This window comes from Balaenoptera ricei, chromosome 11 (assembly GCF_028023285.1).
Source record: "Balaenoptera ricei isolate mBalRic1 chromosome 11, mBalRic1.hap2, whole genome shotgun sequence".
Taxonomy (NCBI): domain Eukaryota; kingdom Metazoa; phylum Chordata; class Mammalia; order Artiodactyla; family Balaenopteridae; genus Balaenoptera; species Balaenoptera ricei.
In genome coordinates, this window is record NC_082649.1 from 58,882,042 (window position 1) to 58,953,048 (window position 71,007).

At 43.6% G+C, this 71,007-nt stretch overlaps 2 protein-coding genes, 1 non-coding gene and 1 pseudogene across 5 annotated transcripts in view; 2 read left to right on the forward strand and 2 right to left on the reverse strand.

Annotated features, from left to right (window-relative positions):
- Positions 1-223: 223 nt before the first annotated feature.
- LOC132374091 (transmembrane protein 14C-like) lies at positions 224-597 on the reverse strand (annotated as a pseudogene).
- A 3,037-nt stretch (positions 598-3,634) lies between these two features.
- Positions 3,635-32,179, forward strand: ZNF445 (zinc finger protein 445). 3 transcript variants are annotated; one of them, XM_059939247.1, is made up of 7 exons: positions 3,635-3,722; positions 21,034-21,605; positions 23,961-24,129; positions 24,468-24,544; positions 24,840-24,966; positions 25,440-25,550; positions 26,438-32,179. In XM_059939247.1, the coding sequence occupies exons 2-7, from the start codon at positions 21,177-21,179 to the stop codon at positions 28,594-28,596; spliced, it is 3,072 nt and encodes a 1,023-aa protein (XP_059795230.1). In that variant the 5' UTR covers positions 3,635-3,722; positions 21,034-21,176; the 3' UTR covers positions 28,597-32,179. The 3 variants fall into 3 exon arrangements, with proteins under 3 accessions (XP_059795230.1, XP_059795232.1, XP_059795233.1); XM_059939249.1 differs by having other exon boundaries at positions 3,642-3,722; positions 21,187-21,605; XM_059939250.1 differs by lacking the exons at positions 3,635-3,722; positions 23,961-24,129 and having other exon boundaries at positions 21,523-21,605.
- Positions 32,180-35,578: 3,399 nt separating this feature from the next.
- On the reverse strand, positions 35,579-35,651 carry TRNAE-UUC (transfer RNA glutamic acid (anticodon UUC)). Its single transcript has one exon. It is a non-coding gene; the product is annotated as a tRNA-Glu (tRNA).
- Positions 35,652-65,569: 29,918 nt separating this feature from the next.
- LOC132375318 (T-cell activation inhibitor, mitochondrial-like) overlaps positions 65,570-71,007 on the forward strand; it is a 31,657-nt gene continuing 26,219 nt past the window's right edge. The window contains exons 1-2 of the mRNA XM_059940583.1: positions 65,570-65,742; positions 68,489-68,565. Coding sequence (XP_059796566.1) covers positions 65,570-65,742; positions 68,489-68,565 — 250 coding nt within the window. The remainder of the gene's footprint in view (positions 65,743-68,488; positions 68,566-71,007) is intronic.

Here is a 71,007-nt window from a genome sequence, read left to right on the forward strand (position 1 = left end):
AAACTGTATGAGGGTACTACAGGAAGAAGCTCTTGTGTTATACTTTACCCACCTCTTTAGGGTTGTAATGATAATGACTGACTTTTTTCTCTGCAAAGTTCAGTGTTGTTGTTGTTTGTTTTTGTTCAGTGTTGTTTTAAATAAAATGTCAGAATATGTGAAAATGCTGTACTCATTTATCTTAATACACTAAAAATAGTGGAAGTTTAAAAATTCTTCATGAGTCCCATCTGGGCCATGACTACCACTGATGGGGTTTACCCAACACACTAATTCCAAGTTTGGCGACCATCAGCAAACTGGCACCCGCAATTAAGCCTGCAGGCATAAATTTTCCAGAGTGGTAGAATCTCATTCCCATAATGCCAGCCAAGGTTCCAGATGTAACAAAGAAAACCTAAATGTTCCTTGGTCCTGAGACCCCTGATAGGCACCCAGGCCCGCTAAACCACCGAAGAGGAGCCCGGCAGCCAGAGACGGGACACTGCCTGCTTTTGCATAGCCAGTGATGCCACTTATCCCACGCGAAGCAACCAGTGCTGCGTAGCCAAAACCAATACAATATAAAGGCACTAGTGGGCTGGAGTCCTTCTGCATTGTTCTCTTTCACTCTGTCCAGACAGATTACACCAGGCCTGCACCTCCTTCCCGAAGGTCTGCACTGGCCGACAAGGGCGCACATGCCTTGGGGTGGAGAGTCGCCAAAGTAAACTTTTAACTTTTTTTTTTTTTAATTAATTAATTTATTTTTTGGCTGCGTTGGGTCTTCGTTGCTGCTCACGGGCTTCCTCTTGTTGCGCTGAGCGGGGGCTACTCTTCGTTGCGATGCGCGGGCTTCTTGTTGCGGTGGCTTCTCTTGTCGCGGAAGACAGGCTTTACGTGCACGGGCTTCAGTAGTTGTGGCACTCAGGCTCAGTAGTTGTGGCTCTCGGGGGTCTGGAGCTCAGGCTCAGTAGTTACGGTGCACAGGCTTAGTTGCTCCGCGGCATGTGGGATCTTCCCGGACCAGGGCTCGAACCCATGTCCCCTGCATTGGCAGGCGGATTCTTAACCCCTGCGCCACCAGGGAAGCCCTTAACTTTTAATGATCTCCTCTGGGTATCTTTCAGTCCTTTGTCACAGACTAAGGGCCACAGTTAAAGAATTTTTCCTAAACACAGGGAGCATCCCCAAAAGTATTTTGAAGAAGTTAGAGTCCTCATCTGGGCCGTCAGATCTTCATCAGCTTGTGCACATGTAGGAAAGTCCCAGAATGGATGCAGGAGGCAGAATGGTGTAACTCTGAGAATGATACTCAAGATCCTGGATCTCCAACATGGTCCCCTTATGGACCAGAAAAAGCTCACAAAATAGCAGTGGATCTTTCAAAAGCTCTTCTCAAGGTTTTCCCCACCTGCAGTGGTTGCTCTATTATTCACACCTGCAAACAAAAGAAAGATGAATTTAGGGCAGACTTTAAAGCCCATCTGAAAGCTCCCTTCCTAAGGCATTCTGATTTCCATACAATAGATGACGCTGCCCAACCTGCTCTAACTGCCTTATTGGTAAATGTATTTTCTCCTGAGATAAGTAGATTGATTAAAAGGCAGAAAATAGAATGGGAAGTCACAGGTCTGACCAAATTTTGAGTTGTTTGTATATTTTGGAAATTAAGCCCTATTGGTCACATCATTTGCAAATACTTTCTCCCAGTCCATAGGTTGTCTTTTCCTTTTGCTTATGTTTTCCTTTTCTGTGCAAAAGCCTATAAGTTTAATTAGGTCCCATTTGTTAGCTGAGCACTTTGAAAGGATATCTCTCTTTTTTTTTTTTTTTTTGGCCGCGCAGCTTGCGGGATCTTAGTTATCTGACCAGGGGTCGAACCCAGGCCCCCGGCAATGGAAACACGGAGTCCTAACCACTGGACCGCCAGGGAATTCCCTGAAAGGATATCTTTTTAGGTGCCCTACAATCTGTCCTTGGTATAGAAGAGGAAGAATTCCAGCCAAAAATCCCTAATTTAATCAAGTTACCCTGATATCTGCAGGCTACCTCTAATACTGACATTGGGAAAATACAAAGTGCAGAACCTATAAATATTCAGATAGACATAACTAAACCTCTTCCCAAATTATCTCAATATCCATTAAAATCCGAGGCCACACAAGGCCTCACGTTAGACCAAATCACCCAGGGGCTAACCGTTCCCTGTACCAGACCCGGTGTGTGGCTGTTAGCATAACTGATGCCATCTTGGGCCCTTACAATTTCTACTGTTTTTCACTGACCCTACCCAGGACTGTACTGTGCAGTGAATCATTTCTGTACTGTACCGTGTAGTGAATCACTTCTCTGTCATAAAGGGCTTTTTAGTTAATAAATATCGTTTAATAATCATTAGGTCCAGGTAGCCTCTATGCCCTGTTAGTCCCCAAACAATGATGAAAACCTTCCCTGACGTATTCCCAGCACCCATGAGACTAGTTACCCTTTCATAAATCTTAACTTACGAATGCACCTACCCCCATATCCTAGGTTAACTATAAAAAATTGTCCCAATGGTCCTTCATTTTTATTCCCTTCTGCCTATAAAAGCTCTTGCTTTGTATACTCCTCAGAGCTCCTCTCTACCTGCTAAATTGGATGCAGTCTGATTCAGGAATGTCATGGTCTGAACGCGGGTTGGAAAAGAATTTCCAGATACAAGGCAGAATGTAAAGAAGATAGAATTTATTAAAGGGAAGGGTTGCTGCCAGAAGAGCAGGCCGGCTTCCTGATAATCAGGGAGAGCCGACCCGGAGCAAGGGTTACTGGTCTGTTTTTATATCCAGGGAACAAAGGAAGTTACGAGTCACCTGCTGTTTGGGCAGGGTATGCATACTTCCAGTGTGCAGAGCAGGAGAAGAACGGGGCAAATACCTTTCCTTATATGGGTTGGGAAAGGGACAGGGCATGCTACTTGGGAGGGATCAGGGATATTGTAATGGTTGCTACGTGACCGAGTGATCCGGTAACTCCCTGTCCCTCGATGTTGGCCCTTTGAGTTTATCTTGTCCCTTGTCCTTGGAGCACCACAATGAATTGCTAATTAAAGCCAAGAGAGCTTTAAAATTTGCTCAGTTGAATTTTGTTAACGGGAGAAAACATTTGAAAGCTGTGGTCAGGGAAAATTTTGTGTGCCTGTGGACTGGGAATGAGCAAGTATCCCTGGTTGTGGTGGTGATGGGGGAAGGGACTGTCCTGAACGGAACCTTCCTTAGGATTTGGTTCCTCTCCTTGAACGGGGCCCCAGAGGGTAATGAGTGGCCCCCTTTACAGCTCCTCCTGGCCAGCCTGGTCATCTAGATCTTGCTGGTCCCTGATTTGACCCCTGGCTTTGATCCCGTTCTTCCCTGGAGGGAGGGAGCCCTGGAGCGATGCCCTGAACACACATGGGGAGGGGTGTAGGAAAACAGGATAAGACGGATGGAGCTCTGGGGTACCAAGAGAAGGCAGGCGCCCAGTGGGTTAGGTGGGGGGTGTGGGGACCACCTCCTGGGCTGGGCTCAGAGGTCGTCCAGCAGGGCACTTGGTCCCGGGAGAAGCCGAGACTTTAGCCCTCCCAGCTTCCTAGAGAGGCCGAGAGGCCCGGGGCGGTGACGCGCTTGCGCGATACGGGGTCAGCGGAGAGCCGGGCGCGGGGCTGCTGGCGCGGCCTGGGCTGTGTGGTCAGGGGACCTAGGGGCTCGCGGCCTTGGGAGTCGGTGAGCGGGGCGGGGGGCGGCGTGGGGGGGGGGGAGCGGGGCGGCGGGGGTTGTCGTGGGGGCGCGGGGTTCCCGGCGGGCGGCGGGTGAGGCTCGGCCTGGAGGCTGCGCCCGGGCTGGGGTCTGGCCTGGGAGCCCAAGCCGCCGCGGTGAGGGCGTATCTGCCTGCGCTTCGCTGCCCGGGGCGCGAATTTGGAGTAATGGTTTCTGTGTTTTATCACTTCTCCCAATTATGCAAACAAAGCGTATTCATTACATGTAATTAGATGACGCGGGTGAGCGTTAGAAAAGTGAAAGTACCCGCAATCCGTTGTTTTCGTTCGGAGGCTTCCTGACCTTTTAAAATTTGTGCACGATTATGCAAACTCTTATACATGTACAAATATATTTTTTTAAGAAGTGGGATTATTTTACTCGTTTTTAAAGATATATAATCTATATATTTTATCTTTAATTTAAAAAATTGAGGTGTAATCCACATAGAACAACATATTGGTTTTAGATGTACAACATAATGATTCCGTATTTGTATACTGTTGCTTTTAAAAAGCTCTTTTTAGTAGTATTGTGATAAAATGTACATAACATTTACCACACGATACATAAAAATTGATCATTTAAGCCACTTTAAAGTGTATAATTCAGTGGCATGTACATTCATATTATTGCTTTTTGAAAATTGTATCGTCTTCAACTTGTGGAATGCATTTGTTCATATATTGGTTAAAATTGGGGCCAGCAGTATGACACCACTGAGACATATTTTTGCAAGTATAATTAAAAAAAACATTTTGTTTGCAGTTTATTTTCCATAGTACACATTACATGAAGCTGTAAATGCTCAACAAGTGATGTGTATTAGGTTGATTGTTTGTTTTCAGAATGAAAGAGTACTATATAAAATACAGTTTTTAAACACAAGGTAAAGCTGTAACCTAAAACCACTCTGCTGTCTTCTCACTTACATTGGCCTAAGAAATCAGAGAATGTTCACCTTCTTAAGTTAAAAGTGTGGCCAGGAAACAACACCATTCTGTTTCAAACTGTTTGCATTTCAGAACTGAAAACTTATTAATATTAGGTGGGTTATTTTGCAAGGAAGTGTCAGAGAGCAGTTTTAGCTGTAATTTGATTTCAGGGAACTTTCCGTCTGTTATACGCATGTGTATTTTCAGGGGCTGAAAATGTGTGTGTTTTCAGGGGCTGATGAATGCGGCTGCTCTTACATGTTGCTCTTAATGTTGAGGAAGGGCCGACAATTTTTGGTCAAAAACCCCTATGTGTACTTATAAGGAAGGAAAACTGATAAAAGCATAAAAGATAGTAACTTTGCCACTGTTAAGTTTTCTGTGGCTCCCGGTATCCAGGAAGTATTAATGCATGAGCATTCTATGATGTCATGCTCAAGAGTAAAAATACAGAAAGTGTAGTAAAATATGACTCATATTACTTTGCAATCTTCAGTATTTTTAATATCAGAAACAGTCTGAAAGAGGTCCCTCAGGTGTCATCATGTGCTCCACAAGATTGAATTTTTGAGCTTATATTTTTCCTTCCCTTATCTTAGACCTCTTATCTTCCTTTCTTGCTTTATTTTACCACATAGCACCTGTCACTATCTCTGTCTCATTGCCTGTCTTCCCATAAGCTGTTCAAGGCAGTGCATTTTGTCTGCGTTATTCACTGCAGAGACCTTAGTGCCTAGAACATAATATAGATGCTTAGTAAATATTCGTTAAATTAATGGAAGAGTGAATTCAAGTTGTAGATAACAATTGACAGTATTCAGTATCCTTGATTGCCAAGTTAATCCTTAATATCCAAGATAGAGATAAATTAAGAAAAACAGTAAGAACTCAAACATCTTCAATTTAAAAACCTTTTTATTTTGAATAATTGCAAACACACAGAGGTTGTCAGAACTTTACAGAGTTCCCTTATATCTTTACCTGGTTTACCTAAAGGTAATATCTTGCATAACCACAGTACAGTCATCAAACTTAAGAAATTTGCAGGGGTCCAATACTATTAATTAAACTGCTGATTTATCCAGAGTTCATCACTGTCTCGCTAATGTTCTTTTTCTGTTCCAGGATCCAGTCTACAATCCCTCACTCCATTTAGTTGTCACGTCTTCTAGTTCTCCTTCAGTCTGTGACAGTTCCTCAGTTTTACTTGTTTTTCATGATTTTGACACTTTTGAAGTATTTTGTATTTGTAATTTTAGAGTGACCCTCTCGATTTGGTTTTGTCAGATGTTCTCCTGCTTAGATTGAGGATGATATCAATATGTCTTCTTACTGGTGATACTACTCTTTTTTTTTTTTTTTGGTTGTGTGGGGTCTTAGTTGCGGCTCGCAGGCTCCTTAGTTGTGGCAGGCGGGCTCCTTAGTTGCAACTCGCCAGCTCCTTAGTTGTGGCATGTGAACTCTTAGTTGTGGCATGCATGTGGGATCTAGTTCCCTGACCAGGGATCGAACCCCGGCCCCCTGCATTGGGAGCGCGGAGTCTTATCCACTGCGCCACCAGGGCAGTCACTAAATTATTGTAACTTTGGCCATTGGGAACTCTTTCAAGTTGGCTCCTGTTTCCCCTTACATGCTCCCTTCCTTTTTTGTGTCTTTCTCTGATTTTCAGGCACCCCAAGCTACTCATCTTGTATTTTCATCTCCCCCAGCCCTGGAATCAACCATTTCTGCAAGGATTCCTGGTTTCGTTTATTGTAGAATGGTATTGAGAAACCAAATTTTGGGCACTAGGTTGAGCTCATTTCTTAATTGGCAAATTTGTATAAATATTATTTTAACATTTTAAATGTGTACCAGAAGCAATCTTTCTTTAGTGGCAATTGTCTTAGAAACTTGTTTGTTTATTATTAGTGTATAAAATAAACCTTATGTACCCTCTCACTGGCAGGAAAAAGATGAGAACAAGAGATTACTTAATGGGGATTTTAAAAGGAAATCAAAATTACATTGCATATTGCTTTGCAATGTTGTGTTGCTTTCTGCTGTGTAACAGGGTGAATCAGCTATATGTATACATGTGTCCCCATATCCCCTTCTTCTTGCGTGAGCAAATACTTATTGATTAACTATTGTGTGTCAGGTAATGGGGACCTATTGTAATAAATATGGCAGCTCAGATTCCTAATCTTATGAAGTTTACACTGTAATTGGGGAAAAAGGGAACGATAGGCACATCATTGAAATTTCTGAATATATTACCTAAAAGGTATGTAACCTAAAAGGTATGTAAGAAAGAAAACAGAAATTCATAAATTCATAGAACACCAATGACTTAGATATAATTTTAAAATAATCCTTCTTTGACACATCTGTTGACATAGCATTTCTTAAAGATGTGTCATACTGAAAAAGGGGGAATACTATAGTCCCATTCTATTGGCAGATACTCTTTGAGATTCCCAATTAATATATTACCAGGCTCTGAAAAGTTCTGAAAGTAAGATATCTGTTTCATTTTCTTTAAGCTTTCCAAAGCTTGTATTTTTTTTTTTACAAATGCAGCTCTGTAGTTTTTACCAGATCATATAAAAATGTATTTGAAATACTATCATAAAGAACAGTATAAAGAAGCAAATATAAATCATCTGAAATCACACCATCCTGAGATAACCACATAAACATTTTGCTGCTGCCGTTCCTTTCTTTTCATCTCTCCACATCTGTATAATGACACAGTCAAATGTGTATTTAGAGATTGTTCTAAAATACTGTCCTTACTGTATATGCACTTTTCTCTTTTTTTCTTTTCTCTCACCTCTCTATCCTGAAAATCACTATTAAGGATCTGGCTGTTACTTTATTCCATATTCATATTATCATGTACAAATTTTTGTGTAAGAAGATGTTAAATAGGATTGGTCCTGTACTCAGAGTGGGCTGAAACCCTAAACAGAAATAATGAATGATAAGTGTCAAAACATTCTAACCATTTTTAGAGAGAGGCCCCAGACACATTTTCACATGACTTATTAAAAGGTGAACAAAATTGGGCCTGTGAATCTTAGTCACCCCCCAACTTGAGCCTATGTGTGAATATTTATTTATATGAAGAGTGTTGGTTGGCCTGAGAGTGAGCCAGCATTTCCTCTTCCTAATATAGGAGGGAATGCTGTCTTCCCACGTGCCAACCCAAGTGCAAGAGTAGGGAGTGAGGAAGGCAGTAATAAAGTCCTTTGAGAAGATTAAAGGAGGCTTGCATAAGAAGATTCTGCCCTATTATTTTCTGACTGGATGCTTGTTGACCTAAGGAAACTAACTCATCAGCCCAGCCAACACCACATCCACTTCTATTACAAAAGAATTCTGAGAATATGATATAGTCCTACAAGAGTTTGGGAAATACGCCATAAAATCAGAGGCTGCTAGAATTCCCCTGACATCAGAATAAGAAGAGAAGATTGCGATGGGAGTAAAGTACATTTCCACAGATGTGGGGCAAGAGGGTAAGTTTTCCATAAGTCAGGTGATACCATAGATGTAAGTAGGCTGAAGCCGCCTTAAAAGAATCCCCTTTCAGGGTACCTGGCAGAAGGAAACGACCCCAAATATAAATCCTTTGAAAAGGAGGTAAGAGAAAATTTTAAAAGGATAAACCAAAAGTGCATCACTCAAATTAGGAAAAGGTGGACTATAAAGGCCACTGCACCAAGGTGCCTGGGGTAGAAGTGCCAACGAAGAATCTACAAATGCATTCTCAAGAGGAGCTAGCAGCAGTTGGATGTCTGCCATAACAGACAGCATATAAGAGCCAAGAAAGAACTCCAGACAGCATCAGATTTTGCCTGGTTGCCTCTCATTTCTTTTCCCTGCTCTGACACTGGAAGAATCAGAAGCAGCAAGAAAGTGAGGAAGGCAAACAAGAACAAGATAGAAAAACAGTGAAAGAATAGGTGGTACTACATCACTACTCACCCCCTCCCTTCTCATCTTCCTCACTGCCGCTTTGCAGAAGCAAGAATCCAGCCTGAGCTAGGGGTAAGGGAGAAGATTTGAACTAGTTGAGAGATTGAAGTTTTGGTATTAGGTTAGCCTGGGTTTTTAATTATCTTTTTAAAGAAATATTTATTTATTTGGCTGCCTCAGGTCTTAGTTGCAGCACACAGGATCTTTGTTGCCTCACCTTTTTAGTTGTAGAATGCAGGATCTTTAGTTGCGGCATGCGGGATCTAGTTCCCTGACCAGGGATCGAACTTGGGCCCCTTGCATTGGGAGTGCAGAGTCTTAGCTACTGGCCCGTCAGGGAAGTCCCAGTTTTTTATTATCTTAAAAAATGGGTGGAACTGCCAAGAGATCTGAGATCAAGATTAATTCAGGGACAAGGAATATCCCAGAAAGTCTGTTTGGTCATCAGTGGAGAAAAGTAAGTTATTTCCTTTTTGCATTCCCTTGAGACTATCACATTTAGTAAGTAATATATAGATATAGATAGATAAATATAGATATCTTGTATATATATATCGTGTGTGTATCACTATTAAATATATAAAATGCAAAAAAATTGCATATGAGATGATAGAGCAAAATGACAGAAAGAAGAAAATGTCCCTGAAAAATGCCCATCTGCTTGCTTGGGATTTCCCCTGTTCTTTTTTTTTTTTTTTTAATAAATTTATTTATTTATTTACTTTTGGCTGCGTTGAGTCTTCGTTGCTTCGCGCAGGCTTTCTCTAGTTGCGGTGAGTGGAGGATACTCTTCATTGTGGTGCACGGGCCTCTCATCTCGCTGGCTTCTCTTGTTGTGGAGCACGGGCTCTAGGCTCTAGGCGCACGGGCTTCAGTAGTTGTGGCACATGGGCTTCAGTAGTTGTGGCTTGCAGGCTCTAGAGCAGAGGCTCAGTAGTTGTGGCACACAGGCCTAGTTGCTCCGCGGCATGTGGGATCTTCCTGGACCAGGGCTCGAACCCGTGTCCCCTGCATTGGCAGGCGGGTTCTTAACCAGTGCACCACCAGGGAAGTCCTCCCCTGTTCTTTTGAAAGCCATTTTCATTTGGGAATGAAACTGGGCGGAGGGATGAAGCTCTGGGGGAGAAGAGGCCTGCTCCATCTCAGGTTGCTCCACAGGCCTGGGGGCTCCCATTTGTGGTATAATCTTAACAAGTTGATGAATGAAGCTTTTCTTCTGTCCTCAGAAGCTAGTTGGGACCTGGAAGGAACCCTGAGGCATTAGGATACCTGAATTTAATTGGGCAGTTTCAGCTCACTGGCCCCATCTCTTTACTATGCTGTGGGGCTTTCATTCAGACTTCGAAAGGCCCAGGAGGTCATTAACTTTTTTTTTTTTTTAAAGGAATGGTTTTCTTTTTTTTTTTTTTTTTAAATTTTCTTTGGCTGTGTCGGGTCTTAGTTGCGACATGTGGGATCTCTGTCTCAGCATGTAGGAATTGTGGTGCACGGGTTTCTCTCTAGTTGTGGCCCTCGGGCTTCATGGCGCGTGGGCTCTCTAATTGTGGCGTGCAGACTTAGTTGCCCTGCGGCATGTGGGATCTTAGTTCCTTGACCAGGGATTGAACCATCGTCCCCTGCATTGGAAGGCGAATTCTTTAACACTGGACCACCAGGGAAGTCCCAGGAAGTCACTAAATTTTATACATGTTCATGGTTGCAGGGGCTGGGCTCAGAGGGCTGGAATCTTGTGCCATATTCACAGGCAGTTGCCCTCATTTTTCTGTTGGTCCGTCTTCTCATCACCTCTTTACAAATACTTCACTGACCTCTTTGGACATTTCTGCAGCAGCTGCTTCAGAACAGGTCAGCTGGGAGGCTTATGTTTGGTGCTAATTTCCCTGTGGGTCTCAATTTCCTGAGATAGGTCAGTGCCATTTACATTTCCCTCTGGGTGTGTTTCTTCAAAATATTTCTCTCTGGTCTCCAGTTCATTCTGTTGCGTCTCACTCCCGGATTTCTCTGCACCTGAGTGCCTTTCTCTTCCCCAGTCTGTTCTGCAATAGTTTGGCCAGGAAAGTCTCTCGCCTCTTCCTGTGACTCTCAGCTTCCTCCTGAGCAGCTCCCGTCGGTGCTGCTGCGGCTCAGCAAGGCTGGAGCCTGCCCCTGCCGCTCCGGAGGCACCTTTCCTCTTCAGCCTCCTCTTGTTGTTGTGTCTTCAAGTCTCTTTTTACAGGCCTTCAGTTATGTATCTTATCACTTCTCAGTTTTCCTTTGCTTTTGTTTTCTCTGTGTACTTATTTTCCTTACCCCACCCCCTTGTTTCTCAGCAAAGCTTCATTTCTCTGCCAAAACTTCAGCAGCTTCCAAAGTAGTTCTTCAATTGATTCTCCATCCCCTTGTAGCAGCACTGCAGTTTTTTTTATCTGGATGATGGTGGGGATATTGAATAATAGCCTCCGAACTGAGAAGAAACTTTGAGACCAAAAAATGAAGCAGGCAACTCCATGAAGTGTAATTATGACGTTTATTGTGGGTACTTACATAGTGGCAGTATGGGCGGACAACCACCAGAGGCATTTGCAGCTGAACTCTGCGCTGCCAGAAGGGGCATGGGGGAATTTATTTATTTATTTATTTTTTTAAAAATGTTTTCTTATTTATTTATTTAGTTTATTTATTTTTGGCTGCACTGGGTCTTTGTTGCTGTGCGCAGGCTTTCTCTAGTTGCGGAGAGCCAGGGCTACTCTTCGTTGTGGTGCGCAGGCTTCTCATTGCGGTGGCTTCTCTTGTTGCAGAGCACGGGCTTTAGGTGTGCAGGCTTCAGTAGTTGTGGCACATGGGCTCAGCAGTTGTGGCTTGCAGGCTCTAGAGCACGGGCTCAGTAGTTGTGGCACACGGGCTTAGTTGCTCCGTGGCATGTGGGATCTTCCTGGCCCAGGGCTCAAACCTGTGTCTCCTGCATTGGCAGGCGGATTCTTAACCACTGCACCACCAGGGAAGCCCCGGCATGGGGGAATTTAAAGGGACCAAAGCTAAAGATAGAATCTGACTACTAAGCGAGAAGCACATTCGTGCCAGTGGGAACTGGGGGTTTCTCCTCCCTTCTGAGGTCTCATGAACATTATTCCTCATGGACCATTAACCATCTGGACTAGCAAAATGCATTCTTCCAGTTTTCGTATCAGATGAAGGCAAGAGTAAGAGTTGATAGGGAACTTATCTGGCTTGGGTGCATTCCTCGTGAGTAGGCTAAAGCTCAGAAAGGGGACTGTGGGCCTAAGATGGAGCTGACAAAATGAAGTCAGTGTGGTCCAGCCACATAGATGGCATGCTTTCTTCATCCCATCTCAGTTTACAGTCATCTTTTTGGACAGTCCTAGCAGTACTTGCTGAGTTCAGGAGATGTTTGTAGGTGATGATGGCTTCTGGTTGAAGTAACGGTTTATTTAAATTTTCTTAACAGTGGTGGGAGGTGGAAGGTTCCACCCTTTCAGGGGAAGATGACCGACCATCATCTGTGACTTGTGCACTGAGTAATTGAGCCACTTTACAACAGGTGCCAAGGTCTGCAGTCTACCTTATACTTCAGTTGGAGAACGGAGGGAATGAAAAGTGCCCATTGAGCTGAGAAGATAGCTTAAGACTGAAAAAGAAGGCAGGCAGCTCCATATAATCAGTGGATCAGTTTATTAGAGGGTAATTTACTCACATGGTGAGATCAGGTGGGTGAACTAGAAGCATTTGCAGCTGTACTCCACACCACTGAGGGGCCACTGGGACAGCTTTATAGTTAACCTAGGTATGGGGGTATGTGCTTGGAAGTAGGAAGTGCATTTCTTTTTTCTTTTCCTTTTTTTTTTTTCCAGGAAGTGCATTTCTAAGTCAAGTTTCATGAATGGGTAACTAGTCTGGTGGGCGATGGGAATGTGTCAGTGAAGGTCTTCATCGTTGTTTGGAGACGGTTAGAGCATAGAGGCCACCTGGAACTAACGATCCTAAAACAGTATCTATTAACTACAAAGCCCTTGATGACAGAAAAGTGATTTTACCTCATAGTACAGTTACAGGAAGGGTCACTGGAGGGACAGGAGGAATTGAATGGGCCCATGATGGTGGCAGTTATGCTATAAGCCATACATACTTCTTTGTAGACTCTTTTGGTTTGGTTTTGTTTTAATATGCTCTTCCTTGCTTTTTTCTTTTGCACGTTGTGGTTTTGGGCAGCATTTTACTCTCTTTTGTTCTCTACCTCATTTGTCAATTTTTGTCTTACCTTGTTCTCAGTTCAACCAGCCTTCTTTGGTTTGGTTGTTGACTCGGTGGCTAAAACAGAACAAGGGCCAGCCGGGTTTCTTTTCCCTTTTGCAGTTACTTGAGCTGCAGCCACCATCTACATACAACTGCCCTTCAAGGATGTGTAACCTATTCTGCTGAGTGCCCACCTCTTCAGTCCTGGGAGCTGATACTCAGTACCCTTTTTTTTTTTTTTTTTAAATTGGCTGCACCATGCGGCATGTGGGATCTTAGTTCCTTAGTTTCCTGACCAGGGATTCAACCTGGTCAGTGAAAGCATCGAGTCCTAAACACTGGACCTCCAGGGAATTCCAGTTGCTTTGTTTTTTCAGCAGAATTATTGATCACTTTGCTGATTATAAAAATAATGTACAATTCAGGGAACATAGAAAAACAGGAATGGAAAGTCCTCTAATCCCACTTGCCAGAGGAGATAAACTGCTGAAAACACTTTGGTGGCCAAGGCTTAGGAACTTTTTTGTGCATATGCAAACTGTGCTTTATTTTTATTTTGTTTAAGACATAAATAAGTGAGTTCATAACTATAATTTCTAAAACTTGCCTCTTAGTTTACTTTTTTGGGGGGGAAATTGGGAAAAGACAAAAAATATAAAGAAGAAAATAACAGGCAGGCGTATTTCCAACACACAGGAGTAACCTCTTCCAACATTTTGGCATATTTGCAGTCATCATTGTACAATCTTAAAAAAAAAAGAGAAGAGACCTTGTACATAAATGTTGTGTTAAAAAAAATCAAATCACTACAAATAAACTAAAGTCTCCCTTTAACTGTTATTTCCAATCTCTCCACTCCCACAATCAGTAGGAGTTTTTGTAAATCCTTTTAGGCCATTTAAAAACCTTTCGAGTGCTTTTATGTACATCACACCTAACAAATTTACACATAAATATGATTTTAGGTTTTTTCTCCAGTTATACCTAAGTTCTTTTTAACTTAGCATATGTTTTTGATACTGTTGGGAAAAGCAGTCAGGTGCAGCTGCTTCTCTCTAGCATAACTCTGCAAGAGTAGCCCTGGCTGAGGACATTTTCTTGCAAAGAAATCAAGAGCCCTCATAGCCTGTGCTGTGCTTACAGCCTTTTGAGGGGCTATCTTTACCTGTTCAGTGCTTAATCTATACCCCTTTTTTCTTCTTTTTTTTTCCCCTGGAGAGTTATGTTTTTTTAAAAAATTTGTTTTATTTTATTTTTGTCTGTGTTGGGTCTTCGTTGCTGTGCACAGGCTTTTCTCTGGTTGCGGTGAGTGGGGGCTACTCTTCGTTGTGGTCCGCGGGCTTCTCATTGCGGTGGCTTCTCTTGTTGCTGAGCACGGGCCCTAGGCATGTGGGCTTCAGTAGTTGTGGCATGTGGACCCAGTAGTTGTGGCTCTCAGGCTCTAGAGTGCAGGCTCACTAGTTGTGGCGCACGGGCTTAGTTGCTCCGCGGCATGTGGGATCTCCCCTACGGGCTCGAACCCGTGTCCCCTGCATTGGCAGGTGGATTGTTAACCACTGTGCCACCAGGGAAGCCCCCCTTTTTTCTTCTTAAGTGCATGTGTCAGTGGCCCCCAGGCCCTCCCTTGCTTTCTGTATTTCAGACCCCATGGGTAAGGGACCAAGGTCCTTCTACTGTATCATGAAGGGTGGTGCTGGTATCTGTTCCGCCCTCATGGCTTTGGCTGCGAAGTGGATCCGTTGGTCATGGGGGACCAATGGATTGCAGGGGGTTGAATCTTGTACACACTATTTTCTTCTGTTGCTCTAAGTGAACACTGTATCACTTGAGCCTAGTGTGTGTGTTGTCTGTTCTCAGGAACTTAGAATTGGGCTCTGGTCTCTTCTGTGGGTGGCACTTACCTGCTTTTTAACCTTGGCTGCATAGCGTGACCACCCAGTGAACAGTGAAACAATGGTATTGTTTCTTAAAGGTCTAGTACAGTCTTTTAAATTGTGGTATGGTATTTCATCCTATAAAGTGCTACACTTTTATTTAGTTGTATTGATGGGCAAGTAGGTCATTTCCAATATTTTGTTATTACAAAGAGTACTTTAGTGAACACCTGTGTAAATGCCTGAAAACCTGTGCAAGTGTTTTTCCAGGGAGCTTCCTAGAAGTGAAATTTCAGGGGCATAGGTAATGTGACTTTAGCTTCACTGCAGACTTTCAAACTACCTTTCCTAGTGGCTGTACACATTTACACTTCTGCCCAGTGGTTTGTGCTTTTGTTTTTTTTTTTTTTTGGACAAGAGGTATTAAAATACTGACATAGTCATATATCACCCTTTTTCCTTTTGTTTTCTTAAGAAATCCTTGCTTACCCCAGGGTTCTTACTCTCTTTTGTTTGTTTTAATATTTATTTATTTGGCTGCGTCAGGTCTTTGTTGCAGCACACAGGATCTTTAGTTGCGACATGCGAACTCTTAATTGTGGCATGTGTGATCTAGTTTCCTGACCAGGGACTGAACCTGGGCCCCCTGCATTGGGAGCATGGAGTTTTAGCCACTGGACTGCCAGGGAAGTCCCTCTTTGTTTTTGAAGTTAAGTCTTTAGCTAGAACTCCTTTTTTGTGTGATCCCCTGCCGGTACTGAAGGATGGCTGTATCCATCTATCTAGGAATGGAGTTGCAAGAAGTAACTGTATGTTTAACTTAATGGTGCCTGACTGTTTTCCATGTGGCTGCACAATTTACATTTCTACCAGCAGTGTATGAGTGTTCCAGTATCTATCTCTACATCCTTACCAACATATGTTATTTTCTGACTGTTTGATTCTAGCCATCCTAGTGGATGTGAAGTGGTATCTTATTGTGGTGTTGATCTGCTTTTCCCTGATGACTAATGTTGTTGAGTATCCTGTGTGTTTTTCAGCCATCTTTATATTTTCTTTGGAGAAATGTCTGTTAAGATGCTTTGTCTAATTTTAATTGTGTTGTCTTTTTATTATTGAATTGTAAGTTATTTATGTTTTCTAGTGACAAGTCCCTTATAAGATATGTGATTTGTACACTTTTTTTTCCCCACCTTTGAAGCACAAGAGTTTTAATTTAGGTGAAGTCCAATTTATCTATTTTTTCTTTTTTTGCATGTGGTATGCATTTGGTAGAATCCATTGACTAATCCATTGTCACAAAGTATTACAATTAAATTTTATATAGGAATATTATAGTTTTAGCTTCTTACATTTGGGTCTTTGATCCATTTTGAGTTAATTTTTGTATATTGTATTATGTAGGGGTCCAATTTCATTCTTATTCATGTAGACATATAGTTGTCCAAGTACCACTTGTTGAAAAGACTATTCTTCCTCCCTTTGAGTGGTCTTGGTACACTCGTTAAAAGTAAATTGACCATAGACAGTTTTTGGACTCTTAATTCTGTTTCGTTGATCTGTATGTCTGTCCTTATGCCAGCACCACACTGTCTTGATGACTGCTGCTTTTTTATAAAGTAAGTTATGAAATCTGTTCTCCCAACTTACTCTTTTTAGTTTTAGTGATTCAATTTTTTAATATATTATACTCACTCAAAGTTATTATAAAATATTGCTAAAGTCCCTGTTCTGGACAATATATGCTTGTAGCTTATTTATTTCATACATAGTAGTTTGTACCTCTTAATCCTCTACCTCTGTCATGCCCCTCCTCCCTGCCCTCTCCCCATTGGTAACCACTAATTTTTTCTCTGTTTCTGTTTTGTTATATTCATTTGTTTCATTTTAAATTTTTATTTATTTATTTATGTGGCCACGCCACACGGCATGTGGGATCTTAGTTCCCTGACCAGGGATCGAACCCACACCCCCTGCATTGGAAGCTCGGAGTCTTAACCACTGGACTACCAGGAAAGTCCCTGTTTCATTTTTTAGATTGCATATTTAAGTGATAACATACAGTATTTGTCTTTTTCTGATTTACTTCACTAAGCATAATACCCTCCATGTCCAGCCATGTTGCAAATGGCAAAATTTCATTCTTATTTATGGCTGAGCAATATTCCACATCTTCTTTATCCATTCATTTGTTGATGGACACTTAGGTTGCTTCCATGTTTTGGCTATTGTACATAATGCTGTTATGAGCACTGGGGTGCATGTATCTTTTCAAATTAGTGTTTTTGTTTTCTTTGGGTATATACCCAGGAGTGGAATTGCTGGATTATATGATGATTCTATTTTTAGTTTTTTGAGGAACCTCCATACTGTTTTCCATGGTGGCTGCACGAATTTACATTCCCACTAACAGTGTATGAGGGTTCCATATCCTCACCAACATTTGTTATTTGTGATCTTTTTGATGATAACCATTCTGACAGATGTGAGGTGATATCTCATTGTGGCTTTGATTTGCATTTCTCTGATGATTAGCAGTGTTGAGTATCTTTTCATATGCCTGTTGGCTGTCTATATGTCTTCTTTGGAAAAATGCCTATTCAGGGTTTCTGCCCATTTTTTAGTTTGGTTGTTTGTTTTTTTGACATTGAGTTGTGTGAGCTATTTGTATATTTTGGATATTAACCCTTTATTGGAAATATTGTTTGCAAATATTTTCTTCCATTCAGTAGATTCTCTTTTCATTTTGTCGGTGGTTTCCTTTGCTGGGCAAAAGCTTCTGTGTTTAATTAGGTACCATTTGTTTATTTTTGCTTTTGTTTCCTTTGCCTTAGGAGACAGATCCAAAAAAATATTGCTATGATTTATGTCAAAGAGTGTTCTTCCCATGTTTTCTTCTAGGAGTTTTATGGTTTTTGGTCTAACATTTAGGTCTTTAATCCATTTTGAGTTTAATCTTTACTTCATTTTGAGTTTATTATTGTGTATGGTGTGAGAAAATGTTCTAATTTTCATTCTTTTACATGTAGCTGTCCAGTTTTCCCAGCACCACTTATTGAAGAGACTGTCCTTTTTTACATTGTATATTCTTGCTTCCTTTGCCATACATTATTTGATCATAAATGTGTGGGTTTATTTCTGGACTCTCTATTCTGTTCCACTGATTTATGTGTCTTGTATGTGTGTGTGTGTGCACACATATGTGTGCAGCACCATACTGTTTTGATTATTGTAGCTTTGCAGCATAGTCTTAAATCAAGGAGCATATCTCCAGCTTTGTTCTTTTTTCTCAAGATCACCTTAGCTATTTGGGGTCTTCTGTGGTTTCATATAAATTTTAGGAGTATTTGTTTTAGTTCTCTGAAAAATGCTGTGGGTTTTTTGATAGGGATTGCATTAAATCTGTAGCTTGCTTTAGGTAGTATGGACATTTTAACAATATTAATTCTTCCAATCCATAACCACAGGATTTCTTTCCATTTCTTTGTTTCGTCTTCAGTTTTCTTCAATAATGTTTTTTTTAAATTAATTAATTAATTTACTGGCTGTGTTGGGTCTTTGTTACTGTGTGCAAGCTTTCTCTAGTTGTTGGCGGGTGGGGGCTACTCTTTGTTGCGGTGCACGGACTTATCATTGCAGCAGCTTCTCTTGTGGAGCATGGGCTCTAGGCGCGCGGGGCTTCAGTAGTTGTGCCACGCGGGCTCTAGAGTGCAGGCTCCGTAGTTGTGGAGCACGGGCTTAGTTGCTTCACGGCATGTGGGATCTTCCTGGACCAGGGCTTGAACCCGTGTCACCTGCATTGGCAGGCGGATTCTTAATCACTGCACCACCAGGGAAGTCCCTCAATAATGTTTTATAGTTTTCAGAGTATATAGATCTTTCACCTCCTTGGATAAGTTTATTCCTAGGTATTTTATTCCTTTTGATGTAATTTTAAATAAGGTTGTTTTCTTGCATTCTCTTTCTGATTCTTCATTACAAGTATATAGAAAAGCAATAGATTTGGGTATATTACTCTTGTATCCTGCAACTTTACTGAATTCATTTAGTCTAACAGTTTTTTGGTGGAAGCTTTGGAGACTTTAGGGTTTTCTATATATAGTATTATGTCATATGCAAAAAGGGACATTTTTACTTCTTCCCTTCCAGTTTGGTTGCCTTTTATTTCTTTTTCTTGTCTGATTGCTGTGGCTAGGATTTCCAATACTATGTTAAGTAAAAGTGGCGAGAGTGGGCATCCTTGTCTTGTTCCTGATTTTTGAGGGAAAAGTTTCAGCTTTTCATCCTATGGTGTTAGCTGTGGGTATGTCATAAATGGCCTTTGTTATGTTGAGATGTTTCCCTCTAAGCCAACTTTGAAGAGAATTTTTATCATGAATGGATTTAAATTTTGTCAGATGCTGTTTCTGCATCTATTGAGATGATCATGTGGTTTTTATTCTTCATTTTGTTAACGTGGTGTATTGCATTGATTGATTTACGGATGTTGAGCCATCCTTGCATTCCCTGGAATAAATCCCATTTGATCATGGTGTGTGATCCTTTTTATATATTGTTGAATTTGGTTTGCTAATATTTTGTTGAGGATTTTTGTGTCTAGGTTCATCAGAGATACTGGCCTGTAATTTTCCTTTTTTGGTAGTGTCTTTGTCTGGTTTTGGTATCAGGGTAATGTTGGCATTGTACAATGAATTTGGGAGTGTTCCCTCCTCTTCAAAAGTTTGAGAAGAATAGGTATTAGCTCTTCTTTATATATTCGGTAGAATTTGCCTGTGAAGCCATCCAGTCCCGAGATTTTGTTTGCTGGGAGTTTTTTGATTTCTAATTTAATTTCACTATTAGTGATTTGTTTGTTCAGATTGTCTGTTTATGATTCAGCCTTGGAAGAGTGTAGGTTTCTAGAAATTTATCCATTTCTTCTAGGTTGTCCAGTTTGTTGGCATGTAACTTTTTGTAGTATACTCTTATGATTTTTTTGCATCTCTGTGGTATCGGTTGTAATTTCTCCTCTTTCATTTATTATTTTGTTTTTTGGGGTCTTTTCCCTTTTTTTGTTAAAGAGCCTGGCTAAAGGCTTATCAGTTTTGTTTATCTTTTCAAAAAAAAACAAAACAAAACCAGACAGTTCTTAGTTTTATTGATCTTTTCTGTATTTTTAAATCTCAATTTTATTTATTTTCTCTCTGATCTTTATTACTATTATTTCTTTTGCTGACTTTGGGCTTCATTTATTCTTCTTTTTCTAATTCCTTTAGATGGGAAGTTTGGTTGTTTGAGATTTTTCTTGTTTCTTGAGATAGGTCTGTATTGCTATAAACTGCTTTATCTGTGTCTCAGATTTCAGAAAGTTGTGGGGGTTTTTTTTTGTTGTTTTTTTGTTTTTTTTTTTTAAGAAGGGAGTCATTATTTTTTAAAATATTTGTTTATTTATTTATTTATGGCTGTGTCGGGTCTTCGTTTCTGTGCAAGGGCTTTCTCTAGTTGCGGCAAGCGGGGGCCGCTCTTCATCGTGGTGCGCGGGCCTCTCACTATCGCGGCCTCTCTTGTTGCAGAGCACAAGCTCCAGACGTGCAGGCTCAGTAATTGTGGCTCACGGGCCTAGTTGCTCCGCAGCATGTGGGATCTTCCCAGACCAGGGCTCGAACCCGTGTCCCCTGCATTAGCAGGCAGATTCTCAACCACTGTGCCACCAGGGAAGCCCGGTTTGTTCATTTTTACTATGTAGAAATACCACTGATATTTTTTTAAAGTATAAAAAAATTTTCTTCTAGTTTTTTTGAGATATAATTGGTATACAGCACTGTATAGGTTTAAGGTGGACAGCAGAATGATTTGACTTACATACATCATGAAATGATCATCACAGTAAGTTTAGTGAGTATCCATCATCTTATTTAGATACAAAATTAAAGAAATAGAAAAAAAATTTTTCTTGTGATGAAAATTCTTAGGATTTTCATCTTTCTTAATAATTTTTATATATAATGTACAACAGTGTTAATTATATTTATCAAGTTGTACATTACATCCCTAGTACTTATTTATCTTATAATTGGAAGTTTGTACCTTTGACTGCCTTCATCCAGTACCCCCCACCCCTGCCTCTGATAACCACAAATATGATCCCTATTCCTGGTCTGCTTGATCCTGACAGGCTCCACTGTGCAAATGTTCATGAGTCCTTTTCTCAGAAATCCAAAGATGATCCTAACTAACAACATCTACTTGCACCATCCTTCTCAAATCCCTCTTGAACAGTAATGTTGGTTATTTCAGTCTCTTGCCAGTGACTTCTGATGTCCCAGCAAATGGCATTGTCCCCAGCAGTGCTGAAAAGATACTCCCGAAGGCCTAGCAGTGATATATGCAACTAATGCACACTTGCTTGCACTCTGCTGGGTAGACCTTGAACAGAAGTGATGCCTCCAGGCAGGTGGTATGCTGTCCATCCAGCTCAGGCCAAGGCTTCAAGGGAGCGAGGACGCATTCACATGGTAAAGAAGGAAGAAGAGGATGAAAGCTATGCTTCAGTGCCAGCTGCCAGACCACAGACACTCAATCGTCCTGGCCAGGAGCTGTTCCGCCAGCTCTTCAGACAGCTTCGCTACCATGAGTCTTCTGGGCCTCTAGAGACTCTGAGCCGGCTCCAGGAGCTCTGCCGCTGGTGGCTGAGGCCAGATGTTCTTTCAAAGGCCCAGATTCTGGAGCTGCTGGTCCTGGAGCAGTTCCTGAGCATCCTGCCAGGGGAGCTTCGGACCTGGGTGCAGCTGCATCACCCTGAGAGTGGTGGGGACGTTGTGGCCTTGCTGGAAGAACTACAGAGGGACTTCGATGGGACACCATGGAGGGTGAGTGTGAGCAAGCGTGCGGTGCCCAGTGAACTCTGCCTGCTCGTGAGCCTGCTTGTGGGTGGGAGGGTGGGCCTCTGAACCTTCAACATGGAGGAATTCAGGGAAAGTCTTCCCTTCTCATTCCCATGGCACCTGAGCAGCTCGACCCTAAGCTAAGGACCATTTAGCAGGCAGCCCTTCCCTCCTTCCCAGAGGAATATAAGCTCCAGGAAGAAGAGGGTCTGCAAGTATCCATAAACAGTAATGAGGTTCTGGGCACACTGACTTACAGTGCATAAAGTACATCGCTACATACCTAACTTGACTTGTACTGACCTGTAAAGTGGGAGTGGTATCTCTTGCTCGTACATGGGGGAATTAGTATAAGGATCCTTGGCTTCTAAGTACATCTTGAGACCTAGAAGAGCAGTCTACACACAAACCATGTTACCTCTCTCTCAGTAAACTTTTCAGGATTTGTTCTGTGCGGGGGAGATGGGGAAGAAGAGTGGTGAGGGGCAGCCCAGGGCTAGGAAATTGGAAGATCACAATTTTAGACTGCATTCCACAACCTCGGTGTTCTTGCCAACATTGTGGTACCTTCAGAGCCTCAGTTTATTGAAAACAAAATGGAAAACTGATCTAACAATGAGAATTTGTTCGTTACACATTTGAGTGCCTACCTTGCGCCCAGCCCTGGGCTTGGTGCTGGGAAACAGAGCTGACAGTCCCAGTGCAGGCAGTAGAGCAGTGGACCAGTTAAAGTGCGCTCTGCCTGCCCCTCTGCCCCACTCAGGCCAGCCTCTCAGTACTTCTCTGTACCTTTGAGGGTTTTTGTTTTTAAAGAGCATTTATCATTTTTGTAGGCTTTTAAAAAATTTTATAAAGTATGTGTAATTCTACATGTATGATTCATGAATAAATGAAAGTTACTTTTAAAATTTCTGAAACATGTTTGACATACTTCTCCCCTAAATTTAATATAAAAATTAGATCAATCAGTTAAAACATCTGAACATTGTCTACCAGCAATAAATGGTAACAAATATTAAACAAGAAAACCTTTTGCCCAACATTGGGTACTAGTTCTTAAAATCTAAAAGGACATAATTTTTACCAAATCCATGAGTTGTTCAAAATGATCTAAAGATAACTTTTAAAGCAAATAAGGTACATAGTAGGTACAAAATTGTGGCTTGGGTATATTCAAGTCAGTCAAGAGCTAGGTGTGTGGTTTAAAAATCCATGAAAACATTGCCAAACAAGCGGAAAGGGCCTACCTGGTTGAAAGCTAGTTAGAAATTAGAAAACAAAAAACAGAGCCTGGAAAAAAGCCTACCAGATTCTAAAAAATGAACAGAAATGCTCAAGATGCATATAAATTATAGTTTATCAAAATTACCAAAATGTGAGAAACAGGGGCCTGAGAAAGTTTGTCCTTAAACTTATTTGTCTATGCTTCCATATTGTTATTGTTTCTTTATTCTCCCTTTGGTAGGATTTGGGAGGAACAGGAGATAAATTGCTGTGATGACTTTATCATCTTCAGTCTATAGCTCGGTATTAGGTACTTAATGGCCTCAGGCGAAGATTCGTCCATATCAGTGTAGAGAATGTCTTGGCCACAGGACCAGAAAAACCTGAAGTTCACTGGCTGTAGCTTCCTATGCTCACTTTTGCATCAGGGATAGCCTTGCCTCCAGAGACCAGGACTGTTTGAAGACGCAGGACAGAGACCGCCTTTCTCCAGGTCTCTGCTTGGATGGGCACCTCCCTGTTTTTGCACCTGAGACTTTTTCTTCTGTGATTCCGTAGCTGACACAGTTAGCATTGTCTCTCTAGTGGTGTTGCTATTTTAGTCAGGTTTATAGTCTGGGAGCCTTCCTGCCTCTTTGAGGTCACTTTGCGTATCATTACCTAGAGCATTGCCTGATACTTGATAGATGTTATCTGACTGCATCTCTGCTGTGAACCATTATCAGTTTAACTCTCAGGGATAAATTTCTTTTCTCATTTCTAAGTTCCTGGCCAGGGGTGGGGGCTGAGGGCTGAGGGCTAGTGGGGAGGTATCCTGCAGCACCCGAGGCCTGACAGCAGTGCTGTCACTGACTTGCCAGTTGCTTTCCTATGTCAGGCAGGAATCTGGCTCCACCTGTCTCCCCATGGCCCGCATTAGAGCCCAGCGAGGTGGAGGGGTGAGGGAATCCTCCCTGGGCTTTCTATTCCTCCTTTTCCCTCTGCCTGTAGGTAATAAAGGGCCCAGCTCACCGTTCCCTGGGCCTCTACCTTTTAGAGATTGGCCATGTGGCCTGTTCTGTGAGTTTGCTTTCTGATTCCCACGAGGATCCTCTCACAACATTTTCTTCTTGCCAGGACCCAGCCCCTGCCCAGAGCCCAGATGTGCATTGGATGGGCACAGGAGCCCTGCGAGCCGCACAGATATGGCCCCCTGCTTCACCTCTCAGGAGCGGCTCGGCTCTGGGGGACCACCTGCTGCCTCCCTATGAAATAGGAGTGCGTGACTTCCTGGCTGGGCAACCCGGTACTTGCCGCCTGGCTCTAAGACCCCAGCCTATGCCACACTTCCCGAATTTCCTATAATGTTGTGTTTTCACCCTCTGTCCTCTCACGAGAATCCCTTCTGTCCTGGCCTTGAGCTCTGTGTCCCTTCTATCCTGTGACCCATGTTTACCTAGCTTCTCCTCCTATTGTACCCCCCACTTCCTGACCCCAGCAGACACCAGGGAAATGTGAAATGGGTGTTTAAAACAGTCCATACCTGCCTGTGGGCCCAGGAGTCCTCCATGTGGGGGGAAGAGTGGGCTTCTCAGTGGGATACCAGAGCTGGGCTGCCCTCTCTCATGACTCTTTCTTCTTCAGATCCTCCTGCTGCACAGGTTCCTGCCCTTTCCCAGAGAGAGGGATGCTCAGGAGACCTGGTGACAGTCCAGCCTCAGGTGAGCCACAGGACCTTCGGTCCTTCCTGATGTCCCACCATTGCTGCCTAATGGGGTAGCTGTAGCTCCCCCCGTCCTGTGTCTTTCTATCCAGTGACCTCACATCCTGAGACGCATGCCCCAGAGACCAGATTATCCCCCAGGAGCCCAGAGCTCTTCTGCTGGGTGATGATCTTCTCTTTCCCCTTTATCAGATCCATCCTGTACTCCCTCAGAGCCAGCCTCATTCCCCAGCCCCCTCCTGAAAGCTGGGAGTTGTGGACTTGCTCTAAGGCATAGGACCGTGTTTTTTCAGGAGGCTGTGACTTTCAAGGATGTGGAGGTGACCTTTGCCCAGGATGAGTGGGGATGGCTGGACGCTTCTCAGAGGAACCTGTACAGGGATGTGATGCTAGAGAATTATGGGACCGTGGCTTCTTTGGGTAAGGCTTTGATACCCCCATGCTTCTACCTACCTCTACTTCTGCCTTCTTAGTTTTCATTATGGTGCATAGAAAGGGGCCTGACCTGAGTTTAGGTCCTGTCTCTCTACTAACCAAATCACTTAATCTTAATGCCTGTCATGCTGAGTTATTATAAAGATTAAAAGTCATATGTGTCAAGTTCCTAGTCCATTTAGGCATCCAAAAAAAGTTGGCTGATTTAACCAGTTGACTTGTCACGTGGTTCTGGAGAATGCTAGCGATCCTTTTGTCTGTGGCTTCTCTCAGCCTCTCTTGTCTCTGCTTAGAGCTGTCAGAAATTCCTGTCTAGGCCTCCTGTCCTAACTTCCTCCACCTGCCTCCCTGGCTTTCCCTCCTCCCTACCAGGAGCTCAGGCCTGAGAGGGTCCTGGAGAGTAGTTCTGTATAATTCATCTACCTTCCATTCACATCCCATTTTCTTCTCTTCTGCAGTGGGGCCATTCACCAAACCTGCTCTGATCTCCTGGTTGGAGGTAAGGGAGCCGTGGGGCTTGAATGTCCAGGGAGCTCATCCTAAGGGGAGTCCAAGTGCTGCCCCTGCAGGTGAGTTCCAGAGAACTGACCAGGTCTTGCTCCTCCCGCATCTACTCTCCTCTTTCTTAAGGTCTTTTATACTAAGTAAATCATGGGGAACTTACTCCATTGTTTGCTGGAAGGAAGATCCTTAACAGTGTTGCTAAGAAGTACTGGGTGCCTGGGCTTCTCCCCTCCAGACCGGCCTATTAGACATTGGTTTCTGGTCCTGCCCCTTCCCCAGCAGCCCTCTCAGTAACAGCTCTTGCCTACTGGAGGGCTTCACTGTCCTTGTCAATTCACTGATGCTCCTCCTCAGCCCTGTGCTGCTCTCCCCTTCCCGCTCCTAGGAACCCTCGTCCCACTCCTGCTGCTCCTCTTTGCTTGGCCCTTCCCCCGTGGTAGGCTTGGCCTCTAGCCCTTGCAGCCAGTCCTCCTAGGAGCCCCACCTCTCAGCTCTTGGAGACCTTCCTATCATGCTCTGTGTTGTGATTCCTCTCCCCTCTCTTGCTGTTTAACACCCCCTTCTCAACCCTTCTTGTTTTTCACCTGGATGTGTACAGCTAGCTGCTGTACCTGTCTTGCTTCTCCTCTCCCTTTTCTGTCGTCTGGAATACTCTTCCATGTTTTGCTTTATCCCTGACTATTTTGTAAAGGTATTGGCAGTCAGGCAAAAGCCTCACCACCTAAGTTCATGACATTTTTTGGTCCCTTGGTGCTTTCTGCAGTTGCGAGTATGGGAAAAGAGAACATTCTCTTTCCCGTTTTCTTTTTTGGCCACACCTAGTGGCTTGTGGGATCTCAGTTCCCCGACCAGGGATTGAACCCAGGCCACGGCTGTGAAAGCCCGGAATCCTAACCACTAGGCCACCAGGGAACTCCCAAGAGTACATTCTCTTATGTTTTATTTGTGTCAGGAGATGAGCTCCATGTGAAAACAGACAAGTTCATCTTAAAACGTGAACCTTTGGAAGAAGCTATGCCATCAGGATGTCATGGTGCAGCAAATGTTTCTCAGGGAACGGGGCTCAGAGAATCTTTTGCACAGAAGAGCAGGTTAAAGGAGCAATGTGGAAACCCCATACAAGTGAGAGTTAAGAAAGAAGAGACCAATTCCAGCCACAGGACAGGAGAAGTCTGTGAAGAATCGGGAAGAAGTAATAGTCTTCATCTAAAACATATTACATGTTTGAGAGGACCCAGAAGAAAGCAGTCCCTTAAACATGGCTATGGCAAACACTTCAGAGGGAGTTCATACCACTGTGATTACAAGGAATATGGGAAAGGGCTCAGACGCATGATTGGCGGGTTTAGCCTACATCAGAGAGTTCATGCTGGACTGAAAGGGAAGGCAAAGGATGCGCACGGGAAGGACTTCAGCCTTAGTTCTCATCACCAACACGGACAGAATCTTCACGTGGTGGGGACATCGTATAAGTGCAGTGACTGTGGGAGGACCTTCAGTCATAGCTCCCATCTTGCATGTCATCAGCGACTTCACACTCAAGAGAAGCCGTTTAAGTGTAGGGCCTGTGGGAAAGCCTTCAGGTGGAGCTCAAACCGTGTGCGACATGAGAAGATTCACACTGGTTTGAAACCTTATAAATGCAGTTTATGTGACAAAGCTTTCCGACGCATGTCTGCCTACCGCCTGCACCAGGAAACTCATGCTAAGCAGAAATTTCTTGAATCTAATCAGGATGAAGAAGCTCTCACTTGTGGCTCAGGGTTTGATCATCATTTGAGAGACCAAAGTGGGGAGAAACTCTTTGACTGCAGCCAGTGTAGAAAATCCTTCCACTGTAAGTCATATGTTCTTGAACATCAAAGGATTCACACCCAGGAGAAACCCTATAAATGTACCAAATGTAGGAAAACATTTAGGTGGAGGTCAAACTTCACTCGTCACATGAGACTGCACCAGGAAGAGAAGTTCTGTGATCCAGACAAATGTAGAGAAGACTTTAGGCAGACTTCCGACTACAGTCAGCCCCAGAGTGCCCCCACTGTGGAGAAAGCTCTTTTGTGTCAGCAGTGTGGGAAAACCTTTACTCGAAAGAAAGCTCTCATTGATCATCAGAGAATTCACACAGGCGAGAAACCATACCGATGCAGCGAATGTGCAGAAGAGTTTCCTCATAGGTCGGCCTTTATCGTTCATAAGAGGCAGCATGCCGTCGAAAGAAAGCCTGAGGACGTGCCATCGTTTAGTCAGGACAGAGCATTCCAAGTTCCTCAGAGCAGTCACACCACAGAGGAACCCTACAAATGCAGCCAGTGTGGCAAAGCCTTCCGTAATCACTCATTCCTCCTTATCCATCAGAGAGTTCATACCAGAGAGAAGCCTTATAAGTGCAGGGAGTGCGGGAAGTCTTTCAGGTGGAGTTCTAACCTCTCCCGACATCAGAGGATTCACTCTTTGGGAAAACCGTATGAGTACCACGAAAGTGAAGATGCTCCAAATCTGCAGTCACAAATCCTCACTGGTGCAAAACCTTTTTGGTGCCAAGAATGTGGGAAAAGCTTTACACGTAAAAGAAGTCTTTTAGATCATAAGGGAATACACAGTGGAGAGAAGCGCTATAAATGTAATCTGTGTGGGAAATCTTATGACAGAAATTATCGCCTTGTTAATCATCAGAGAATCCACACAAAAGAGAGACCATTTAAATGTCAGTGGTGTGGGAAAGATTTCATTGGAAGACATACTCTCTGTATTCATCAGAGAAAACACACCAGAGTGGCCCAGTCCGAATGCAGTGTGGCTGGGTTGTCTTCTCGCCAGGATACAGGGGTGAGTTTACAGGAATTAAAACCAAGTGAGGAGAAGCCTCTTGAAGATTGTGAGAAAACTTGTGATCAGAACTCCGGACTCACTGGGCTCCAGGACATACCCACTGGGGGAAAGTGCCACAAATGTACCACGTGTGGGAAAACTTTTAGCAAGGGCTCACAACTCATTAGCCACAAGAGATTTCATACTCGAGAGAGGCCCTTCAAATGCAGAGAGTGTGGGAAGACCTTCAGGTGGTCTTCAAATTTGGCTCGGCATATGAAAAACCATACTAGAGATTAGCTTGGGGTCTGACAGTGTGGGGAGGGGGTCCTGGCTACCCTGCTAGAGAACCCCTGATTGTAGGCAGTGTGGGGCAGACCTTCACAGAGGGCCCAGCCCTTTCTATTTTGGAAGCTAGTGGCAGAGAATCCTGAGGATTCAAAAATGCAGGCCAGGCACCCCCATCCTACTGCTGGAAAATGAGATGCTGGGGAAGAGCAGCAATGTGTTCCAGAAGGAGGCTTGGGCCCCTAGGAGTGGTCTTTGCACAATGGCCTGGAGCTCCCCCAGCCAGATCTCCTTCTATAACTCTAAAGGGAGAGACCATTGCCTTTCTTGGTTCAACAAAATGTCCGTGGCATGGTGGGCTGTGGCTGCTGGGAAGGGGCCAGTTGGATCCTAAGTTTCCCTTTGAGTTTGGCTTGTGATGGTGCCTAGTCTGTTTGACCTTAAAAGCACCAGCAGCAGCAAGAACTAGTCTCTCCTGGTGCCTCCAGGGGAGTTCTGGCTGCGGCTTCAGTCTTCACAGCTGACTGGATATTTGCCATGGGCATAGAGTTGTCTCAGCTGCGAGTGGAGAACAGGGTACTGGGCTTGATCACCTGGAGAATGAAGCTCGACCAGTGCCCCATCGCCATCTCCATCCCACAGGCCTGTATGGGCAGCAGCGGTCCATCTGCTAAACAGAAATGTGCTGAGCATCTCTCATATGCCAGGCACTGTCGTGTGTGCCAGAGACCCAGCAGTGAGTGGAACAAAAAAGTCTGCCATCTTGGATCTTTACAGACAATAAACAAATGAGATATATGTAGTATTTTGGATGATGATGTGTGTTGTGGACAAAATGAATCAGAGTAGAGTGAGAGGGAATGCTGGATTGGGAGGTAGGTTGAGATTTTAAATGGGCTGGTCAGAGAGGGCCTCAACTGAGAAGGTGAGATTTGAATAAAGACCCAAAGGAGATCATGGAGGAAGCCCTGTAGGTCCCTAGATGCTACATAGGACCCTTCACAGGAGGTAGGGTCTTGTCTGGTCTCCTAGGGAATTTCATAGGAGGTAAGGTCTTGTCTGGGCTCCTAGGGAATGGCAAGTAGGCCCCTGAGCCAGAGTGGAGTGAGCCAGCTGGAAGTGAGGAGCCCAGAAAGGTGGAGGGCCAAGGCGCATGAGCATCGTGGGTACTCACTGGGGCTTGGCTACCTCAAAGGGAGGTAGGGGACTTTTGGACAGTTTTGAGTTGAGGATTATTGTGGTCTGAATCTGGACCCTTATAGAATGTAATTCAGATTCAGAGTCCCATGTGTTGAGGGCCCAGGGTCATGGCAAGGGCCTTGGAGTCGTCAGATCTGTATTCCAGGTTTGGTGTGTCTTTTCTTGGCAGGATGATCTTGAGTGAGTCACTGAACATCAGCATCTGTTTCCTTGTGTGTGAAATTAGAGTAGCTGGCTATGCTACCTGGCTGTTGGGATTGGTGAAAAGAAGGCTTGGTTTACTAAGATTCTGGGTTAGGGGTCTGATCTCTAGACCAGAGCCTTCACAGAGCTGCAGCTCCCATGTCAGTTGATGCTACAAGCACAGAAATACCCCTTTACTGTCTATATTTTTCATCCTCCCACTCCTTGTGTGCCACCTGGTACCTCATAGAGTTCCTGCCCCAATAGGGGTGTTTCTACTGCCATTTTTATAAAATGATATATATTTATTTTTAAACATTCAAGTCAAATTTTAAAAAATGTAAATGGAGTAAAAATCAACAGAAATCCCTCTATACTGAGGTAAGCCTTGAATATTTGGGGATAGTGCTGATGCAGTCTGTTCAGTAACCTGAGTTTTAAAATAATTTTAATTATATAAGTGGTATGTGATTATTATAGAAATATTAGTAAATACAGATCAGCTAAAAGGAAAAGTCTGACTACTTGGAGCTAACTACTAAACATTTTGGTGTAATCAGTGTTGAGTTTAACTTCATTGCCCTTGCCTGAATGCCCCTGGGCGGACCTGCCTTGTGCTGTCTCCCTTCACCTTCACGCAGAGTGCCACACTGCTGTCCAGGCTGGCCCAGGTCCTCACTCTTTTAAGTCTCAGCCTTCCCTGACCTTTGTCCCTCTAAGCCCTCTCCCCAGGTCCCACCTCTCCTAATGCCTGTATGTTGCTCTGTTAGGTGTTGTCTGGGTTTCCAAAAGTTATTCCCACTACTGCAGCCAGACCAAGTACTTTGGAAGCCAGGTTTGGGTCCATGTTTATCCTTTTGCTGGGCAGAGTAGATTTTGCACAAAGTTGCCTCTTTTAAGGAATGTAGAACTGGATTTATTATTTCAGCTAAGTCAGGATTGGAAGTTTTTGAAGGGGTCTGTGAGTGACATGTTGACTAGAGACCGCCCACAAGCACGCCTGCCACTTGGGAGCCCAGCCATGGATGGTTCCGAGCCATAGGGCGCTCAGACAGTTTCTGACTGCCGCAGCTATCAGTGCTCACCTCACACCCCATCCTGGCCTGGAGAACATACCCCTTATTCCAGCCCTGTCCTGCCTTCTCTCCTCTTCCTAGGAAGAACTGAAGTTAGGGAGCCAGATGGGCTGGGACTCCATGGAGAGGAGTGGGTATCAGGAGGTTTTTCAGGCAGGTGTTCAGTGTGGTCGGTCTCACCCTTGCTGACAGAGACTGTCAGCCCAGACAGAGGCAAGTGCAGAGAAAAAAGCACAGGAAATGTAAATTGATATGGACCATCTTACACTCATATAAAGTTGGCAAATTTTTAAAAGCCATTGTGTGGTTAAGTGTATGGCACATGGGAACTCACTGCCATGGGAGTGGAAATTGTGACAACTACCGTGCCAAGCAATTTGCAACATCTTGTAAAATTGTGTGTACTCTACCACTTAGAATTCTACTCTTGGATAAACCCTAGAATAACTCCATGTGAAGAAGGAAATGTGTACATGACTGTTCATTGCAGCACTGTGTAGATAGTAAGACTGGGAGAAGCCTAAATTTCCATCAACAGAAGAACGGGTAAATAGGTTGTTTGGTACTTTGGGAAGTGAACATGAAAGAGATAGCATTACATCTGTCAACACAGATGAATCAAAAATGATGCTGAGAAAGTTGTGGAAGCTACGAATACCATTTATGTAAAGTTAAACATACTGTGTATCTGTGGGCACATTACTTAAACTTACTTGTGTTTCACTTTTTCTGTAAAATGAGATAGTAGTGCCAACCTCACAGGGTGATGGGGGGAGGGGGACAGTTAATGAGTTAATGCATGTAAAGTGCTTAGAATAGTGGCTGGCATGTAAGCCTTGTTGGCATATAGTAAACAGTGTTACTGTTTTATACAATAATATATTTCCTGTGGATTCAAATTATATGAAGAGTGTAAAATCATGTGTTAGAATGAGGTGTGAAAGCCATGCTCTGCCTTCCCAGAGCAGGAGTTGCTGATGGAATCACGGAGGGTACATGGAAGCTTCAGTTGTGTTTTATTTCTTTTAAGAAGTTGATGTAGATGGGTCAGCATGTTGATTTAATGGGATAAGTGGTGGGTTCTTTTTAAACTGTTTGTTTAAAATATCTCAAAATAAAAATATTTTTGAGCATGGGCTCTGCCATTTTATGATTTTATAGAAATCCTGGCTCTGCCATTTATGTGATGTTTCTTAGAGCGAGCCACTCCATCTCTCAAGGCTTCAGGTTCCTCACCTGCAAAAATCAGGAGCAACACAGATGGCTCTTGGTAAAGGAGTGGTTAAACAGGTCTGATACATCTATGATAGAGAACTGGGCAGCAGTTAAAAAGAATGGGAATGTTCTCCATGTATTGACACATGATCTCCAAGGCCTGCAGTTTATAGGAAATTATAAGCTCCATTTCCTTTCATTCCTCCTTGCCTAAAAATAACAAGCGATGCCAGAAGCTGTAGCCTTATAAGTTTAATGAAGAAGTGGGAGCCTGTGAAGGGAAGATGCCTAGTCATCCATTCCACTTTTTTAGGTTGGTGAGTAAATAGGTTTACATACCAACTACCCCACCTTCTAAGTTAACGCTAGCCCAGCTAAGAAGAGCAAAGATGTGTCAGCAGGTTCTAGTCAGGAGCCAGAAACCATATTAGTTAACTTAACAAAAAACTTGTAAAGGATTGTTCACTAGACCTGTCTAAGTAATTATAAAGGGAAAAAGAGAAGGCTAAGGTATCGTGGAGGTAGTAACTGTGAGAAGGAGCTACCACCCAGGACTGGAGGAGCGGTGATAGAATCTGGCCTCATTTTGGATGTTTGACCGCTGACAGCTTTCAAGCCCTGTCCCCATTTTGCCTGACATCTGGGCAAGCTGATAAGAAATCCCAAGAACACCCTCTCAGCTCTGAAGGGGAAGTTTATGCAAATCCTGGCCTTTTTTTGTTGCACTGGAATCCTCACCCCTAACCACAATAAAAACCAGAGCCACTCACCCCTCCTTTATCAAGGCAAACCAGTTGGCTTTGGTACCTGTCCCGCTCTCCCCACAGAGCCTCATTATATGAATAATAAACTTTTTCGTAACCTCTTGATGTGTGTGTTGTCATTATAGTTTCAACATCTGAACCAGTTTGGGGTGGTGGTATATTGATCCCACCTCCACAGGGCAAGATGCAAAGCAGAAACAAGGAGAAACGGTTAGAATCGTTAAAAGGTTAGACATTGGAAGAGAGCCCCTGTGGAACTGAGCTCAGACATAGGAGGAGGAGAGCACTGCTGGGCTGGTGCTAGTGTCTGAACTCGGGGGGAGGGGCCCCATGTAGGCAAAACTGCAAGCTGGACTCTGCTGCTACCAGAAGGAATTGCCACTGCTGGGGTGAAGAAGCATTGGGAACAAGAAGAATGCCCACAAAAAACAGGAAGGAACAAGCCCCCTCTTCCTCCTTGTATTAGGATTCTCCAGAGAATCAATCAATAGAAAAAATATAAAGAGAGAAAGAGAGAACAAGGAATTGGCTCATATGATTATAGAGGCTGGCAGGTCCAAAATCTGCAGAGTGGGCCAACAGGTTGGAGACCAAGGAGAGCCCGTGTTCCAGTTCCACCCAGAGGCTGTTTGCTGTAGAACCTGGAAGAGCTGATGTTGCAGGTGAAGTCCGAAGGCAATCTGCTGGAGAATTCTTTCTTGCCTGGGTTGGCCAGTCTTTCTGTTCTGTTCTGGCTGATTAGAAGAGGCCTGCCCTCATTATGGAGAGTAATCTATTTCACTCACCGTCCACCAGTTTAAATGTTAATCTCACCAAAAAAAACACCCTCACAGAAATACCCAGAATAACATGTGACCAAATGTCAGTGGCTCAGACAAGTTGACACACAAAATTAATCATTACACTCCTCCAACATTGCAGCTTTCCTCTTGCGTTCCTTGATTGCAGAACCTAATGGAACCAGCGGGCAAAGCAGAGATGTGGATTGCAGAATTCAACCCCGTCATCACAGAACATCTATAGGAGGGCAGGTTTGAAGCAGAGACAATAAGCTAAATAAATGGTGCAGCTTTCCTGAATTATTTTATTTTTAAAATTCCTAGGATATTTGACTTAAAATTTTGAGACCAATAATATTTGTTGAGAAAATCATGTGGTGACTGGTGACTTAAAGGTATAAATTATGTCATAAGCAGTTGATTTTACCCACTGACCTTGTAATAACTAGCTGTTCACTGTGATCTTAACTCGTCTTGCTGTAATGAACTCAGTAAAAGCCGCAAGAAGAGTCTCTCAAAATTAAGAACACAGTTAAAGGTATTCCACTTTATAAACATTATTTTACAACAAGTTTCAATAAATTAATAAATTTAATAAAGCAAATTTGTGACTTTAACAAAACATAGCAGAATCCCAATTTGCCTCAAATGGAGCAGTGACTTGGATAAACCCTCAGCAGAGCACAGGGGAAACCAGACAGCGAAGTCCTATAGCCCTGAATTTGAAATGAATCTTCCAATTAAAAAGACAAAGGTGCCTCCATTTAAATCCATGGTTGAGCTGCCTTTGTTGCCCAAATGACCTGGGAGCACATCAGTTCGTGCCTTTCACATTATATAAGTTAGGTAAGGCAAGGAGAATGTATGCATATAGGTCTACTGGTTAAGATTCATAGGCTATTAATGTGGTTTCAACAGATGGGTTACTATTTGTGTGAATCAAAGAATCTGATAAATATACTGGGTAGAGGTAGAAAAAAATTTGTCTAAGTATGGATGTTTTCCCTCTGCAACTTTAGGTTTGAATGAGAGCAGAAAACAGACTGCCCTCAGATGCATCATTTTGGTTTATTTAAAATGGCTGTGGAAGATTCTCCCTTGGTGAGAGAGAGTCCAAGGAGTCGTCATGTACATAAACCAATACTAAATATTGAAGTCAGCAACCCAAGAGAAGTATACTTTCAGATTAGTGCAAACATTTCCACATACTAGTTGTACACATGAATCTTATTCATATGGAACTATAAAGTTGTTGGGAAGATCCACAAGTTTTCCTTCTTTTTGGTCCACTTACAATTAAAATATATACATTTAAGGTTCTATCATCAGATCCACAGCTGAGAAGCTCATTCTACCAAGGTGCAGTCTAATGTGAACATAAGCAGAACTTTTATATGTTAAAAAAGAGAAACAAGTAGCAGTTATACATAAGAAGAAAGTCTGGTTGGAGTCCTAAGAGCAAGCATGGTGGCTACAATGTCATCAGAAGGAGCTATGTTAGGTAAGTAGAAAGTCTTACTACTATGATTTTAATTGTATGAGGTGGATTGAAGAAGAATGTTCCAATTGGTAAGCCTTGGTCACTAGTACTAGAGTAATCCAATGTCCAATAACAGATGGTGTTTTCCTGTCCTCAAATGTGTCATTTGCACGCTATGAAGCTTCAACCCTAGGATGACTTAACTTATCATTGGTCACATTAGTTGGAGCTGGCAATCATTCATTCATGGGAATCTTTTTTTTTTTTATTGGCCACATGTGGCTTGTGGGATCTTAGTTCCTTGACCAGGGATCGAACCTGGGCCCTCGGCAATGAAAGTGCAGAGTCCTAACCACTGGACCACCAGGGAATTCCTGGGAATCTTTTTTTTTTTAATTGAGGCAACATTGGTTTATAACATTATATAAGGTTCATGTGTACAACACTATAATTCTGTATATACTACATTGTGCTCACCACCAAAAGTCTAGTTTCTATCCATCACCATGCAGTTGACCCCCTTTACCCTTTTTGCCCTTCGCCCCAGCCCCCTTACCCTCTGATAACCTCCAACCTGTTCTTTGTGTCTATGTGTTTATTTTTGTTTGGTTTTATTTTTGTTTTTTTATATTCCACATATGAGTGAAATCGTACAGTAGTTTATTTTTCTCCATCTGACTTATTTCCCTTGGTATAATACCCTTAAGGTCAATTCATGGTGTTGCAAATGGCAAGATTTCATCTTTTTATGGCTGAGTAGTATTCCATTGTATATATATACATCTTCTTTATTCTTCTGTTGATGGGCACTTAGGTTGTTTTCATATCGTAAATACTGCAGCAATGAACATAGGGTGCATATATCTTTTCAAATTCATGTTTTCGTATTCTTTGGATAAATACTCAGAATAGCTGGATCATATGGTAGTTCTATTAATGTACGGAGGAATCTCCATATTGTTTTCCATAGTAGCTGCACCAACTTAACTTTCCCACCAACAGTGTATGAGGGTTCCTTCTCCACATTCTCTCCAACACTTGTTATTTCTTTTCTTTTTTATAATAGCCATTCTAATGGGCATGAGGTGATAGCTCATTGTGTTTGATTTGCATTTCCCTGATAGTTAGTGATATTGAACATCTTTTCATGTGCCTTTTGGCCATCTGTATGTCTTCTTTGGAAAAATGTCTATTCAGATCCTCTGCCCATTTTTCTTTTTTTCTTTTGGCTACCCTGTGCAGCTTACGGGATCTCACTTCCCTGACCAGGGATGAACCCGGGCCATGGCAGTGAAAGCGCCGAATCCTAACTACTAGACCACCAGCGAATTCCCCTGCCCATTTTTCAATAGGGTTTTTTTTTTTTTTGGTTATTGTTGACTTGTATGATTTCCTTACATATTGATATTTTGGATATTAACCCCTTACTGGGTATATGATTTGCACATATCTTCTCCCATTTGGTAGGTTGTCTTTTTGTTTCCTTTACTGTGCAGAAGCTTTTTAGTTTGATGTAGTCCCATTTGTTTATTTTTGCTTTTGTTTTCCCTTGCCTGAGAAGACATATCCAAAAAGATACTAAGGCCAATGTCAAAGAGCATACTGCCTATGGTTTTGTGGTTTCAGGTCTTACATTCAAATATGTAATCCTTTTTGAGTTAATTTTTGTGTATAGTGTAAGATAGTAGTCTGGTCTCATTATTTTGCATGTGGCTGTCCAGTTTTCCCAATACCATTTACTGAAAAGAATTTCCCTTTTCTATTATATGTTCTTGGCTCCTTTGTCATAAGTTGGTTGTCCATATATGTGTGGGTTTATTTCTGGGCTCTCAATTCTGTTCCATTGATCTGTGTGTCTGTTTTTTTCCCAATACCATGCTGTTTTTACTACTGGCTTTGTAGTATAATTTAACATCAAGGAGTGTGATACCTCCATCTTTGTTCTTTTGGCTCAGGATTGCTTTGGCTCTCTAGGATATTTTGTGGTTTCATACAAATTTTAGGATTTTTTATTCTATTTCTGTGAAAAACATCATTGGGATTTTGATAGGGATTGAGTTGAATCTGTAGACTGCTTTAGGTAATATGAACATTTTAACAATGTTAATTCTTCCAATCCATGAGCATGGAATATCTTTCCATTTCTTTGTGTCTTCTTCAATTTCTTTCAACAGTATCTTATAGTTTTCAGTGTATAGGTCTTTTTACTCCTTGGTTAAATTTATTCCTAGGTATTTTATTCTTTTTGTCATGATTGTAAATGGGATTGTTTTCTTAATGTCTCTTTCTGCTAGTTCATTGTTAGTGTATAGAAATGCAACAGATTTTTGTATGTTGATTTTGTACCCTGCAACTTTACTATATTTATTTATTATTTTTAATAGTTTTTTTTGTGTGGAGTCTTTAGGATTTTCTATATATAAAATCATGTTAGGCTTCCCTGGTGGTGCAGTGGTTAAGAATCCACCTGCCAATGCAGGGGACACAGGTTTGAGCCCTGGTCCGGGAAGATCCCACATGCTGCGGAGCAACTAAGCCTGTGCGCCACAACTACTGAGGCTGTGCTCCAGAGCCTGTGAGCCACAACTACTGAAGCCCATGCGCCTAGAGCCTGTGCTCTGCAACAAGAGAAGCCACTGCAATGAGAAACCCGTGCACCACAACGAAGAGTAGCCCCTGCTCACTGCAACTAGAGAAAGCCTGCACCCAGCAACAAAGACCCAACTCAGCCAAAAATAAATAAATAAATAAATAAAATAAAAAAATCATGTCATCTGCAAATAGTAAAAGTTTATTTCTTTTTTTCGCCACACTGCATGGCTTGTGGTATCTTAGTTCCCTGACTAGGGATTGAACCCGGGGCCATGGCAGTGAAAGCGCCGAGTCCTAACCACTGGACTGCCAGGGAACTCCCAAAAGTTTACTTCTTCCTTTCCAATTTGGGTGCCTTTTATTTCTTTTTCTTGCCTAATTGCTCTGGCTAGGACTTACAATGCCATGTTGAATAAGAGTGGTGAGAGTGGGCCCTTGTCTTGTTCCTGATCTTAGAGGGATAACTTACAGTTTTTCACCATTGAGTATGATGTTAGCTGTGGGTTCATCATATATGGCCTTTATTATATTGAGGTATTTTCCTTCTGTACACATTTTTTTAAAAATTTTATTTATTTATGGCTGTGTTGGGTCTTCGTTTCTGTGCGAGGGCTTTCCCTAGTTGCGGCAAGTGGGGGCCGCTCTTCATCGTGGTGCGCGGGCCTTTCACTATCGCGGCCTCTCCCGTTGCAGAGCACAGGCTCCAGACGCGGAGGCTCAGCAATTGTGGCTCACGGGCCTAGTCGCTCCATGGCATGTGGGATCTTCCCAGACCAGGGCTCGAACCCGTGTCCCCTGCATTGGCAGGCAGATTCCCAACCACTGCGCCACCAGGGAAGCCCTGTACACATTTTATTGAGAATTTTTTATCATAAATGGATGTTGAATCTTGTTAAATGCTTTTTCTGTGTCTATTGAGATGATCATATGATTTTTATCCTTCATTTTGTTAATGTGATATATCATGGTGATCAATTTGCAGATGTTGAACCATCTTGCACCTCTGGAATAAAATCCCACTTGATCACGGTGTGTGATCTTTTTAATGTATTGTTGTATTTGGTTTGCTAATATTTTGCTGAGAATTTTTTTCATCTGTGTTCATCAGAGATTTTGCCCTGTAATGTTTTCTCATGTGTGTTTTCCCTATCTGGTTCTGGTATCAGGGTACTGTTGGCCTCATAAAGTGAGTTAGGAAGTGTTCCCTCCTCTTCAATTATTTCAAAGAGTTGGGGAAGGATAGGTTTTAAGTCCTTTCTTATTTTTTTTCTCATTAAGAGCTTTAATTCCAATAAAATTTACTTTCTGTTTAACAATTATTTATATAAATTTACAATATTTTTTGTTTTGATTGATTATAATAAGTGCAATTATAATTCAATCCAGGAGAAAAATTCCTCCTCCCCACCCCCACTGGATACTTTTTCTTTTTTTTATTAAGTCCTTTTTAAAAAATGTTTGGTAGAATTCACCAGTGAAGGCATCTGGTCCTGGACTTTTGTTTTTTGGGAGTTTTTTGATTACTGTTTAAAATCTCCTTGCTAGTGATCAGTCTATTCAGATTTTCTATTTTTTCATGATTCAGTCTTAGAAAGTTATACTATTTAAGAATTTATCCATTTCTTCTAGGTTGTCCAATTTGTTGGTGTATAGCTGTTCAAACTAGTCTCTTATAATCCCTTGTATTTCTGTGGTATCTGTTGTACTTCTCCTCCTTTGTTTCTGATTTATTGAACCTTCTCTTTTTTTGTGAGTCTAGCTAAATGTTAATTTTGTTTATCTTTTCAAAGAACCAGCTCTTAGTGTCATTGATCTTTTCATTCTCTTTTTAACTCTATTTCATTTATTTCCACCCTGATTTTTATCATTTCCTTCCTTCTACTGACTTTGGGCTTCATTTGTTCTTCTTTTTCTAGTTCCTTTAGGTGTAAGGTTAGATTGAGATTTTTCTTGTTTCTTGAGGTAGGCCTGTATTGCTATAAACTTCCCTGTTAGTACTGCTTTTGCTGCATCCCATAGATTTTGGTATGTCATATTTTTATTTTCATTTGTCTTGGCATTTTTTTAAAACATAAATTTATTTATTTATTTTTGGCTGCACCAGCTCTTCATTGCTGCATGTGGGCTTTCTCTAGTTGCAGCAAGTGGGGGCTAGTCTTCGTTGCGGTGCCCAGGCTTCTCATTGCAGTGGCTTCTCTTGTTGCGGAGCACGGTCTCTAGGTGTGTGGGCTTCAGTAGTTGTGGCACTCAGGCTCAGTAGTTGTGGCTCGTGGGCTCTAGAGCGCAGGCTCAGTAGTTGTGGCGCATGGGCTTCATTGCTTCGTGGCATGTGGGATCTTCCTGGACCAGGGCTCGAACCCATGTACCCTGCATTGGCAGGCAGATTCTTAACCACTGCACCACCAGGGAAGTCCCTGTCTTGGCATTTTGTGATTTCTCCTTTGATTTCTTTGTTGACCCAATAGGTGTTCAGTAGCATGTTGTTTAGTCTCCACATATTTTGATTTTTCCAGCTTTCTTCTTGTAGTTGATTTCTAGTTTCATACTGTTGTGGTCAGAAAAGATGCTTGATATGATTTTAATTTTCTTAAGTTTATTGAGATTTGTGTTCTAACACATGGTCTGTCCTTGAGAATGTTCCACATGCACTTGAGAAGAAAGTGTATTCTGCAGCTTTTGGATGGAATGTTTTATATATATATATATGTACATGTATGTATATATACATATATATGTATATATACTTATATATGTACATATACATGTACATGTATATATATACGTGTGTGTGTGTGTGTGTGTGTGTGTGTATCTACTAAGTCAATCTGGTGCAATGTTTCACCTAAGGCCAGTTACATCTATCCATTGATGTAAGTGGGGTGTTTAAGTCCCTTACAGTTATTGTGTTGATGTCAATTTCTCCCTTTAGGTCTGTTAATAATTGTTTCATATTTTTTGGTGCTTCCAGGTTAGGTGCCTATATATTAATAAATGTTATGTCTTCTTGATGAATTATCCCTTTTGTCATTATATATTGTCTGTATTTGTCTCTTGTTAATCTTCTGTGGCTTGAAGTCTGTTTTGTCTGATATGAGTATGTCTGCACTCTTCCTTTTGGCTGCCATTTGCTCAGAGTATCATCTTCCATCCCTTCACATTGAGCCTACGTTTTTCTTTACTTTATTTATTTATTTATTATATTTATTTATTTATTTGGCTCTGCCAGGTCTTAGTTGCAGCAGGTGGGATAGTTTAGTTGTGACATGCGACCTCTTAGTTGTAGCATGCGAACTCTTAGTTACGGCATGTGAACTTAGTTACAGCATGTGGGATCTAGTTCCCTGACCAGGGATCGAATTTAGGCCCTCTGCACTGGGAGCATGGAGCCTTAGCCACTGGACCACCAGGGAAGTCCCTACGCTGTCTTCAGAGCTGAGTTTTTGGAGGCACCATATAATCGCATCTTGTTTTTTAATCCATCTAGCCACTCTGTCTTTTGATTGGTGAATTTAATTCACTTACATTTAGGGTAATTATGAAGACTTATGACTGCCATTTTATCTTTTGTTTTCTGGTTGCTTTATATTTCCATTGTTCTATTTCCCTTGTGTTTCTGTCTGCCATTTTAGTTTGATGGTTTTTCTATGATGTTTTTCTCAGTTTTTTTTCTCATGTTTCATGTCTCTGCTCTAGATTTTTGTTTTGTGGTTATCATGAGGTTTGTCTAAAATGTCTCATAGATAAAATAGTCCTTTCTCTGCTGATAGCATCTTATCTTCATTTGCCTATACAGGTTCCATCCTTTTCCTCTTACTCTTTTATGTTTCTGTTGTAATAAATTATCCCTTTTCATGATGTGACCTCTTTACCAAATTGAAGTAGCTGTAGTTATTTTAAATATTTTTCCCCCATTTAACGTTTATGCTATAATTAAGTGCTCAACAACCTATTCTGATATAGAGTTGGAATTTTCTGATTCTATTTGTCCATTTATCACCTTTCTTAACATTTTGTGTACTTTTGCTTTTTTGTTTCAGGTAGAAGAGCTCCTTTCAACATTTTTTTGGTAAGACAGGTCTAGAGGTGATGAACCCCTTCAGCTTTTGTTCGTCTGGGAAAGCCTTTATTTATTCTTCATATCTGAAGGATAACTTTGCTCGCTAGAGTATTCTTGGCTGACAGTTTTTAATCTTTCAATATTTTGAGTATGTCATTCTCCTCTCTTCTGGCCTGTAGAATTACCTCTGAGAAATCTGCTGATAGCCTAATGGAGGTACCTTTGTAGATTACTGTCATCTTTTTCCCCCCTGCTGTCTTTAAAATCCTTTCTTTATCATTGACTTTTGACAGTTTTAATATAATGTGTCTTGGAGCAGGTCTTCTTATGTTGAGATAATTGGTTGTTCTATTAGTGTTGTGGACTTGTATATCCAGTTCCTTTCCCAGGTTTGGGAAGTTCTCAGCTATTACTTATTTAAATAAACTCTGCTCCCTCGTCCCTCTTCTCCTTCTGGAATACTCATTATTTTAATGTTGCATTTTCTAATGGAGTTGGATAGTTTTTGTAGAGTTTCTTCATTTAAAAAAAATCTTAGTTCTCTCTCCTCTTCTACCCGAATCATTTCTAGATTCTGTCTTCAACTTGCTAATTCTCTCTTTCATTTGGTCTACTCTATTTCCAGTGCTTTGTAATGTATTTTTTGTCTCATGTATTGAGTTGTGCAGCTCCAGAATTTCTACCTGGTTCCTTTTTAGCGTTTCAGTCTCTTTGGTAAAGTATTCCTTAGGTTCATTACTTTTATTCCTGAGCTCGTTGAACTGCCTTTCTGAGTTTTCTTGTAGCACATTGAATTTCTTCATGACAGATATTTTGAATTCTCTATCAGTTAGATCACAGTCTTCCATGACTTTAAGTTTGGTTTCTGGAGAACTGTTTTTTTCTTTTTGTGATACTGTGTTACCGTGGCTATTCTTGGTGCTCAATGAGTTTTCCCTCTGCCAGTACATTTGAAGTAGTGAACACCTTTCTTATTTAGGTAAAGCTTTGTTTAGTTTGATTCTAACAGTTCAACAGGTTGGTAATTAAAGGCATTTATTCTGTTTTTCAGTAGGTTTCCCTATAGCACAAGTTCTTGGTTTCATTTACCTGAGCTGCCTCTGGCTACATTTGGAAATTGGCACTTGCCACCCTCTGCTGCCTGTGCCAGAGGTGTTGCTGGTGCCCTTGTTGTTGCTGCTTGTGCCTCTGGGTTTGCTGGTACCTTGCTGCTGCCAGTGTCACTGCTGTCACTGGTGTCATTATGGGGGCACGAGGATGGCGGGCACCTCTGCTGCCTCCAGGATCACCTAGGGCATGGGCACCACTGTTGCAGTGGGGGGAGGGGGAAAATGGAGGGGGGAGCCGGTATCTCCAGCACCTACACCACATTTGGGGTTACTGGGCTTTTGAGCTCTGCTGCTGCAGGTGGGGTGGGGTGCGGAGTCACGTGGCTAGAGGGACCAGGGTTTGGGCCCTGCCACTGCTGTTGTTCACTTCCTTGTGGCCATGGGCACGGCTGCAGTCAGGAGGCGGGTTCATGTGCGCTGCCTCCACTGCTGCTACTAGGTTCTCTGGGCTGTGGGACTCAGTCACTTCAGCAGGGGAGCCAGGATCGTAGGCACTGGTTTCACTCTTCCCCTGGTTCTGCCTCTTTTATGTGTTCCAGTCCATCCACCTTCAGAGGTGCAGATGTCCAGATCTTTCTGGGGTCCTGGTGTGTTGGGCAGGGGAAACTTTGTTGAGTTATAGTTGTTTTAGATGGAAGGGGAGAGACAAAGAGAGTGTCTCATGCCACCATGATGCCGACATCACTCGGCGATCTTTTCAAAATCATTTTAAATATAAAAGTAACTGAGATGGTCTGGTCTCAGATTGGCTGAACACTGATAAGAGACATACCTGATTCATATTTTTGGGCACTGAACAAATTCAGTAATTAAAACTTGCTTTCTTATGTGGTGGTGGTGGTCTGAGTCAAGTTGAGAACAGATTCCTTTCCTATCCTCTTTGTTTTTTAACAAAGGTGGGAAGAATGTGAGAACTGTCAGTGAGTTTATAATTTAGTTTGAATTATTTGACTGAGTTCCTATTTTAAGTTTGATAAAAATTAACTGCAAAGCAGAATTAAATCCAAATAGTTTTGAACAGGGAATTAATTTTTACAATGGGAAGAGGCCTTAAGATTGTAAATGACTTGACTTAGAGAACTACAGTTGACCCTTGAACAACACAGGGATTAGGGGCACAGACCCTTTGTGCAGTCAAAAATCCAAGTATAATTTATAGGCCCTCTGTATTGCAATTCTGCGTCTGCAGTTTCAGCCAGCCATGGATCGTGTACTACTATAGTATTTACTATTGAAAAAAAATCCTTGTATAAGTGGACCTGCACAGTTCAAACCTGTGTTGTTCGATGGTCAACTCTACTTCTAGTTTTGGAGGGCCTATTCAAAGGAAAATCATAAGACTTAAAAGCTCTGGGTAATATTCAACTCTGGAAGTACAGTGTAAGTAACAGTATTTAAAAAATATTTCTATCATGAAATGTAGTAGTATATGAAATTTAAAATGTACAACCCAGTGAAGTTTCATAAGGTAAGCTCCCCTGGAATCACGAGCCAGACTCAGAACTAGAACTTTGTGGGAAACTCATAAGTACCCCCCGGCCGTTCTCGATCAATTCCTCTTCCTTCCCTTTCCTACAAAGTAAACCATATTCTGATGTATTGTAACAATTTCCTTGCATTTCTATCTTTTTACCACCTAAGCACACTCCCCTAAACATTATAGTTTTGCTGTTCTTTGTTTTGTGTGTGTTTTTACTTTAAATAGATGGGACCATACAGTATGTATTCCTTTGTGTCTGGTTCCTTTTCATCCAAACTTATGTTTGTGGGATTCATTTCTGTTGTGTACCCCTGGCTGGGTCATTTTTGCATGAAAGTGTAGGTAGCACAAGTGGTCACAGAAGATCTCAGCAGGTGAGCTTTTCAAAGTCCTGACAGGAAGACTGGAAAGTAAAGTGCCATAGGAAAGGAATAGATACTCTCGATCGGTCACCACACTAAAATTTCCTGGAAGCTAAGCCTTAGTTGTTTTCATCTTTCCAGCTGAGATGAAGGGAAGTTTTGGATGTGGAAATTTTGCTGAAGAAAGGAAATCGAACAGACAACCCAGTGGAATCTTAAGAGCTATTCTCAAGGCCCATATCTGTGGGGTCTGGTGGGGATACAAGGGTAAATGCCCAAGGAGGGAGAGTGGGGTTCAAGGAAGATGTTCTGGATCTTGATCTTAGATGGACCAGACCTGGGAAAAGAAGGTTGCAAAGTCAAGAATCATCAGCTTAGGGAATTCCCTGGTGGTCTAGTGGTTAGGACTCAGGGCTTCCACTGCCGTGGGCCCGGGTTCAATCCCTGGTCAGGGAACTAAGATCCCACAGCCTTGCAGCGTGGCCAAAAAAAAAAAAAAAAAAAAGAATCATCAGCTCATTTTCCTTGTCACCATAGCAAATGTAGTGCCTCAGATCCCGTGCTGGCTCCTTGGGTGTGCAGCGTGTGCAGTTGCACAGGGCCCCATGCTTAGAAGAGCTTCACACTTGCTTTAGTGCTCTGCTGTCATTCATTAGAAATTCAGAATAATTTTGAACATTTTGCACTTGACCTGGCAAATTATGTATCTGGTCCTGATCAGATCACAAGGCAGCCCCACATGAATACTTCAGAGGCCAGCACTGCCCACTGAGAGTGGCTTTTGTGAGCTGAGAATTATCTGAGACTTGAGGCAGCCCCTTTGGAAAACATTTTGGTGGTTCCCCAAAATGTTAAACGTAGAGTTACCCTACGACTCAGAAAATCTCATGTAAAATTCTCTTGTGGCCCCTTTAAATACACAGAACATAAATATGAATATACAGAACAAAGAATGGAGTTTTGGAAGACAATGTTCACCCTAGCCAAGTTGAGCCAAGTTTATTTCCCATACTGACATGTTATGTGTCTAACCAACATGTTTAGAGTAGTTGCTACTTCTACACGGCAGGTCTCATCACCATAATATCATCAGTATAATGGACCAGTGTGGCATCCTGTGGGTGGAAAGGTGATCCAAGTACCCGTAAACTAGATGGTGACTGGGGTTTTTGAGTTGATATAGCACTGAAGTAGCGTAGTGAAGGTGTATCCAGCTGAAAGCAAACTAACTGCTTTTAATGGTCTTTACTAATAGGTATAGAGAAAAGATTTTGCCAGATTAGTAACTGCAAATAAGGTGCCAAATGTGTTAATTTGCTCAGCAACAAAGCTACATGTGGAAACAGCAGTTGCTCTTGGAGTCACTGCGTGATTAAGTTTAAGATCATCCGCTGTCCTTCTCCAAGATCCACCTGTTCCACACAGGTCATGTAGGCGAGTTGAATGGGGGTGTGGTTTCAAGTCTTTGATGGTGGCACTAATCTAGGCAATCTCTCCAGGGATGCAGTATTGCTTCGCCTTACTACTTTTGTGGGTAGAGACAGTTCTAGCGGCTTCCACTCGGGATTCTGCCAGTTGCTGGGTATGTCTGTTCCAAATATGTATTCCAGACTGTGAAAATAATCCCAGGATGGGTTCACAGTAGGATGTGCCTACTGTGAGATGGATCTGAGCCAAAACTCCATTGATCACTTCAACTCCATAAGCTCATACTCTGACCAGGGGACCACAGTGCCATTCTGAGTCTGCCGTAATTAGTGTCAGTTCAGAACCAGACTCTGGCAATCCCAGAAAAGTCTGATTATATGCCCTTCCCAATGCACAGTCACTCTGATCAATGTTCTCGGGTGCCTTTGGGGAAGAGGAGGATTAAAAGTATAAATATTTCTCATCGGTAGCAGGGTTCTGCTTCAAAGGGACCTGCCTACTCTTCATTCAAGTGGTTCTAGGTCTGTGAACTAGCTTACGTCTGGAAACTGAGTGATGGATTGTAACTCTGTTTTTCTGATTCAAGTCAGACTTCTACTTACTAGACCTGGAGCTTTTCCACTTATTTAGATCAAGTAAAACTTTAGTAGGCTGCTCCATCCATTTCAGGTCTAAGGATGCCATGAGCAACGAGCTAACATCAAAGGCCTCTGTGGGTCAGACTCTGCAGTTGACTCCTTTGACTCTGTTGTTTAGTGCAGTAACCACACCCGCCTCGTCTCTGGTGTGTGTTACCACATGGCTGCTGCCTCCTCAGGATTCCATCAGCCCCACTGCATTTAGGTAGTGATTCCCATAGTCTCTATCTAGACTTCCTTGTTTTTTTCTTTGTAGATAATCTGGGCGACTATACTAATGGCAGTTTAGTTTCTTCCTTTCCAATCTTTATACTTCTACTTCTTTGACACATGTTAATGAACTGGCTTGTTTTACAATGTTGAATCCTCATCTGATTCCTGATTTTAAAGGGAATTATAAGATTTCACTGTTAGGTATGATGTTTGTTCTATGATTAAAATACTAGCCTTATTGTGTTAAGGAAGCTCCCCTATAGTTTTAGTTTGCTTATATTTTAAAAATTATGAGTGGGTGTCTTATTTTTTTAATTTTTTAAAAAATGCTTTCCTTTTTTTTAAAATTTTTATTTATTTATTTATTTATTTTTAATTTATGGCTGTGTTGGGTCTTTGTTTCTGTGCGAGGGCTTTCTCTAGTTGTGGCAAGTGGGGGCCACTCTTCATCGCTGTGCGCGGGCCTCTCACTATCGCGGCCTCTCTTGTTGCGGAGCACAGGCTCCAGACACGCAGGCTCAGTAATTGTGGCTCACGGGCCCAGCTGCTCCGCGGCATGTGGGATCTTCCCAGACCAGGGCTCGAACCCGTGTCCCCTGCATTAGCAGGCAGATTCTCAACCACTGCGCCACCAGGGAAGCCTGGGTGTCTTATTTTGTCACAAGCTTATTCTGCTTCTGTTGAGATGTGGTTTAAATAGATTTCCTAATGTTAAACCGTTTGTGAATTCTTAAGATAAATCCAAAGATGTATTTTTTAAAGTATCTATAAGCTGTTAGATTTGATTTGCTAATATTTATAATGTTGCATCTATGTTCATGAATGAGATTGGCCTATAATTTTTTATTTTCCTTATCTAAATTTGATGTCAAGTTTATACTAGCTATATAAAATAATTTGAAATATCTTCTGTTTCCAACTCTCTGGAAGATTCCATATACAATTGGTGTGGCAGTGACCACTAAATGTCCCCCATGTTTTGGTCTCCCTTCTTTTTCAATAGTAGAAGGCTTAGCTGTTTATAGGACCACTGAAATTAAAGACTCTAGGTCCCAGCCTTTTTTGAAGCTAGGCATGGCCATGAGATGTCCACTGAGTGTTGTAGGGGTTTTCTGGGATATTCTTGAAGAGTTAGCAGACAAAATTGTGGCTCCTACTTGACCTCTTCCTCCACCATGTGGTTTGGAATGCAGATATGTCACTTTCTTATACCAGAAGGACGAGGTTCAGTCCCTAGGGATGGCAGAGGGTGAGCTGGGAGGATCATGCATGCTCAAGGATTTCACACAGCACATGAGATGTGAACCGCACATTTCTGGACTTTTATGTGAGCATGTAATAAATAAACTTGTTTTTTTTTTAAATTTTTATTTATTTATTTATTTACTTATGGCTGTATTGGGTCTTCGTTTCTGTGCGAGGGCTTTCTCTAGTTGCGGCAAGTGGGGGCCACTCTTCATCATGGTGCGCGGGCCTCTCACTATCGCGGCCTCTCTTGTTGTGGAGCACAGGCTTCAGACGCGCAAGCTCAGTAATTGTGGCTCACGGGCCCAGCTGCTCCACGGCATGTGGGATCTTCCCAGACCAGGGCTCGAACCCGTGTGCCCTGCATTGGCAGGCAGATTCTCAACCACTGCGCCACCAGGGAAGCCCTAAACTTGTATCTTTGTTAGCTTACTGTTACTCATAGGCCAACCTAATCTTAATTAACGTAACTGAAATTTTCCATGCCTTGTATGTTCACTAGATTTTTCCTATAAAGTTCCTAGGACTTTGCTTTGTATGTGTGTGTGTGTGTGTGTATCTTTTTTTTTTTTTTTAACTGGAGTATAATTGCTTTACAATGTTGTGTTAGTTTCTGCCGCCCAGCGAAGTAAATCAGCCATACGCAATGTGTATCATTTTTAACTTCTCATTAAACTTCAGTGAGGAGAGAGCTATTTAGGTTTTATATTTTTCTTTATATAGGTTTTGGAAAATGAGATTGTTTCAGGAAATTGACCATTTAATCTAAGTTTTAAATATAATATCAAAAAGTTATTCAAAGTTATGCAATATCAAAGAGTGGTGTTTATTATTTTAATTTCTGCTATAGCTAGACTTACACCTGTTTTAAAATTTCCATGATTGTGCTTTTTAGTTTTCTCACTCTTTTAAATTGAGTAATCTTACCAGTTTTCTCACTTTCTTTCTTTCTTTTTTTTTTTTTGCTCAGAGAACCAAGATTTGCTTTTGTTGATTCCTTAGATAATATCTTTGTTTTTACTTTATTATTTCTTTTATCCTTTACCCTTTCTTTGCATTTATTATTTTTAAATTGTAAGTCAGATACTTACTTAGCCTATTCATTTTCAACCTTTTCTATTAAATAGAAAGCATTTAAGGCTATAATTTTCCTGTAAGTACCATCTGAGCTGTGTTCTACAAATTTTGATTTGGAGTATTTTCATTATAATTTAATTCTGATTTTCTTATTTCCATTTTGTTTTCTCCTTGGCCCATGAGAATGACAGATTTTCTGACTGTCAAGATCAAAGTTCTCTAAATTGGATCATGTTTAGGAATTGTGTTATTCCCATGATTGATAGCCTTACTAATTATTTTCTGCATCCTCTATCAGTTACTGAGAAATACATGTTTTTTAAACCCCTCAATGTGATGGTAGGATTACCATCCTCTCCATGTAAGTATATCTATCTTTGTTTTGTCATGTATATTTAGGACAACATTAATGAGCTGAATTCACACTTAGGATTGTTAAACATTCCTGGAGAATTGTATCTTTTATCATTATGTGAACATCTATATCCCTGATAATGCTTTTTGCCTTAAGGCAGAGGTTGACAAACTATGGTCCATTGGTAAATCTGGCTGCCACCTGTTTTTATATGGCCTGTAAGTAAAGAATAGTTTTTACATTTTTAATTAAAAAAAAAAACTTTTTGTCTGTGCCGTGTGGCACATGGGATCTTAGTTTCCCGACCAGTGATCGAACCTGTGCCCCCTACACTGGGAGCATGGAGTCTTAACCACTGAACTTCCAGGGAAGTCCTGGTTTTCACATTTTTAAATGGTTGGAAAAAAAATCGAAGGAAGAATATTTTGTGACATGTAAAGATTATATAAAATTCAAATTTCAGTGTCCCTAAATGAAGTTTCACTGGAACAGATCTACACTCGCTCATTACATATTGTCTATGGTTACTTTCACTCTTCAGGTCAGAGATAGCCCACAACTTTTACAGAAAGTTTCCTAACCTTTGCTTTATAGTCTTTTGTTTTGCTTTGTTTTGGTATGGGAGCTCCACCAGCATTTTTTGGTTAGTATTTTTATTGCAGACCTTTCCCCCTCCTTTTACTTTCAGCCTGTATCCTTATGTTTTTGGTGTATATCTTGAAAACATCATTTAGTTGCATTTTTCCTAGTCTGACCATTTACTCGCCTTAAAAATATCACATTTACTGATATTCTTGGAATCAGTTCTATAATGTTATAGTGTTTTAATTTGTCCTGCTTTATCTAAGGTGTTCTTTTCTACTTCTGTTTGGATTCATTGAAGCCTTTAAATTCAGTTTTTCCTCTATACTGTTATATGCTGTTTCTACTATTTGAAAAGATCATGCATTTTTATACTATAAAAACACACTTGTACTTGTATTAACTTATAAAGTTAATACCTCTACCTCAATTACTTTGAAACACTATCTTTAATCACTCTCCATCTTTTAAATGTTTTTAATTTTTGAAATTATTTTTAGCCAAAAAAATTAAAATTAGCAATTATTGCTTATATAATATAAAGTTTTATAAAGAAAGAATTAATCAGATGCTCAACCAGAACTGCTTGAATCTCTCCCACTTCCTTTTTTCGTTTAACAATATATCATGGACTTCCTTCCAAGTCAGTATATATAGACACACTTTATCTTATTATCTAAATTTTTATTTTGTTTGGTTTTTATCCCATAAACTGGACATTTTTATTATTGGTTTCTACAATGTTTACTACCGATGTAGACATCTTTAAATATAATTTATTTTTTCCTGTTTTTTTAACTTTTTATATAAATGGAATCAAACTGTTTTCTGTCCTTCATCTTGCTCAAAATTATGTCAGTTTTATGCATGTTTCTACTGCATGTCACTGTGCTTTATTTTGTTTTATGATATTCTGTATGATAACACCACAACTGATATCCAGTCTACTCTTTTTTAAAAATTATTTTGGGCTTCCCTGGTGGCGCAGTGGTTGAGAGTCTGCCTGCCAATGCAGGGGACACAGGTTCGAGCCCTGGTCTGGGAAGATCCCACATGCTGCGGAGCAACTGGGCCCGTGAGCCATAATTACCTAGCCTGCGCGTCTGGAGCCTGTGCTCCACAACAAGAGAGGCCGCGATAGTGAGAGGCCCGCGCACTGCGATGAAGAGTGGCCCCCGCTTGCCACAACTAGAGAAAGCCCTCGCACAGAAACGAAGACCCAACACTGCCATAAATAAATACATTTTAAAAAAATTATTTTTATTTTTATTTATTTATTTTTTTATGCACTTCTTTTATTTTTTATTTTTAAAATATTTATTTATTTATTTGGCTGCACCGGGTCTTAGTTGCTGCGTGCGGGATCTTTGTTGCTGCGTGTGGGATCTTTAGTTGCAGCATGTGAACTCTTAGTTGTGGCATGTGGGATCTAGTTCCCTGACCAGGGATCGAACCCGTGTCCCCTGCACTGGGAGCGTGGAGTCTTAACCACTGGACCACAAGGGAAGTCTCATATCCAGTCTACTCTTGATGGACATTGGGCTCTTTCCAGTTTTTGTCCTGGCTCATTGAGAATGCCTATGTCCTATGCTATAAAATAATGCCAAATCGGAGCAGTTCTCATTAATGCTTGATTTTTTGCCAGCTTTCTTCACGTTTACCAATATGATAGGTGTTATAGAAAAGCAACACACTTAAACTCATCTTTGCTAGCAGCACCAGTGTTATCTCCTGCAAAGGCTGCCTCTTCATAGCCACAGCTAATAACTGCCTTGGCTGAGTATATAGAAGTGGTTAATTTTTTCAAACTTGTAAGGAGACAACTTATTCAACTGTCCATGTATGGCAGGCCACAATTGGGTGTTAACTACATTAGCAACACTCTGGATCCTTCCAACTCTCCTTGTATACTGGCTAATTCCAGCCAGGGACCACTTTTCTTACAGGACTTTGCTAAAAGCAGCCAAGGAGCAGCCAACAAAACTACCATTCTGGATTCTTATTACCATTTTCTTTTCTTTCTTTTTTTTTTTGCCTGCACCACACAGCTTGTGAGACATTAGTTCCCCCACCAGGGATTGATCGGGTCCACGGCAGTGGAGTCACCACTGGACCACCAAGGAATTCCCTTATTACCATTTTCTTAATGCCACAGATGTGTTCAAATTGTGGTCTCCCTTCCACACAGATGTAGAGAACAAATGTATGGACACCAAGGGGGGAAAGTGGGGTGGGTGGTGATGGTGGGATGAATTGGGAGATTGGGATTGACATATATACACTAATATGTATAAAGTAGATAACTAATAAGAACCTGCTGTATAAAAAATAAATTAAATAAAATAAAATTTTAAAAAAACCAAACAAATTGTGGTCTCCCTTCCAAATTAAGATGGCAACCTGACCAAACATTTTAAAGCACCGGCCTTCCTGTCTCTGCCCAACTGAAGTCCGGGATTTCTATTACTAGGGAAAAGCCGAAAATGGACAGTGGTGAACCCTAACCTTGTCTGTCTTCCAGCAAGCTCTGGCATCATTTTCTTTCTTCCTGAATAACACCCTTTAGACCAATGGTTTTCAACGAGGGGACATATGGCAATGTCTGAAGACAATTTTTGTTGTCACAACTAAGAAGAGTGACATCCAGTGGACACAGGTACTGCTAAATATCGTATTAATACAATACACAGTACTGCCCCCCAACCCCCCACAAGAAGGAATCACAGCTGACCCTTGAATAACAAAAGTTTAAACTGTGGGTCCCATTTATACATGAATTTTTTTTTTTTCAATAGTAAATACTTCAGTAGTACATGATCCCTGGTTGGTCGAATCCGAGGATGCAGAGGCACTGCGGATACCCGGATTTTCCACTGCATGGAGGGTCCGAGCCTCTAACCCTTGTGTCTGGCCCAAAATGTCAAGGGTTCTGAGGTTGAGAAACACTGCTTGGGCTTCCCTGGTGGCGCAGTGGTTGAGAATCTGCCTGCCAATGCAGGGGACACAGGTTCGAGCCCTGGTCTGGGAAGATCCCACATGCCGCGGAGCAACTGGGCCCGTGAGCCACAATTACTGAGCCTGCGCGTCTGGAGCCTGTGCTCCGCAACAAGAGAGGCCGCGATAGTGAGAGGCCCACGCACCTTGATGAAGAGTGGCCCCCACTTGCCGCAACTAGAGAAAGCCCTCGCACAGAAACGAAGACCCAACACACCCATAAATAACAAATAAATAAATTAAAAAAAAAAAAGTAGAGGAATTTAAACAAAAACTCCTAAAGAAACTCAACATTTAAAAAAAAAAAAAGAAACACTGCTTGAGGCATTCCTTTAGTCTAGGTCTGATTGTGATAAACGTTTTATCTCGAAAGTCTTTATATTTTCCAATTCTTGAAAAATTAGGTGAGCACACAAATCTGGGGTAACTGGTTTTTCTAAGTATGTTAAAAATGTTATTTGACGAAATTCCATCATTGTTGATGTCATAGGTTATTTATTTTCTTCAGCTGTTTTCAAGATTTGTCTTCAGGGTTCCATGGTTTTGCTACAATGTGAGTGTGGATGTTTTTAATTATCCCACTTGGGATTCAGTGGAATCTCTGAGAATTCCTGTCTTGCATCAGTTTTGCAGAATGCTCAGCCTTCTATCTTTGATGTGGTCTCCCCCCAGCTCTCTGTTCCGTAATCCTCAAGCTTTCTTTCTGTGATTTGTATATTGTCACTTCAAACTTCCTCATCTCTATACCCCTTAAGGAAAATGGCACTTGAGATCCCGTTCAAGTTCTCTTAGCCCTTCTGCCATCTGTGTCCTATCTTAGGTTCAGTCTGTCCACTGAGTTCTTATTCCTAATGAGGGTATTTTTTCTTTTTTAAAATGGAAAACACATAGTAGCACAAAGACGCAAACATTGGATATTATTTTTTTTAATTTATCTAAATTTATTTAAAAGAATTATATGTATGTATACATAATGATAAAAAGAATTTAAGAAAGCCTTCAATATTAGATTTTGAGAAATTTTAAAGGTCAAACCATGTCATGATTTGTATCAGGCTGGGGGCCTCCGAGGACCCTGTGCAGGGTCCTGTGAGTAACGCTAACAGCCTGGAATATGACTTTCTCGGGGTTGAAGGCTGTCACCTTCATGGACAAATCATAAAAGCAGGAATGCCCTTGAGCTGGGAGAGTGCCTGGAGGGGAGGGAAATGTAGAGGGCAGTGGCCGAGGGGGTGGTACCAACGGCCTACAGAGCGGGGGAGGGCCTGCGTCTGGCAGCGAAGGAGGGATGTTGACAGCAGCAGGCACCCAGCCAGCGCCTGGAGAGTAGCCAGGGCTCCTTGGGCCACTTTCTTTTGGGGAGGCAGCAGTAGGGGGTGCCACTGGACTCCATGTCTGTGCAGGGACAATAGGTGGGCCTCTGGGACAGGGGGGAGCCACATCCCCAGCCCTACATCCAGATAGGGGCTCATATCTCAGGCTCAGCAGAGAATCAGGAGATGGTGCCGGAGGATCTGTCTTCCACGTGGGGTAGGTAATTTGTGCTGTGACTTCATTTACCCACATAAATGTAGGTAGAGGCTGGTTCTTTGACCCCACCTGACTTCTAGACATCTAAAGGAGAGGAGAGAAAACCTAGGTGAGTTCTCCATCAGTGGGCAATGGAGGGGCCACCCCTCACACAGCATGCGTTCTCACATAGCAAGGAACCCCATGGTCCATGGGCTTCAGTGAACTAACCCCATACCCCGTGGGGCTGCAGCTTTTCAGAAGCTTTTGCAGGAACAAGAGAGGTCTCATCAACTGTCCAAAGTTCATTTTTAGGTTTGATCAGAACTCCAGTAAGAGAAACACTGGATGTCTCCAAGTCCATTCCTGCTCTAAATAACTGACTCGTTTGCCAAAGGCTATTTCTATGCATTTATAAGTTCTATTTCTTTTATAAGGTATGAAGTGACATTCCTTCCTGGTGAAATCTGAAAGCCCTTACCTTCTAGGTTAGAGTAGGTTTCAAGGTCTGAGCAGCTTTTCAGCTGTTAGATGCTGGGTGGAAAAGGTGGGTCCGACTGAGGAGCAGTGAGAAGTCTTCGGGCCTGGGACTGGAATGCTACGTGGGTTCCAAGGCCATGTTCAGTGGGTTTGGGGGAAGGAAGGCTGCGAAGGAAAGGAACACGAGGAGGAGTGGCCGAAGACTGGTTGTCCCCTCTCCGCCCCATGGCCCTCTCCTTTTATTCTCTGGCACTAACACCTGGCCTTTATGACATCGAGGTCTTCAGCCAATCACAGCGCTCACCCTTCACTGTCACAGTGGACTCTCCAAGGCAATTTGTGGAGGAGAGCACCTTTGCTACCAGTGTAAATATGCACCTCTTTGCTTTTGCCAGTTGGCATGCCTGGGCAAGGGCAACTATTTTCGTCCTGTGGACTTTAATTTTGGGAAATTTAATTTTGGGGAGTGGTCTATATTTTTAAGGGTGAATTTATTTCTATGATATTTAAAAATATGAACAAATAAAATTAGATCAGAGCTATGCAAGGGAATCACTAACAAGATGATTTAAGTGTATGCCAGAAGTGCTGAGAGTTAACAGAATAGTTTGGTGACAAAAAAAGGAACCTCTATAATTTGGGCATTTAAAAAAGTAGTCATTTTACCTGAGAGACTGTATTAGGGTTGTCCAGAGAAACAGAACCAGTAGGATGTATGTGTGTGTGTATGTGTGTATGTGTGTGTGTATAGAGAGTTCTTATAAGGAATTGTCTCACATGATTATGAAGGCTGACAAGTCCAGACCTAAGAGAGCCGCTGGTGTAGTTCCAGTAGATGTTGGAGGGCAAAGGCATGAGAAGACAGATGTCCTGGCTTGAAAACAGCCACACAGAGCTTTTTTTCCATTCAGGCCTTCAATGGATTGGATGAGGCCCACTTTCCACTAAGTTATGGAAATAGTGGAAACATATTTAACTTACAAAACCAGTATAGGAAATATAGGAAGTTTGAATCGTGAGAAATATAATATTGGTCTTAGTCAAACCAAAATATTGTGCTAATATGTTTTGAAATGATAAATTAATAAAGACTGAATAATGCTAAAGTCTCTTTTTTTAAAAATTGATGCCTTATTATCTCATAAGTAGTTACAAAGGCTATTAGGTAAATATACTTTTTTTTTTAAACTAAATTATTGGTTTATTATAAAAGGATATAACCCAGGAACAGCCAGATGGGAGAGATGCACAGGGCAAGGTATGGGGAAAGGGTATGGAGCTTCCGTGCCCCGTCTGAGCAACCCCTTTCCCAGCATCTCCATGTGTCCACCAGCCCAGAAGCTCCTAACTATACTTTCTAATGTCTGTAAATAGGCACACTTTAATAATGTTTCTTTCCTTTTTCTCATTTAGACAATTTTGGCTTTATCCAAACTAAATGTTCGTGGAGTATATGTATAACAACTGAATGCATTTTTTGATGAGTAAATCCTTCACATCTTCAAGAGAGGAAAAAGAGAGGAATTGTGATAGAAAAAAATAAGAGGGAATTGGCTTTAGACAGATAGCTAATCATTTTTCTCCGTAAGGAGAGAGGAGAACGTTTAGACATGCACACACACAAAAAAGAGTGCCATATATCTGTTTCTGACATAATTTGGTCCTTGAAAATTATATCCAGCCATGAGATATTTAAAGCCAGCACTTATTAATTCCTTATGTGTGGAAAGGAAGGAAGTGATGCTTCCTGAGTGAAATAAAATTATGTGTTGCTCGGGCAAACAAGATTAATCATTTCCTCATGAGAATTCTTTTGTATTTTGGTGTCTAAAGTCTCCTTAAAATATATAACCAAATGTCAATGTTTGTTGATGAAAATTCTATTAACAAGTTAAGAAAAAAAATTTGTTCAAGGCAAACTGAGGATTATAACCTGGGAGACAGACTCTCAGAAGCTCTGAGAACCGTTCTGCCTGTTAGAAGTGGAAGGCACAGTCATACACATTTTTGAGACAAAGGATTGTACATCAAAGTGACACTGACATTTTATTTAAAGTTCAACAAATATACATAATCCAGGTAACATGTACAAAGAGAGAAGCAAGTGACCATGACCCCTCACAGAATTGGGAAAGAATTCTCATCTTTTAAGAAGTGACATGACTAGCATCAGAAGAAAGGAAAAAAAATTGAACTTTACAGTTGAGCAGGCATTCCCACCTTTGAGGAGGTCTGGTTAATGTATAAGGCAGATGCACACTGCACATTAGGGAAGGAGGGAAGAGGCTCAAACAGAAAGAATTTTATGTTTAAATTTTCCTGTCCTGCCTTAAAATATAAATTTTATTTCATCATGCCATGGAGTGATTTACCAGCCAACATTTTTGTTTACCTAATACATCTATGATTTCTGACTTTCAGCCATTAACCAACAGTGGAAAGAGCACTGGAAATAACATCAAAAGCTAATCCTGAACACTGTCTAAAGGTGCTGATGAGGGAGAAGATTCTCATATTTTACATTAGTTTTCACTAAGTAATATTTAGGGAGGCAATTTTTGAGTTCAAATTGTATTTAGAATCCTTCTCATACCAATTAAGAAAGCACACCATTGGACAGTCAGAATTTTGCTTTGTTTTTTGTTCTAAGACGCTTCTCAAATGAGTAATTTTGTCCATATCAAATTTCCTCAAACATGGCTACTAGGACTTCCCTGGTGGTGCAGTGGTTAAGAATCCGCCTGCCAATGCAGGGGACATGGATTCTAGCCCTGGTCCAGGAAGATCCCACATGCCGTGGAACAGCTAAGCGCGTGCGCCGCAACTACTGAAGCCCACGCACCACAACTACTGAAGCCCACGCGCTTAGAGCCCGTGCTCCCCAACAAGAGAAGCCACCACAGTGAGAAGCCCACGCACCGAAACGAAGAGTAGCCCCCGCTTGCTGCAACTAGAGAAAGCCCATGTGCAGCAACAAAGACCCAACATAGCCACAAATAAATAAATAAATAAAAGTTTTAAAAAGTGGCTACTATAATTCCAAATTATAATTGGTGAAATTGAGCCAGTGAGAAAGATACGCACAGGCATTAGCATCATAGTGAGAACACATTCAGGGAGCAGGTGTTTCAGAGTTTTAGATGGATAAGACCCCAGAGAACTGGGTGTGTGTCCAGAGGTGTGTAACTTTTCCTCTTGGAACTTGTCAAAGGCCAGTTATCACCAATCAGAGTTTTCAAATGCGTGGAAGACAAAGCTCTCAGAGCACGAATTTTAAGAGCTGGACACTGTGGTGAGAGCAAGTGAAATCTTAAGCTTGGTAATATTCTCAGCAAGCTGAGTTTCCAAGCTCAGTGAGATGAGTATGAGTTAACATTCCTGGGGGAAGCTGCCCTTGTGTGTACATGTTACTGAGTCCAAACTCATACAGCTTGCCACAAGACAGGCCAGTAAATCGAGAGACGAGTTGTTGGGGCCAGGTATAGTGACTTTATTTGGAAAGCCAGCAGACCGAGAAGATGGTGGACTTGTGTCCCAAAGAACCATCTTCCCTGAATTAGAATTCAGGCCTCTTTTATGCAGGAAGGGGAGGGAGTAAAGTCCTGGTTCCTGTCAAACTCTGGAGGGGATGTGTTAATTTCTCCCTTCCTGCAGTCATTCACAGGTGGGCCTGGTCAGGATGTTTGCTGTGAGCTAAACAAAGGTATTTTTGCTTAATGCTGATTACCTAGGAGGCAGGGTTCCCAGAGATGGGCCATTATGTATAATTTAAGCTTATAGGCAACATCCCTTTAGTGATTAACTTGTAATAGAATACAAAGGTTCTTCCCTATCACAGACAGAGATGGGAGTGCTGGGGAAAGAAGTGGGAGACTCACTTAGGCCTAGACAAGTAGCAGGAGGGGATAAGTAGAGCCAGGGAAGGAGGAGACAGAGGGCTTTTCCCTCACCTTAGCAATGGCCTCATGCAAAGCACAGGCTCACAGCAGTCCCTGGGAAGAGTCAAGGCCACAAATGCCCATGGGAGAAAGTTGTCGGTGGCAGGCTGCCGGGTGGAGAACACATGGGGGCGTAGAGGAGACTCAGCAGTGCTTCTGGACTGCCCTCCTTCAGGTGGGCCGCACCAGGCAGATGAGAAGAGGGGAAAAGCCTAATGGGATGACCTGGGGCCAGTCTAAGAGGTCCGCCATTCCATCTCCACCAGTGTGATGGGCCGGCACCCTGTAACACTTGGCAGCTGCTGGGTCCACAGTGTGGGGCAGCCCCAGGTCAGAGGCAGCTTGGTGAAGATTCAAGGTGGTCCTGGGCTGGGGCAGAATCTCAGTTAGCAGATGGTAACATGCGGAATGGGTCTAATTCTCAGGGAGCTGAGGCCGTGAAGAGGGTGTGGGTCCAAGGCTGAGCCAAACCCAGCTGTGAGCCAAACCCAGGAAGTGGCTCTTTGAGAAATGCCTAACCGAAGAAACTCTGGCATCCACGATGCTAAAAAGAAACTAACCTTGCCAGAGGAGGGCATCCTCCCTTGTCTGTAAGTTTATGTCCTAGAAAAAGCAGACACTGCTTGTGGAGCCACACAGTGGGACTGGCAAAAGTCAGGAACTATGGGAAGGGGAAGGGTGGGTGCCAGGGACACCTCTAGGTTGGGGATATCAGACACAATGACAGAGGGGACTGGAGCAGGGGTGAGGTGTGTTTGTGGCTGTGCTGGAGAGATCTGAGGTCCCAGGTGGAATCAAGGCTGGGATAGGGTGGGAAACGCTTTACACAATAAAGATTGGGTTGCTAGGAGCCCCTGGTCTTCTACTTCTCCTTCTCCTCTCTGAAGCTCCCTCCACAGACTTCTCCCCCCAGCACCTCCTGACAGGTGAGCTTCAAACCCTTCATACCTTTTTAGTCCCCTAGCTCCTGGCCAGCCCCTACCTGTTCAACCCACCGAGCCCTTGCTACCAGCCACCCTGACTCTGGGAATCCCTGCAGGATGTGCTGACTTCCCCTGGCCTTGTGGACCATCAGGGGAAGGTGGGGGAAACCCTCTCTGTCTGAGGGCAAATCGGAGCTTCACGGAGGATGCAGGTGTCAGGACCTTGAAAGCTCGTTGACTTGGTTGATGTTCTAGGTAGTGTAACTTGATGTTTCTCAGGGGTGACAGTCCACTTTCAAGAAGGTGAAGCAATTTCAAGAAGGTGAAGCAATTATCAAGCTTGACAGAAGGAAAGTAGGAAGAGTCCCCAGACTGGCTAATAGGCCCACACCAAAGGCAGGCTTACCCTGAGCTCAGGAAGAGTCAGCTTTGCAGCCTCTCTCTTGCACTGTTCCTGGAAAAGTGTTCTCATGGTGTATGAGTTTGTTGCTGCAGTAATAAATGACCACAAATTTAGCTGCTTGGAACAAGAGCCATTTACCATCTCACAGAGCCTGAGTCTGGCAAGTGTAGCTTGGTACACTACTTAGGGTCTCAGAAGACCACCATCAAGGTTTTGTCCACCCTGGGCTCTTACCTGGAGGCTCTGAGGAAAATTCACTTCTAGGCTCATGCATTTTGTTGATAGAATTGATTTCCTTCTCATGGTCTTCACTTGGTCCCTGCCATCATCAAGCCAGCAATGGTGGGAAAGTCCTTCTCATACTTAATCTGTCTTCCACTTCTCCTTCAGCTCCATTTCTCTGATCCCAGCCAGAGAAATCTACTTTTCAGAGCCCAGGTGATTAGATTGGGGCACCCAGGTGATACAGGATAATATCCCCCTGGTTTTAGGTCCATAATTTTAACTACATCTGCAAAGTCCCTTTGGCCACGTAATAAAACATATTTACAGGTTCCGAGGATTAGGGCAAGGACATCTTTGGGGAACCATTCCACAGACTACACATGGTCATGTTTTTGTAAAATTTGTAAGAGTGATTTTTTGTCTTCATCTGTAGAAGCTCCAACATTCTCCATTCTTCTCTTAATCTCAGACAGTGTTTTTGAAGCTATAGTTTATTAATCATTGCTGCTTCCCTTATAAAATGAGTTTAAGGAATGGCAACGAGCATTTTTTAAAGGAATATAGGAAAACTCAATTGCATAGAAAAATATCAGAGACCGCTGCACACACCATTCACATTCCATGAAATTGTTATCATTCATCCATACACACATGCACATGCATTCACACAAACACACACACACACAAATATATCTGAACTAGATCAAGATGTAAAGAATACTTTTTAGTATGCTTGGTTAAAATTTTAAAATTTGAAAAGATAATTAAGAAAAGAAAAGACCCTAGGGACTTCCCCTGCGGTTCAGTAGTTAGGACCCCCTGCTTTCACTGCGGTGGCCTGGGTTCAATCCCTGGTTGAGGAACTAAGATCCCATAAGCCCACGTGGCACTGCCATTAAAAAAAGAAAAAAAAGAAGGAGAAGAAGAAGAAGACCCTCGAATTCATCGGAGCCTCCAGGTAGGCCTACTTTTGGTCCTGGGAAGATTTCTGGAGCATCTGGGACGACAGAAGCCTAGCACAGTTTGTTTACAGAAGCCCGGGGCTGGCGGCTCCCTTTGATGCTGGTTGTGTAGGTGGAGCCCTCCCTCAGTATGGACGGCTGAAGACCCTCCTGTGTTGTCTCCATTTTCTCCTTTGCGGCGATGTTAAAGAGTCAGTTCGGACAGGGGAAGAAGCCTCTAGATACGTTTTTCTGGGTAAACGAGATAACTAGAGAAATCACCTACCCCCCGCTGAGGGCAGACGCACCCGCAGCTTCTCCAGCCCCGGTAGAGAAGCCAGGAGAGAGACCCAGATCTCAGCACGGGAGCGTGCAGGGAGGTCCTCCCGGCGCCCAGGGCTCAGCCAGCACACGCACAGAAGACCGCCCCTCCACCCCGTCCTAGCGCTTCACTGGAAGAGATTGGCTCCCGAAACTCCGTCCCAGCTACGCCGACCCATCTCCCGGCCAAAGCTGGAGCCCGGAGCCCCACGCTGTTCTCAGCAATTCCTGTCACCATCTCACCGCCAGGAGGCGCTCCGCCGCCATTCGGCCCCCTTGGGCTAGCGCCTCTGTCACAAGCCTCTACCCTTCCTCCCAGCCCTTCTGCCCCCTGCACCTTCACCTGCAAGCTGAAAAACGTCCTTACTGGGAATAACCGATTTTCCTTTTGAGCCTGAGAGAATGTGCCGGGGCACGCCCTCTGAGCATCTTTCTGAGACATTGTCTCCTGCCACCTGTACGCCTTCACGCCCTGCAAGGACCGTTCCGCCTCCCCTGGAAGCACTCAGGACCCTCTGTGGAGTTCTTACAGGAATGTGCCCAATGTTTTCAAACCCCATATAAATTTAACTTAGATTTTGACACATAATGTTTTCTAGAACTTCCTTTACCTCTTGAGACATCTTGGTGTTTTTAACTCTTTGGGGTTCAAGAATCCAATTCTAATGTTGGCCGCAGAGTAATAGTTCCCAGCCAGAGCCAGAAGGATCCCCCACTTGGCTGAGATAGGAACAAGCCAGGATGAGTGGGACTCGAAGGCCTGGTGTCCCTGGGCACAATCTGGGGCCACCTGGGCGTGGGGGCAGCATTGAGGGCCAGCCTGGGCCCTGATCAGAAAGGAGCTAGAGCCGGGGCTGGAGGGACGGCCTGAAGCCAGGGGGCCTTTGGGCAGAGAGCCCCACCCCCAGCCCAGCTCTGTGCCTTCCCCGGTGGAAGAGGCTCTGGGTGACGCTTTGGGGGCACAGTGAGCAGCCGCTCGGCCCTCCAGGAATGGAGTGACTGCTGACTGCTGATGCAGCCATGCTGGGCAGGAGGTGGTAAGTGGAGGCTCTGAAACACACTGTCCCAGCCTGAGGACCCCGGGAAACGCCAGTTCTCTGGGCTGGAGAGTAAAGGCCTGGCGTCCAGCGTTGATTCTCTGGCTAATGACCCTCTGACGCAGCCAGGACCCCTCCTCTCTTGGCCTCAGTTTCCCTCCCTGCATGACGTGGGGGTGAGCAAGCCTGTCTGCACTTCTGCTCAACTGCACAGTCTGTGACTGTGTTCCCAGGAACCAGGACTGGGTGAGGCCCTGGGGACACGGGGCCTGGAGGTCAGGCCTGGGGTGGGGTTAGCTGATGCCAAGGGCATGACTGCTTCTGAGAGTGGCAGGGGCCATTAGCTCCACAGGGTGGGTGGTGGGAGGACCAGAGTACACTCTCCGGGCTCCCTGCTGGTTGGCCTTGACAAAGACCTCGTTGTCATGGCTGGGGGTGCTGGCCTCTCAGGCAGAGCTGTTGGGGCCAGGCCCCCAGCCTTGACCTTGCAGGGGCTCTTAGCCTCACTCCCAACCAACCCCCAAGAGTCCCAACAAGTGTCTCAGAGAGGCCCAGAGAAGTTCAAGCTCAGCACTGGGGCAGGGACCAGGGCTCAGTCTACACCAGCAGAGTCCCCAGAGTAACAGTGACTGTTATAAATCCCATGGACAAAACCATCCAAGCCCTTGTGGGACAGCATGTCTTGGTCCTCTACCTCGTGACCTCGCAGGGCCACTTCCGCTGACAGTGTGTATGTGAAAAAATCTTGGCAGGAGTTTCCTGTCAAGTTTGGCCTGATTGTCCACGGGGTCTCTAATCTGGAAAGCCAGCCAGCAGTGGGTATAACCCTCACCCACAACCCTCTCCAAGCAAGTGGATAACAACAAAGGCCTGCAGTTAACGAAACCTCCAAGGCTGGAGGTACTGCTGAATCAGGTGTGCATGTCTTACTTCCTCAGTGGCCTCCTGGCTCTATTTTAGAGAGCTCTCTTAGCAATACTGACTCCATTTTTATTTTCCTTTCACAACCTGGAGATAGCATCAGATTTCACGGGCCAAGGGTTCAGTCCTACAAGACTGCCCACCCTGTCCCCCACTTCAGACACCAGTTGCAGGGCCAGGTTGTCACCTGTGCATCTGACCCACTATAGATCAGAGGTTCCCACAAGCCCCTCCTCAAGTTTGATTAATTTCGTAGAACAGCTCACAGAACTCCGAGAAACATTTTACTTCCTAGATCACCAATTTATTATAAATGGATAAAACTCAGAAACAGCCAGATAGAAGAGATGCCTAGGGCAGGGAACGTGGGAAAGGGCACAGAGCTTCCAACCCTCTCTGAGAGCCCCACTCTCCCAGCACCTCCAAGCGTTCACTAACCCTGTCTATTAGGGGGTTTTACGGAGGTTTCATTACATTACAATGGTTAAATCATTGGCCAACGGCAATTGATTCAACCTGTAGCCACTTTCTCCTCCTTGGAGGTCAGGAGGTGGGACTGAAAGTTCCTACCCTCTAATCACAGGGTTGGTTTCCTGGGCAACCAACCCCCATCTGCAGGTGTTTGCAACAGTCACCTCATTAACGTAACAATAGACACCTTTAGGCTCTCAGCACTCAAAAAATTCCAAGGGTTTTAGGAGCTCGGTGCAGGGAGTGGGGACAGGGACGGAGACCAACAATGTATCTCTTATTATAAATCACCATATCACACTGACTGAGCAGGACCCCTTATTCCCCTTGTGTGCTAATGTTTTCATGCAGCCATCAGCCCACCCTGGGAGACCCCGAGCACCTATGGCCCCTTCACTGGGTGAACCTTCCAGTGTTATGCCAAGCCTGGTGCCTGCCCAGAGAAGGCCTTGGGAAACACTCCACAAAGGGTTCCAAGACCCCCTAGACTGCAGGGCCCCCTTCCTCAGGGTGCTCATGACCACGTAAAGTACCTGTTCCCCCGGGGCTGGGCCCCCTTGGCATCCTGATCTTACCTGTTCCAGGTCACTGTGGGCTGCAGGATGCCTTTGCTGATGGGCTGACCTGGAGCACATCCCCGCTGGTGACCTGCATGGATGGGGCTCCTGAATAGGGAGGGGGCTGTGAACCTGGGTTGCTCCGACACTGGCCGCATGAACATGGGCAAGCGGCACATAAGCCCGCCCCCTGCCCCACCCCAGGTGCTGGAAAACAGGGCTGTCCTTGTGCCCCCAGCGGGTCGTCACTGAGCTTCTGAGTTACTCTGATGGTCTGTTTGCTTCCCAAATGATAGAGTCACCACATCCTGATTCTGGTGAGTTCTCTGATGGTCAGGAAGTTCTTCCTCTTGTCTAGCCACTGCCTACCTTGCTTTGACTTAAGCCAATCCAAAGGTACCTGGTTAACTGTCCAGGATGATAGAGCAGGATGATAGGCCAGTGCGTGAAGAACATGCAAACCTCAGGCTATCAGGGGGAACATGGCCCCATGGACCGCCAAGTTCTCTGCTGCCCCCTTGTAGAGTTCACCTCTCCCCAAGGAAGCAGTTTTGGTCAGCGCAGAGGGATCCGGCCACCCCAGGCGATGGCCAGGGACAGAGGGTAGGCCTGAACGGCTGGCCCTGCAGATGGGCAGTGGGGAGGGTCCTGGGCTGGGAGATGCTGGATGGCTTCAGCTGGCTCTCTGCACAATGATCCCCTGGCCCTGGGTTCCAGGGTCACGTGCAGCACAAATGACCCCGGCTCGGCCCAGTCCCCCATCGCACTTGTGGTGTGTGTGTTGCTGGTCAAGTGCACAGGGTCCTCTGTGCCGTTTCCCTGAACATGTCGTCAGGCATGTTTTAGAGCCAGCTTTGCCCACTGTCATGCGGTGACAGGTGCTGAACCTTCCTGCCTAGGGCTGTGGCTGGGCAGAGCCTAGAGGGCTTGTGCTCTGTTTGTTTGTTTTGGCCACACCACTCAGCTTATGGGGTTTTAGTTCCCTGACCGGGGATCTAAACTGGGCCTTCGGCAGTGAGAGCGTGGAGCCCTAACCACTGGACCGCCAGAGGGCTCGTGCTCTGGAGCCAGTGGGTCTGGGTTTGAGGACTGGCCTCTCCACTTCAGGGCATGTTGAACCTCACCTAGAGGATGGGGTGGGCCTTGCCCTGTCCCCGCTCGGGAGGCTTTAGCAAAGACTTCAGCTGGGGTCTCGCTCCAACGGCTTTCTGTGCTGAGACCACTGGCCCACTCCCTCCCTCCTGTACCTCCCGGAGGCTCCTTTCAGGCTTGCCCTCCAATCCCTGTGCCTCTCCTGCTGGCTGAGAGCCGAGTGGGTGGGTCCTGCCCTGACCCCCGTGGATGGGGGCATCCTGCGTGCTACCCGCCACTGCATGCTCCGGGGAGACTGCTGGGTGGGGACAGCCGCCTGTGCCATCTCCTGTTCCAGGCCACACGGTGGAGGGGCTATCGCACCTTCCTGGTCTCATCTCGGACTTGGCTCTGTGAGACAAGGCGGGAAGTGAGACCCAGCCCGAGATGGGCCATGGGTGCTGCGTGGGTCCCAGAGTGGGGGACGAGGGGGCTGGCCAAATGGGCTGCACCCTGAGCCATGTGGAGCTGGACATCACCCTTGTGGGTCATGCACTGGTTCTGGCTGGGATGCACCTGATCTTGGAGAGATAGCAGTGAGTGGTGGCTTGAAGCAAGATCTTAGTTCTCTGCCCAGGACTTGGACCTGGGTAGCCTGGATGAAAACCAGGAATCCTAGCCGTTAGTCCACCAGGGGCTGGAGGCTGGAAGCTAAATTCCCCTGAACCTTGCCTCCATTGAAAAATGCATTTCTCAAGAAGGCAAAAACTGTAAAAACAGGTACAAAGTTTATTATTAGAGACACAGCACAAGTGGGAAAGCACACAGAGAAACAGTTTATCTAAGACAGAAGCAAGGCAGAAATACACACCCGGAGAGAGGGTGTGGGCGTCTCCGCTAATGATGAGGAGCACGGGAAAGAGGCAGTTAAGTCACTTATGACAGGGCAGTTCTTCCGGCTCTTTGTTTATCTTTGGCCCATTATTTGGTTTCTTTTTCCACACCTGACCTGCCCTAGGACCCTCCTGGACATGGATTCCAGCCCAGAGGCCTATGGGGGGCCTTGGCATCACCTATTATGGGGTGGCGCCCCCTCCTTTTTGACCCCCCAGGAGGCTTTCTGCGCATGTGCAGTGTCTCCCTTGCCCCAAGGATGGGAAACATGTGACCTCTTTATTTTTTACTCAAAAAGGGTTTGGCCCCTCTCTGTCCCGCCATGACTGTTATCTTAAAGTGTCCTCAGGAGACAAAGTCCAGCTACTTACCCTGTTGCTGTTGTTATTTCTGTCTCGTAGTGCAAACAGGAGGCTGGTTGTAAATATCTAGCCTCGAGCCCACCTGCCTCCTTCCTCAGGAAATGTAAACAGGAGGCCAGTTGTAAATGCCCAGCCTGGAGCCCACAGCCGGTGGGAAGCAACCAGAGCAGGGGTCTCCAGGGCACCCCCAGGTCCTAAAATCCCCGCTCTTGGCCTGTCTTGGCTTCACAGCGCCTTACCTGATTCAGAAGCCCTGAGTGTTCCTCTTCTGCCGGTTTATACCCAGGCAGGTTCACGCTGCAGGGCCTAACTGTGCAGACAACAGGACCACAGCAGTTCTTCCTTCCAGAACACATTCAGGCTTCCCCCACCTGAGAAATGTCACAGAGCCTATGAGCTTTATGTCCTTTGAGGAAGAGGTGGGCTGCTGAGGCCGAGCCAGCCTGCTGTATCTCAGCACCAAGGATATAGTCAATAATTTTTTTCTTTTTTTTAAATGAATGACCAGTATGCTAGCTGGACTCAGAAAGCTGGAGCATCTGTGCAGGGTCGTCTAGGTGGGGAGCACCCAGGAGGAGCCTGGATTCATCCCCAAAGCTGGAGGTACTGCTGAATCAGGTCTGGGTCCAATCACAAGACGGAAATCACATTTAAATGGGGAAACAATATAAAAATTGGTAAATTTTGTCTGATCAGGTCATCCAAGATGGCTGTTCTCCTGCTCTCTGTACATCCCCTGCTCGACCAGCCCCTGCTTTACCTATACCTTATTCACGTGACTGACCTTCCCTCTCAGTCGTAGAGCCTGTTCAGTAAATGCCTGTGTACTTGCCCCTGGCCCCAGCTGGTGATTGTTATAATCTTTAGATCAGAACTCTCTCCACTATGCTGGTTTATCAAAGGGGCAGTAAGGGGCGTGCCCCTCTGCTGGTTTCTCTGGCAACCAGTGAGTCAGTCTGACGTCAGTTCCTCCTTTAACTGGTAACCTCCCCCCCCCCCCAACCGCTCCTCTCCCCCTGGAGTGAGGACTGCCGTCATGTCCCGCCCGCTGTTTGCTGCACGCCATGGGTGTCTCGCTCCAGGACCTTGCTTCAGACGTGTAAGATCCTCCTATCCATTAAACCATTGAGGTTGCTCTTGCTGACTCTGGGCTGCTGCTTCTGGCTTGAGGCTGGGCAAGTACAGGGCTTGCTGGCTTGAGGGGTGCAGCCCAACAACTTAGATAAAAGAATGACTCTAAGATGTAATAAAACTCAATATGGGCCCTAGGGCTGAGGGAGAGTCTCCCAGGAAGAAAAAAGCTTGGAAGGGGTCCTCTCTCGAGGTCCTGTGTTCAGGCCTCGTTGGTGGCAGAGAAGTTGGCTGGGTTGCTCCTGCCGTGGCTCCCCAACCACTGGGTAAGCAGGAAGCAACTCTCTGGGGCACAAACCAGGTGCAGGCAGGTCAGCTGATGGCTAGGCCTGTGAACAAGCAGAGGAGGTTGGAGTGCCAGTGGGGGCAGGAGGCCCAGAGTTTGCAGTGTGTTGATGTTACTGAGTCCAAGCTCATACTGCTTGTCTCCTGACAGGCCAGTAAATTGAGAGACAATTTGTTGGGGCAAGGAGTGGTGCCTTTATTTGGAAAGCCAGCAGACCGAGAAGAGGGTGGAGTAGTGTCCCAAAGAGCCATCTTCTCTAGAATTCAGGCCTCTTTTTAATTTATTTATTATTTATTTTTGGCTGTGTTGGGTCTTTGTTTCTGTGTGAGGGCTTTCTCTAGTTGCAGCAAGTGGGGGCCACTCTTCATCGTGGTGCACGGGCCTCTCACTATCACGGCCTCTCTTGTTGCGGAGCGCAGGCTCAGTAGTTGTGGCTCACGGGCCCAGCTGCTTCACGGCATGTGGGATCTTCCCAGACCAGGGCTCGAACACCGTGTCCCCTGCACTGGCAGGCGGATTCTCAACCACTGCGCCACCGGGGAAGCCCCAGGCTTCTTTTATACTAAAAGGGAAGGGAGTAAAATCCTGGTTCTGTTCAGACTCTGATTTCTTCATTCCTGCAGCCATTCACATGTGGGCCTGGTCAGGATGTTTGCTGTGAGTTAACAAAGATATTTTAGCTTAATGCTCATTACCTGGGAGGCAGGCCTCCCAGAGGTGGGCCATTATGTATAATTTAAGCTTATAGGCAACATCCCTTTAGTAATTAACTTGTAGCAAAAGCAGTAGGATACAAAGGTTAAAGTAAAAGAAACAGATCCGATATGGAGTCAGGTTTGTCTTCTCTATTACATTGTGAGGGCCACGGGTTCTGCGCCCATGGCTGGGCAGGTCTGCACCAGATGCCATCACACCTACACTTGTGACCAATCAATCTTGCAGCCTCCAAAACCAGCAGGAGGGCGCCTCTCTCTGCAATGTCCCCCTAGCGCCCTCTACTGGAAAAGCTTACCATTGTGCTCACTCTGAAGGACAGAAGCTTAAAGGAATCCTGTTCATTACTGCAGAGCATGTGTGAAGGGTGGGTTGGAAGTTGAGCAGCAATAAAGGGGGAACTGGCACAGAAGACCCATGGCGCAGCTCTATCGTGGAACCCATTGGCCCAAGGAGAAAAGAGAAGCGCTGTGCACAAAAAAACTCACAACTAGCCAATTAGAAAAGTGAGAGGCTGGATCCAACCCAAGTGCCCAATGAATAGGGCAGGCTCAGTAGAGGCTGGAATCATGGGAGACCCTAACTTTGGGGGTGTGAGTGGATGTGAAATAATTCCAGGGTCTCAGGTGGACTTGGCGTGACACCCACAGGTGGTGGCTTCTCTCTGCAAAGTCATTCAAAGGCAGAATGAAGCAAAGGGGAGTTTATAATGGTGATCCTGTCACCAAGTGCAGTGGATTGCATGCTGGCTCCAAAGGATGTGTCATGTCCGAATTCCTGGAGCCTGTGAATTTTACCTTGTATATTAAGGTATGTGACTTAGTTACAGATTTCGAGAGGAGGTGCTTATCCTGGATTATCCTATGAGCCCTGAATGCAGCCACATGCATTTTTTTAAACTTCATAGGAAGAATTTTATATTTTTCAATAACTTGTCTTTAATATGGGTGCAATTTACATCATTTTCACTTTCATTTTACCTAAAGATTTGGTAATGCTCTTTTTTTAATTAAAAAATTTTTTATTGAAGTATAGTTGATTTACAACGTTGTGTTAGTTTCTGGTGTACAACAAAGTGATTCAGATACATATATATATCTATCTATATATTCTTTTCCATTATAGTTTATTATAAGTTATTGAATATAGTTCCCTGTGCTATACAGTAGGTTTTTATCTATTTTGTATATAGTAATTAGTATCTGTTAATCCAAAACTCTTAATTTATCCCTCCCCCACTTCCCCTTTGGTAACCATAGGTTTGTCTTCTATGTCAGTTTTCCCCTGACTCTTGTAGGGCACGTTCACCCCTTTCTAAGGGAAAGAGGCATAGAGTCGCATGTAGTCATTGGCATCAGGCCAGGATCTCAGAGTGAAGCACAGTTGTTGCTGTTTTATCCTCTTCATTTT

What these genes read in the sequence shown, in the direction of transcription:
- ZNF445 (XM_059939247.1), top strand. Translation starts at nt 21,177, where the DNA reads ATGCCTCCAGGCAGGTGGTATGCTGTCCATCCAGCTCAGGCCAAGGCT. An exon ending in CTTCCTGGCTGGGCAACCCG is followed by an intron (nt 24,130 to 24,467) that starts GTACTTGCCGCC and finishes TTTCTTCTTCAG; the next exon opens with ATCCTCCTGCTGCACAGGTT. An exon ending in TGGGACCGTGGCTTCTTTGG is followed by an intron (nt 24,967 to 25,439) that starts GTAAGGCTTTGA and finishes TCTCTTCTGCAG; the next exon opens with TGGGGCCATTCACCAAACCT.